The 72,089-nt window shown below is 44.8% G+C and overlaps 3 protein-coding genes and 1 pseudogene across 3 annotated transcripts; all 4 read left to right on the forward strand.

The window, feature by feature from the left end:
- The first annotated feature begins 10,141 nt into the window (after positions 1-10,141).
- On the forward strand, positions 10,142-12,332 carry LOC136522209 (protein POLAR-like 1). Its single transcript, XM_066516003.1, has 3 exons — positions 10,142-10,582; positions 10,910-11,412; positions 11,500-12,332. The coding sequence occupies exons 1-3, from the start codon at positions 10,267-10,269 to the stop codon at positions 11,785-11,787; spliced, it is 1,107 nt and encodes a 368-aa protein (XP_066372100.1). The 5' UTR covers positions 10,142-10,266; the 3' UTR covers positions 11,788-12,332.
- An 11,073-nt stretch (positions 12,333-23,405) lies between these two features.
- LOC136523006 (S-locus-specific glycoprotein S13-like) lies at positions 23,406-25,360 on the forward strand. The gene is made up of 2 exons (XM_066516791.1): positions 23,406-24,792; positions 24,864-25,360. The coding sequence occupies exons 1-2, from the start codon at positions 23,472-23,474 to the stop codon at positions 24,989-24,991; spliced, it is 1,449 nt and encodes a 482-aa protein (XP_066372888.1). The 5' UTR covers positions 23,406-23,471; the 3' UTR covers positions 24,992-25,360.
- Positions 25,361-31,217: 5,857 nt separating this feature from the next.
- Positions 31,218-57,858, forward strand: LOC136520943 (uncharacterized; annotated as a pseudogene).
- LOC136524147 (uncharacterized) lies at positions 43,601-57,915 on the forward strand. Its single transcript, XM_066517608.1, has 10 exons — positions 43,601-44,059; positions 44,637-44,808; positions 52,626-52,759; positions 55,612-55,724; positions 56,637-56,760; positions 56,895-57,056; positions 57,150-57,302; positions 57,419-57,498; positions 57,641-57,733; positions 57,765-57,915. The coding sequence occupies exons 1-10, from the start codon at positions 43,601-43,603 to the stop codon at positions 57,913-57,915; spliced, it is 1,641 nt and encodes a 546-aa protein (XP_066373705.1).
- Positions 57,916-72,089: the final 14,174 nt, after the last annotated feature.

The raw sequence follows: 72,089 nt of genomic DNA on the forward strand, positions 1-72,089 counted from the left end.
GGCACGGCAGGACCTGGACGTAGACAGAAGCCGACCAGCCTCAATTCCAATTGAACGGGAGTTGCTGTCGGTGCTGTAAACAACTACAAGTGCTGCCGCAACGTATTGAAACGAATATGAAGCAAATAAATGGAGTCCGTGCGCACGTTGACAAGTTGTCACATAACATTTTCATTGGTTCGACATAAGTTCGACATAACCAACTAAGTCTGTAAGTTTCGGACGACAATATTCGTTCGACATAACCAACTAAGTCCTAAGAGTGTAAGGATCCCTCGGACGCCTTTGTCTCTTCGGATTTGTAGGCAACACATTAGTAGTGTAGCCAACGTCGGTGTGGTCACGTTACCGGTGCGTACGGCTCGTACCCTATAAGTATATGATATGCACGATTACTTATAATCTTTATGATCGTTAGTTCATGGAGCCTACATATTTAAAGAAACTACATTTGTTAGTACCTGTGAGGCTCCTTAGGTACCAAGCGGAGCACCACCTAGCTGACACATGCCGATCTCGTCCTGCTGCCAAGGGTCCCGCTGGTGGTGTTGTATGCGGAAGCCCGGGGGTCATCGTCGTCATCGTTTGCAGGGTCCTTCCTAGTGCTATAATGTGGTGGTGTACGCACAACAGAAGCGGCACCTGTCACCGGCTGAGAAGAGCTGGCTGGTGTCCTCAAAGAGCCAGAAGACGTGTCACCCGACCGCGCCAGGTAATCGGGTTTCACCCAAGGAGTGTCCATGCAGCTCAACTTCTGAGCTAGCTTCCTGTAGCTCCGCTTCACCTTCTGCATGAATAGACATTAAAGTTAGTGTATTTCCCAAACGCATATGCACCAAAGAAATATTTTTGGAACGGACAAGTTTATGTTTACTTCCACAAAAGCCTCGATAACGCCTGACCCCTGCCCTCTAGACTCGTGAAGCCGAAACGCTGCTTCGTTGGATAGCCTTGACAATTATGTCGCCTAGGTATAGAAATACGGTTGGACAGTTTTAGTACACATACTTAATACCAAATGGATAATAAATTATACCATTTGAGTATCTTACTATGTATCTTTGAAGCGGGGCTCTATGAAGTTGTGTGTCATCCTTAGTGGCAACGTCGTACACATCTTCCTCATCATCCTCGTCAATCGTCTCCTCAGTGTACGGGGCTTGATATGTGTTCTCGTAGACCTGTGAAGCCACCGCAGGTACTCGTTAAAGGTGTGCTGGTCGTATGGGTGACCCGCATCGACTGGCTGTCGGTCCCTGCTCTTCCATAACTAGATGTACGCGTTGTGTGTCACGTGCCAATCCTTGGTCTTGTACCTCTTCCTACGGTCACACCTGCAACAAACGATTGTTAGTTGTACCATCACACCTTTAAATTATAGCTTTGTTATTAATCGATAACGCACCCGTGCAATTCTTGGTTGGTGGAGTAAAGCGGTGGTGGGTAGCCTGTCATTCCTCCAAACTGCCTACAAACCCTGATGGGCAAGTGAATCTCGACCACGTAGAAGAAAAATAAGAGAGACGTTGCAGCGATACTCGTTTGACTCCTCCCTAGTGACAGGACTCAGATAGTCCTAGAGCTCTGGAGCATCCCAAGGACACCAATGCACCTGAACATTTCGTAATTGGGTTAGGTTGTGATATAGTGTACATCGAACAAGACATATGTAGGATAATAAAGAGAGCGTAACCTGGTGTTGTGTCAGAACGTCGAGACAGTCCGTGTAGTTCCTGTACTTATGCCTCGCATTCCCTCTAACTAACTCTGCTTGCGTCCATATATACAAAGCTATAGGGGGTGTATCCTGTCCGTTCCAATGCTGCATTGAACACGATAATGAATTAGTCATTAATAATTTCATCATATGTAACTGCCTCAAAGAATATAGTGAACTAAAGTAATTACAGAGAAACCAGTAACAAGGGGCCTCCCAACGGGCCATCGTCCCCAACACCAAACCTAGAGTAGGTAGGGGCAACCTCCAAGGTTCGCATACCCTAAGGTGCGACGACAGACAACGCATAGCTGTCGATACGTCCATACCAGGACTGCGCTGCCCTAGCTGTACGCCGCTATGTTATCTCACGGCTAACGTAGTATGTCAAGAAAGATCCAGCTGATGGTATTGCCAGAGGCGTCTGGGAATAGAAAAGCACCAATGAAGTGTCAGAGCCACACTCTAGCGAACCTATCGATCTAAGTCACATCAGCCTATGGGTCTAAGTAATCAAATCACTCTATGATCCACGACGACGAAACACCAGAACTTTCCCTGAAATTCACCAAGAAAATGAGACCCGATGGCTGCAGAAAAGCAATGCAAATATTAAATAGGCTTGAATTGCTCACTTATTTTTCTTAGAAACCTCGTCGTCCGGTAAAAGAAAGCTAGTGAACTGAGCCACCAGCTCCCTCCAGTGATCGTTGTCAACTATATCTGTCACTGAAAGTCCCCCCAACCGAAGGCCAAAGATAGCCTTCATGTCCTGCATGGTCAAGGTCATCTTGCCGCAAGGTACGTGGAACGTGTGGGTCTCAGGCCTCCACCTGTTATAAGAATAGAACGACTGTTAGTTACCTCAAATTTGTTATAAGAATGTTTACGTAAAATGAAGGCACTCGTATCTATCTACAGCTACAGTAAGTAGTGCTGGGTCAAGGGGCGGAAGACCGTAGTTGACAACACGGACAAGCCTGAGGAAGCCGACACGCCGTATGTATAGCGCGCAACGCTCGTCCCACCGGTGCGTCTTACTGATCTTAAGGTTGGGGATTGGTACCAGATTTGGGTAATTTGCATTCCTAGGGTTCGGATTTGGGCAAAAACTGGGGTTTAGTGTTGAAGTTGATTCGACTCCCCTCCTTCTCGGTGCTTAAGCGAAGCCCTATATTCTGATTTGGCTTAAAGAACTTCGAATCAGACAAATCCGAGGCTATTTAGATCTTAACCAAACACTAATTAGGTCTTAGGGTTCAAGAATTAGGCTAAGCGACTTCTCGGATACCAATTGTTAGAACTTATACTTAGATAAGATCTTAATTAACCTAATTACAGGAACGCCTAAACTAAAATTAGCACTTAATTAGGACTTTAATCAATCTTACTGTCGGCATGCGTCGTCGTCGTCGTGGCGGGCTGCCGTGGCGCGCCGACGTTCGTGGCGAGAGTGGCGCTGTAAGGAAAATGGACCCTAGGCCCATTTACTTTGGATTTTGGTATTTGATGACCAACACAACCAAATTGGACTAATGAATTTGCAAAGTGTTTGTTTTGAAGTCCAACAGGGTGCAAGACATGACTTGGACGAAGGCAACGTGATGATCCGATGATCAACACCTTCAGAAAGACCTTAGGAGCACAAGAAAAGACCCAAGATATCAAGCAAAGTCTAAGCATGAAGATAGGAACCAAGCTGTACGCAAGATCGTAAAGAAACGAACTCGCAGAAGCGACCGGACGCTGGACCGAACGCTGGAAGTGCGACCAGACGCTGGACCGGTGGCTCCGTAGACAGGCGACCGGACGTGAGGACCGGACGCTGGCGGCAATCGATCAGACGTAGAAATGCAGCGTCCGATCGAGTACAGAGAGGTTCCAGGCGCGTGAAACTGCAACTAGACGCGTCCGGTGGTAGGCGACCGGATGCTGGCAGCGTCCGATCGGTAGTTCGCGGCTGCAACGGTCGGGACGACCCGACACGTCTGGTCAGGATGATTCAGCGTTCGGTCAGTAGCAGATTCGCGGGAATTCAACCCCAACGGCTACCTTCTCAGTGGGGCTTATAAATACAACCCCCAACCGACCATTTGAGTAGTGTGGAGCTGAGGAAACATACCAAGGGTGTTGATACACCATTTTAGTGATCTCCACATGCATAGTGCTTAGTGTTTTATTAGGTGATTAGCATAAGTGCTTTGCGAAGTGCTTAGGTTGATTAGACCACCGCTCATGCGCTTGCTCTAGGTGTTTGCCTAGTGTTTAGTGAGGTTTGCATACCTCTTGCCACCCCATGCTTGTGAGCACAAGTGTTGTACATCGGAGGGGCTTAAAGTCTTGCGAGATCACACCAACCGCATTTGTGGTGTGGCCGCCACCGTGTACCGGAGGAAACAAGGCCCACGGCGTTTCGGCCGAAAGCTTGATAGTGAAGACGGCGGGGAGCATCCGGGAGAGGCTTGCCGGAAGGCACGTCGGAGACCCACTTACGCGTGGGGAAGGCCCGAGGCTATCCACAGAGTTACTCGACCGGGAGCTTGGCCCTTGCGAGGGATTCCTTACGAGGGGCTCCAACGAGGACTAGGGGGAAGCTTGTGCGCTTCTCGATACTTCGGTAAAAATACCGGAGTCGTCGACGGGAGTTTGCATATCTCTACCTTGCTCTTTAAGCTTCCGCATTTACATTGATCTTTTTATTATCATTTGCGGTAGAGATTGCAACATACTAGCAAAACTGCAGTTGCACATCTAGATAGATTATCTTTTGCATAGGTTTTGTTAGAGATAGAAAAAGAGGCCATAGTTTGGAATTAGAATTTTAAGTTGCCTAATTCACCCCCCCCCCCTCTTAAGCGTCACGGTCCGTTCAATTGGTATCAGAGCCATGTTGGCTCATTTTTGGACCTTTGGCTTAACCGCCGTTGAGCCAACGCTTTTATAGAGTGGTTGTGATAGATATCGCTAGGCCTTCATAATTTGATGGCACTAACTTCCCATACTATAAAGCTAGAATGGCTTGCCACTTTGAGGCAGTTGATTTGGGTGTATGGAGAGTCACTCGTGACGGGATGAAATCCATCAAGAATCCCGAAAAACCCACAAAGAGTGACAAAAAAGAAATACATTTTAATGCTAGAGCTAAGAATTGCTTGTTTGAATCTTTTAGCATGGATGTGTTTAACCAAGTGTTCACCTTAAATACGGCATATGAAATTTGGTTAAAACTCTAAGAGCTCCATGACGGCACAAGTAATGTCTATGAGCAAAAACATTGTCTAGCTAAGCAAAATTATGATTCCTTTGCTATGAATGATGATGAGCTTGTTCATGATATGTATTCTCGATTGAATCTAATTATCAATGAGCTCCATTCAATAGGATTATTAAAGCTAGATGATGCGGACATCATGAGGAAGATCATCTCTGTTCTACCACAAAAGAAATATGCAAGCATCATCACCATACTTCACAACATGGAGAACTTGAGCACCATGACCCCGGGCATTGTCATTGGCAAGCTAGTGGCATTTGAAATGTCACGCAAGATGGGTCAAGAAGAAGCATCTTCATCAAGCAAAGGCAAAGCTCTCGCTTGTAGCGAGAAGAAAAAGGTGAAGGGCAAGAAAGCTGAGTCAAGCTCAAGCTCAAGCTCCTCAAGTGAAGAAGAAGAATATGAGGATGATGATGATGAACAAGAATCAAGTGATGATGATCAATCTTTCTCCTCCACCTCCGACCTTGATGAAGAATTGATCAAACTTATCAAAAAGGTGGAGAAGATGATCGTAAGGCTCAATGTCAAGGGTGTGCCCATCCAAATTCAAGACCTCATTTTCACTAATCAAAGAAACGAGCAAAGAAAGAGGGGATGCTATAGATGCGGTGAGTTGGGGCACTTTGTAAAAGTTTGTCCAAACAAGCCCACACCCAAGACAAAGAAGAAGGCGTGCAAAAACAAAGCCCTCACAATAATAAGGTCATGGGATAATTCTTCAAGTGAAGAAGAAAACCATCACAAGAGGCGAGGTCACAAGCACTCATCATCAAGCTCTTCTCATGTGTGCCTTATGGCACGAGGTAACAAAAGCTCATCCTCTAGTGAGAGTGATAGTGATGATGATTTGCCTTCTTATAATACAATTGTGCAACGAAATCTTAAATATGCTAAAGTTTACACTAGTCAACAAAAGAAGCTCAAAAACTTAAAAAAAGAGCTAGGTAGTTCACAAGAAGCATACAAGAATTTGCTTGAACAATATGAAAACTTTGCAAATCTCAATGTTGAACTATCTACTAAAATTAAGCAACTTGAGGCTAGTGCAACAACAAGTGCATGCACAATTAATGATAAGCAACTTGAAACGAAAAATGAAACATTAAAAGAAAAGTTAGCTAGCTCACAAAATGATTATCAAAGTTTGCTTGCTAAAATGGAAATCATGTGCAAACATTGTGATGAGCTAACAAATAAAGTTGCTAATCTTGAGGCCGTCAAAAATACCCCCACCAAGGCATCTAAAAGAAATGACATAATTAAAAAGGATGCATCTATCTCTTGTAATAATTTATGTTTAGACTCACCTTTGTGCAATCAAGCTTATGTTGAGAAAGTGATTGTAGATACATGCACACAAGAGGTTGCAAAAGAGAATGAGCAACTCAAGCAAGAAGTAGCTCGCCTCACCAAGGACTTCCTCAAGTGAAAGGCAAGGCGAAGCAAACCCAACTTCATCAAGATAACACCATCAAGGGAGTAAAGAAGCTTGATGAAGGACAAACCATGGTTTGCTACGTGTGCCACAAAGAAGGCCACAAGTCCTATGAGTGCAAGGTGAAGAATGGAGGAGGAGCAAAGAAGAAGGAGAAAAAGCAAACAAGCAAGCTCTCCAACACCTACACCAACAAGGTGAACAAGAAGGCCTCCATACCTTATCTCTTGAAGAAGAAGAAAAATGACAAGGTGGTGGCCATCAAGATGAACAAGCAAGCAAACAATGGGGTCAAACGCTTTTGGGTGCCAAAGGAAATCATTTCCAACATGAAGAGCACCAAGAAGGTTTGGATCCTAAAAGGGAAGTGAGAAGTCCGTTGGACGACAGGAATTTGGAGACTTGGCAAAGTATGTGTGCATTTCATGGGGTGCATCATGATGGACAAAATCATTGCTAAGTAGGTTAGTGAATACAATGGACCCAAATTCCCCTTCCCATGTTAGGTAACTAGATGTCATTACTTTCAATTAGCATTTATTTCAATTGGTATTGTCTTTCAATTGGTATACTCTTAAAGGATCTAGTTATCTTTTATGCCTAATGTTTGCATTTACATGCTTAAATATTTTGTCATGCATTCAATAGGTATATCATATGGTAGGCTGGCTCGGTTTCATTATCAACCCTTGGAGCAAACCTACATGGTTTAAAATTGTTTAGGAGCACGGCACATAGCTTGTTTTACAATTAATTATCTAACATGTGCCAAAGTCTAAATTGTAGATAATCTCTCCCAAATATCATCTTTCAAGTGGTATTTTGATACTTAAATCCATGTGCACAAATTTAGGGGGAGCTTAATATACAACTTGGATGCTTTGAGACTAACACTTTTTCAAATGGTATTGATTTTCAAACCTATGTGTAGTTGTCTCATTGTAAGGAAATTGGAGTCCCCGGAGTTAAGCATCATTCTTTAATTAGCATCATCATGTTGTTTTCATATTCATATTTATATGCTTTCTCCATGCATTATATAGATTAAACTCTCTTGTGCAATAAATTGTTATTTATGCATATGCTTTGCTTTCTACCATATGTATGCATACATTTAGGGGAAGCTTAGTCTATATAATGTGAGTTAAATTTTATGATCCATTTCATTCTATACACAAAGGATCACGAAATTTGACCCTCCCTTATGCTACTAATGTCTTCCTTTTCAGTGTTTGATGCCAAAGGGGGAGAATTTGAAGGACCAAAGGCAATCATCAAGTTAATGTCTACAAGTGGTAATGGTCCAAGAAAGGGAGGAAAATGGATTATAGATTAGACTAAGTAATGGTAAAATTTGTAGGAATCCATAATGACACACAGAGACTTTTGTAAGGGCAAGACGGTCTTCGTTTGGTATCTAAATAGGATTTTCTAGCATCATATAACCTTGCCCTTTGCATTGCATCCTAGCAAGTAGGGAGTTTTTAAATTTCAAAATCTCTATCATTTGCTTGCTTTGGTCGTGTTGTCATCAATCACCAAAAAGGGGGAGATTGTAAGGAAAATGGACCCTAGGCCCATTTACTTTGAATTTTGGTATTTGATGGCCAACACAACCAAATTGGACTAATGAATTTGCAAAGTGTTTGTTTTGAAGTCCAACAGGGTGCAAGACATGACTTGGACGAAGGTGACGTGATGATCTGATGATCAACACCTTAAGAAAGACCTTAGGAGCACAAGAAAAGACCCAAGATATCAAGCAAAGTCCAAGCATGAAGATAGGAACCAAGCCGTACGCAAGATCGCGAAGAAACGAGCTCGCAGAAGCGACCGGACGCTGGACCGGACACTGGAAGCGCGACTGGTGGCTCGGCAGACAGGCGACCGGACGCGAGGACTGGACGCTGGCGGCAACCGACCGGACGCAGAAACGCAGCGTCCGATCGAGTACAGAGAGGTTCCAGGCGCGCGAAACTACAACCGGACGCGTCCGGTGGCAGGCGACCGGACGCTGGCAGCGTCCGATCGGTAGTTCACGGCTGCAATGGTCGGGACGACCGGACGCGTCCGGTCAGGACGATTCAGCGTCCGGTCAGTAGCAGATTCGCGGGAATTCGACCCCAACGGCTACCTTCTCAGTGGAGCTTATAAATACAACCCCCAACCGGCCATTTGGGTAGTGTGGAGTTGAGGAAACATACCAAGGGTGTTGATACACCATTTTAGTGATCTCCACATGCATAGTGCTTAGTGTTTTATTAGGTGATTAGCATAAGTGCTTTGCGAAAGTGCTTAGGTTGATTAGACCACCGCTCATGTGCTTGCTCTAGGTGTTTGCCTAGTGTTTAGTGAGGTTTGCATACCTCTTGCCACCCCGTGCTTGCGAGCATAAGTGTTGTACATCGGAGGGGCTTGAAGTCTTACGAGATCACACCAACCGCGTTTGTGGTGTGGCCACCACCGTGTACCGGAGGGAACAAGGCCCGTGGCGTTTCGGCCGGAAGCTTGATAGTGAAGACGGCGGGAAGCATCCGGGAGAGGCTTGCCGGAAGGCACGTCGGAGACCCACTTGCGCGTGGGGAAGGCCTGAGGCTATCCACGGAGTTACCCGACCGGGAGCTTGGCCCTTGCGAGGGGCTCCAACGAGAACTAGGGAGAAGCTTGTGCGCTTCTCGATACCTCGGTAAAAATACCGGAGTCGTCGACGGGAGTTTGCATATCTCTACCTTGCTCTTTAAGCTTCCGCATTTACATTGATCTTTTTATTATCATTTGCGGTAGAGATTGCAACATACTAGCAAAACCGCAGTTGCACATCTAGATAGATTATCTTTTGCATAGGTTTTGTTAGAGATAGAAAAAGAGGCCATAGTTTGGAATTAGAATTTTAAGTTGCCTAATTCACCCCCCCTCTTAAGCGTCACGGTCCGTTCAGGCGCGCCGGGTGGCGCGCGGCGGGCGGCAGGCGTGCGGGCGGCGTGCGGCGCGACGGCGGGCGCAGCGGCGGGCAGGCAGACAGAGGGAGGGTGGCAGCTCACGGGCGATATTTACCTGGGGCTGCCGCGCCGTGGGCCGTGGTGTGGCACCCCGGTCGTCGCCACGTTATCCCCCTCGCTGCGCCACCATACGTGGCGCGACACTGGCGTTTCGCAGCGCCATGAAAATGGACGCGGACAAAAGTGTTAGTTTTGAAAAAAAATAAAACAGTGTTAGATTTAAAATTAGTTTAAAAAAATATTAAAAATAAAAAATCCCCCAGCGCCATGCCATGCAAGGCTGCACCATGCCATGCTGGTCCGGAAAGCAACGTGGCGAGCCTCGAGAGAGAGGCTACTGTATATTTCTGCGAGCTCTGTACTGCTCCTGTAGCTGTAGCCTGGATAGGCTTCAACGAACAGGAACAGGGATGGGACAAAAAGAATCGCAAAAAAATAAAGATGGAACAAAAAGAAGCGAAGTATAAACGAACCTCCCGGGGACGTCACGTTGGCACGCCGCCATATAAAATTCGTGCATCCCTTCAAATAAAATTGCAACACCTCACCTGACCTGCAAATCATTGCAGTGTTCGGCTGGCATTTTTTGGCTGGCAATCATGCCCCCTCAGAGAAGCAGGATCAGCGAGGGTCGCTGTCTGGCAGGGCCCGCGGGCCGATCGATGCCCCCACGACCATTCCCCTCGATCGCCGCCTCCACCCGCTCCAATTTGAAAAACCGCTCTCCTCGCCTTTCCTCCCTCCCGGAGAACCGAACCTCTCTGGTCTCTCTGCCTCTGCTCTGGCCTTTGGGGTCTCGCGCTCGCGACTCCTCGGGCGGCGCGCCTCGCCACTCGCCATGGCCTCCTCTTCTTCCTCTTCCGAGGTGAGGGCCGCGAGCAGGAGGATCGTCGATTACCTCAACGACGGCGAGGAGCTCGGGGCCGAGAGGGCGGCGGTGGAGACGCCGCCGTGCTCCCCTGCGGCGGCGACTGCGACTGCGGTTGCGGTTGCGGTGGGAGAACCCGCGAGGTCGTTGGCGCTGCCCAGGTTCAGGTGGCCGCGGCTAGTCAGGCGCAGGCTCCGGAGGAAGGGAGGCGGCGACAAGGGGAAGGAGGAGATCGTGGTGGATAAGGGCGACGACCTCCCCGTGGCGCCGGCCGTGTCGACCTCAGGTGCGTGTTGCGTGACCTCAGGGTGTCAGAAGGTGCGATTGTTTAGCGAAATCTTAGTTAGACGTTGGGCTGCAAATAGAACCGAGCCTGTTGTTTGTTTGAGCTTTGAAGAGCACGCGATGCTTTGGCAAGGATTCTGCTGTAAAATCCACAAACAAACAAGTGTGTGTCTTGTCAGAATTTAGCAGAGAGTGCCCCCTTCCACCGAGAGATCAGCAGATTTTCTTGTTCTGCTCTGCATGTACTTGGCTTTTATTCTATAGTCGAGATGAACATGAGCGTAATCAACCAAGCCTCTGTCTGGCCTCTGCTCTGTACTACTTCCAGGATGCGAATCATCAGCGGGGAGCGACAAGAGGCATTCCGACCTCGGCGTCGGGCTAAGCCTGGTGTTCCTCCTGGCGAAGACATCCGACGAGTTCAACAAGATGGTCAAGGTGCGCGCGGAGATGGAGGCGCTCCTGAAAGAGATAAGAGACGAGGTTCGGATCCAGAGCGGCAGCGGCGGCACCGGCACCGACGGCCACGACGACGCGCCGAAAGACCGCAACCGCGAGTCCACCACGTCGAGCTGCGTCACTACCGACGGCAACGAGGTCCAGAGCGCGAGCGCGAGCGCTCGCATGGAGTACCAGGCCGCCTCGTCTGGCGTGGAGCTCGCGGGCTACGAGAAGTCGTTGTCGTCCGGGGATGGTGCAGGTTGCTGTGCGAGGATGGACGTGCTTGAAGAGGAGTTCCACGCCGAGATGGAGCTGCTTCAGGTTAACTACGGCTCAGAGACACCGTCATTTCTGCCTGACCCTGAAGAAGAAGAGGAACACTATTCCGAGGTACCATGGTCCTCTGATCTTGCATTCATTCCGACTTGACTGAAAATGCGAAATGTCCCTGATTTGGGCCAACATTTGGCATTTCAGCCGTACGACGAGATGGCCGACTACCGGAATGGAATTGATGACGATTCAGGGGCAGTTGTTGAGGAGGACGAAGACGACGATAATGATCATGATGATAACGCTGAGTACAACGGAGTTTCTGCCGTACAGCTGGAGAGAAGGCTCCACGAGCTTCTCCATGAAAGAAACCGGGACCGGATTGAGGAGCTGGATGCCGCGCTGCGGCGTGCGGAGCACAAGCTCGTTGAGAAGGAAATGGAGGTGTCCTTGTGGAAGGACACGGCTAACAGCCTGTTCGTTTGGTCGTAAACGATCGTGGATTATTTACTGCTAGCTGATTTGATGTGAGAAAAAAATACTATTTCAACTTATAATCTACGATCCTATACGATCGTATAAGCCCAGCGGGACAGGAGACAGGACAAGGAGTTGCAGTGAACATCAAAGTTCTCCCGCTCTCTTTCAGTCGTACAACTCTTGCGCACGATTCGTCAGCTGTACTGTACATGGTCACAGCCGAAGGAGAATTTTGGGCAAACAAGGTTTGCCATGGCGAACTGCAGAATGGATCTCTGTGGAAGATATAGTGAACCTGTTCATACCAAAGTTTAGTGCTAGCATAGTAGGAGACTTTTCCCTGTGTGCCCTTATAAAAGATCGTAATTCCCTGTGTGCCCCTGAAAAAATTCAGCGGTCTTCAGCGCCACTACTTCAACTTTTTCGTGTCATCCATGCCACTTCCGTCAGTTTGGGCTCTAACGCCGTTAAACTGCAGGTGTGAAAAGACGAAAATGCCCTTAAGTTCAAATATGTTATTAATTTTTTTTGAGCATCTTAACGACTTCAAATGAAAAAACTCAAAACTAGAAAGTTGTAGATCTCGTCGAGATCTATAATTTTCATATAATTTTTTTTTTCATTTAATTTCGCAAAAAAAATATGATTTGATATGATTAATATATCTTAGAAAAATTATATTATTTTTTTGCGAAATTAAATGAAAAAAAAATTATATGAAAATTATAGATCTCGACAAGATCTACAACTTTCTAGTTTTGAGTTTTTTCATTTGAAGTCGTTAAGATGCTCAAAAAAATTAATAACATATTTGAACTTAAGGGCATTTTCGTCTTTTCACACCTGCAGTTTAACGGCGTTAGAGCCCAAACTGACGGAAGTGGCATGGATAACACGAAAAAGTTGAAGTAGTGGCGCTGAAGACCGCTGAATTTTTTCAGAGGCACACAGGGAATTACGATCTTTTATAAGGGCACACAGGGAATGTTTTGGGTTCCAGTAAAATCAGTACTAGAATACTGTATAAGTTAGCCTCACTGGTGTACGGATCCATATGAGGAGGTCCTGGTCGTTCTTTTTATAATCCGTCTTTTTCAGTTTGTTTTTTTAGTCAGAACAATGTTTTTCTCTCATAATAAATCAGCCGGAACAGTATTTTGGCTTATTTTTTCAGCGAAGCGAATAGGGCCTTACTGCATGTTTCTGCATGCGCATGACACTTCGCTGAAAAGCCAGGCTAATAAGTTCAAGCGAACAGAAGTCTGACTTCTCATTTGTGTGTTTTAAAAATTGTGCACAAATGTAAACACATCTAGCCTAATAACCCACTGAATAGGCATGATTTAACACTGTAACTATGGCATTTATTATACCTAAATAGGCAAGATTTAACTGCATCAATGTGATTCAGGCTCCTGATTAAGGGGGGACATGCTCCCTTTTCTACCCTACTGAAATTGTCTGAAAGAATCAATTCCTTACATTTGTGAAGCCAGATTTTCAAATTTTGGCTGTGCTTATTACAACCTGTATTTTTTTTAGTTCAACATTACATATTTTGTCCTTGAGGTTATGCCATATATTAGAATGTATCCTAGAAAAAAAATATAAAAAGTACTTTTAATACTATATACCTACACATATTTCTTTTATGTTTCCAAAACTCACAACAAGTTGACTAAATAAAGTTAGTAAATTAACGCCGAGCTGGAACGGCAACGTAGCCTGGCTCCTGAATCATCCAACAAAGGCGTCATCGTTGTCATTAGCCCCACCATTGTCCACTGCTAGTTCCATGGCTGAATAAACTGCTTCGACCAGGTATAGCCTATGCGCGATCAAAAAAAAGGTATAGCCTACTATGCGCACATTATTGATGAACTGATACAACATTAATTTGGCTAGAAGTGTACAAGGATTTTTTTTAGAGTTGAAGGGCAAAAACGCCCCGGCCTTTCAACATTAACAAAAGACCAAAGTTCACAGCGCAGTTAGCTCAAAGAGCTTTTCAAACTCCAACCGGCAGACGGTGAACACTCACCCCGCCATTACCAGACAAACAACCAAAAAAGTCAGAGTACAAAGCAAACTCCAGAAGCAGGCACTTAGACCAACACTAAAGAACTACACCCTATTACATCTCTGAAAGATTTCAGCTCCTTCATCAGGTAAGACTCGGCAGTACCAGCATCCTTGAACACTTCCTAGGTAACTGATCACCTTCAGCATCGGCCACCGATGTCATGCTTCTGAAGAACTTGGCATTGCGTTTCTGGTGAAATCGGGAAGCCAGTAAATCATCTTTGCTGTAGTCTTCAAATCCTCCAGGAAACCATCCAGCCGCTTCTTTTTGTTCACCGGGCACAGAACTATCCAGTTCTGTAGCAGCCCCAAGATCTTGTAGAACAATACCTCCATACTTTTCCACCCAGTCCTCTGAAAACAAAGCTCATTCCTGAGTTTCTAAATCGACCACAACACAGCATAAGTTATCATGTTAATAACACTATATTTTTTTTCACTCAACCACAACTGCCCTACACTAACTATGTCTCCACCTACTTGTATTCCTAACAACTCAGCGACAACTGACCAGCATCTCCTAGCAACCACACAACCAAAAAATAAATGCTGGCAGCTTTCATTCTCCACATAGAAAAGACAAGAAGCATCATCTACTTTTCTACGTTTGGCTAAATTATCCCTAGTTAAAGTTCTGTTATTAATCAACAGCCATAAAAACATATGGACTCTAGGAGGAACTTTAATTCCCCAAACAGCCGAAACATGCACTTGCTTAATCCCTCTAAAATTAATAACTTTGTACAGCGATTGAGAAGAGTAAGATCCTTTAGAAGAAAACTTTCAGATCATCTCATCTTCCTCCTCTGAAAGATTAACTGTTGAAACTAGTTCAACTACTTCTAACCATAACTGATAAAGATCATCACTTATAGTTCTCCTAAAGGTACATTTCAAATGAAAACCATCCCACAATTCTGCAACAGTCTTCCCATGTTCATTGATGATCCGGTAAAGAGGCCAAAACTGTATGGCCAGACTAGACGAACCTAACCAAGTATCTTCCCAAAACCTAAACTTCCTCCCATTCCCAACTTTCCACAGAAACCCCATCTTAGCAGCCTGCGCTGCCCACATAAAACCCTTAAAAAAACTAGAAGCAAAAGAAGATCTAGTGAGCAGAACATGAGGATTCAAAGTATCATACTTGAAGTCTATTAACTCTTTTCAGAGTTTATCTCTATCTACATTATATCTCTTAAGCCACGAAGCCAAAAGACATAGATTTAGATCTCTCAGATTAGGGATCCCAAGACCTCCAAAATCTTTATGCATAGAAACTAACTCCCAGTTGGCTAAATGATATCTATGGTTATTCTCACAATCATCCCAAAGAAAATTAGCCATATGGGTATTTAACATTTTAATGGCCCATTTAGGGATCTTGATAAAAGACAGAAGATAAACAGGTATACTAGAAAGATAGGATTTGATTAAAACTACCCTAGCAGCCAGGGACATCAGCTTTCCTCTCCATCCTGCAATTTTATTCATCATTTTATCCACTAAAGGTTGTATGTCATCTCTAGTAAGAACATCAAAATGTAGCGGAATACCTAAGTACTTAAAAGGGAAATTACCAATAGGGCACGAGAGAATATGGGCTAAACTATGTACTTCATGATCTCCTAAGTTGATTGGAATCATTTCACTTTTGTTAAAGTTAATTCTCATACCCGAAATTTGTTCATACCACATAAGAATACATTTAAGATTTTCTAACACTGCCTCCTCAGCTTTGGAAAATAAAATAGTGTCATCTGCATACTGCAGAGCCACAATCCCCCCTTGCCTAAAACACTCTAGGAGCCCTGTCACAATCCCTGTATGAACTGCTTTTTTCAACATTCTAGACAGACCATCTCCCACCAAGTTGAAAAGGAACGGGGACAACGGATCTCCCTGTCTTAGGCCCTTGCCAGGCTTGAAATAGGAACTTTCCTCCCCATTAACCATAATACCCAAAGATCCTCCCACCACAACTTGTCTAATCCAGTTTATCCAAACTGGATCGAAACCTCTGGCTTCTAACATATCAAAGAGAAAACTCCAAGATACTCTATCATAAGCTTTTTCATAATCCAGCTTAAGAATAACCCCAGGTTCACCACTTTGATGCACACTATGAACCAACTCATGAGCCACTACTACACTTTCTAAAATAAATCTTCCTTTTATAAAAGCTGATTGAGTTGGAGCCACTATCCTTTGAACCACAGAGCTCAACCTAAGAGTTAACAACTTAGAAAAAATTTTGAAGCTGCAATTTAACAAACTGATAGGTCTGAATTGCTTCATATTTGTTGCCTCCCCTACTTTTGGAATTAGAGAAACCAAGGCAAAATTAAGTCTCTTAAGTTCTAAATCCCCCCTATGAAAAGCATCAAAAATATGCATCACATCATATTTAATGAGATTCCAAAACTTTTGGTAAAAGAGAAAAGATAAACCATCCGGCCCAGGAGCACCTTCTGCATAACAGCTAAAAATGGCGTTTTTGATCTCTAACTTAGAAAAAGGTGCTATGAGTAACTCATTTTCATTCCTCGAGACCTTATCCTCCTCTTCCCAAAATTTTTGTCCCAGCTTAAAGCCAGGCTCTGAGTCCTTAGCAAACAAACCTTTGTAAAAATCTACTGCCACTCTCATCATCCCTTCCTGATCATAAACCAAACCGGTAGGGCTTTCAAGGCATTCTATTTTCTTTTTTCTACTCCGTTGGTTAGCAACCGCCTGAAAATAAGCCGTATTCTTATCACCCTCAAGAATGTTTCTATCCCTAGAACGTTGTCTAACTCTAATCTCTTCTAAAGACCAAATTTTTTCTAACTTATCTTCGATGTGCGCTAACTCTTGTCTCTCAACACTAGATAACTCCCTGATTTCAGCTAGACTTTCTAGTCTAGTGAACTCTTTAGACAAAGCCACTTTATCTCTATTCTGGACAGCTACCTCATTTGCTGCCCACCCCCTAATCATCCTTCTTAAGGTCCTCACTCTAAATTGCCATCTGTCCGTACAGTTAGACAGGGTGTAAGGGGTTCCCCAAGCTTTCTCCACTATACTATAAAAGGACTCCTTTTCCAGCCACCATTTCTCAAAACGAAACCTCTTTTTGCCAAAGCAACTATTCATCCCAGAATCTAAAACTAGAGGGTTATGATCACTTGGAAACCTATCTAGAGCTTTGACACTGGACAAAGGAAAAGCAGCATCCCACAAACCAGAGACAAAGATCCTATCAATCTTAGCTAAAATAGGGTGCTCTTGATTATTTGTCCAGGTAAAAAAATTATTACTAGGATTTAACTCAATCAAAGCCCACTTGTTAACCTAGCTGTTAAACTCATCAACCCACCTATGACTATACACCCCATTACTTTTATCAGAGGCAAACCTAACAAGGTTAAAGTCACCCCAATCAAAACTAGGCCATCCCAAGCGCCCATCATAGATTCTAACTCTTCTAAGAACTCATGCTTAAGATCATCATAAGCTGGACCATAAACCACAATAAGTTTCCAAACAAAACCATTAGCTTTGTTAGTAAGCATTACACTAACCGAAAACTTTAAAACATCCCCAACTACCATGTTAAAGATATCCATGTTGGCCCCAACCAGGATTCCTCCTGCTGAGCCTTTAGCTTCTAAATGATGCCAAGCAAAAGGAACATTACTAGACAAGGCCTTCAGAAAACCTACTGACAGAGAACTTTTTTTGGTCTCCATAATACCTACAAAACTAGCATGAGAATCCTTGATTCTACTAACCAGGGCAGGAACCCTTCCAAGCTTACCCAAACCTCTAATATTCCAAAGCAAACCTATCATTTATATCTTTTCTTGTTCTTCCTTCTAGGCCCTACTTTGGACCAACCTAATTCCTGGTCCTCCTTAGACAGATCAGGATTTCCATCCTGATCACTTTTCTCAGTTGTGTTAAAATCACCATCCAAGTTGTTGCTATTAACCTGAGAACCTAAACTAGATGTAGCTACTTTACTAGAACAACTAGCATGACTACCCTTAGAAAACATATCACCCATTCTATCCAAATCTAATTGTACCATCTTGTCTAAAACAGGATGTCCATCCTCAATATCTATACCAATATCCTTGGCCACAGAAAGCAACAAGTTTTTAGAAACAGGATGAGGTTTAGGAGGTTTTTTGCTTATACCTACATTGTCTTCGAGATACCATTTCCTCTTAAATTCCTGGGCACATTCCATGACCTTCTTGCCATCATCAACCCTTCTGCTACTCCTCCTTAAAGGCATCACAGGCCCCCACTTTTGATTCTGGTTAAACAGCTTTGCTTTGTCCCTGTTAGCATCAGCTAGAACCCTTTCAGCCACTTCATCACTGGGTTGTGTCCACACCAAATCTTCCTCACTATCATTGTTTTTTCCCTCCATCTGAGATTTTTCAACCATGAAAACTTGCTTATCCTGCTGAACCAACTCAGAGCTATTGTTATCTATGTTTTTGTCTAGCAAACTTGTGTTCTTTGCTTGTAGATCATATATCCACTCATCTGGTAATTGGATTCTCTCATTATCATCATGAAGCACCAAGGAACTTTCATCTTCTATAACTTCATCATCACCATCCTCTACTTCTAATTCCATGGCTCCCAGCAGATTTGCACAATCAAATGCTAAGGCATCCTTCTCAGTTGTGACACTGTCATCTTCAAACAGCAGAGCTCTCTTGGCAGATTTGCTACTCGCAGCAGAGCCACCACCTCCCTGTGGTTTATCTGATGGTTCAGATATCTCCCTCTCCCATGGTTCATGCTCCTTATCCTTCTTTGGGTTATCATCATTCCCTTTTGCAAAGTCCTTAGGATCATTATCATCCAACAAATCATCCTCCTCTAACTCCTCTACATCTCCAGAATCACCATTAGTTGAATTATCAACTTGGACATATCCCTCAGGATAGAAGGAGATTTTGTACACCCCAGCCTTGAACACATACAGTCTTCCTCTAGGGATTCTTGTAGGATCTTTACAAAGGATTTTGACTCTAATCAGACTAAAGAAACTATCAAACACTGAATGCCAGTCCAACTCTATCATCAGACCCAGACTTGAAGCAACCTCCCTCACTGTGTTCCAATCAACCCACTTGGGAGGGATTCCCTTGATCTGAACCCATACCTCAACCAACTTCCCAACTGGTTCCACATCTCCATTCCACACACTTAGCGAAGCAACAACTTTGGGCCTATTTAGCTGAAATAGAGAGGCCTTTCCAATCACAACATTATCAACCTTCCTACTAGGAGGAAACCTAACAATATAGCTTGTATCATCAGTCTTCTTCAGCTGCCAATTCTAGTCCTTATCAAACAACTCTCTCAGATTTTGTAAAATCCCTGCCTCATCATTTCCCCTTCCACAATACTGAGCACCCCAAAGTTATCCATACCATTCCAGTGACTAAACCTATTGTCCCTAGCTCCCACATCAATATGATAAAAACCTAGACCTACACAAGCACTTCCATAATACTGAGCAGCCATTGGTGGTTTGAGCCATTCAGGACACTACTCCACAACATGATCTGTAAGCCGACAGTTGAAATAGACCTTGGGTCGATTACAGCTAGAGCTCAGATGCCCCATCTCTCCATAGTTAAAGCAAACAACATATAGATTCCTATTCAGAGTAGCTTCTGATTTCTTAGGCACACCCTCAGTCTGAATGTTACCCTCAACCCTCGAAGCTCCATCCCTATGCTGTTCCCTCACCCTCATATCTAGATACTAATCTTGCCCACCATACTGCCTAGACGGTTGTTGCGCCCTTCCCCTCCCTCTACCAAGGTTGCCGCCTCCTCTAGGTCAGGTAGCATCAAATGAACGACTGAAACCTTGTTGAGGAGGGGGATGAGGATGAAACGGACCTTGATTTGGGAAGAAGCCGAAGGGAGGTGGCCGCGTAGGGTGACCATAGAAGGGCGGAGGTGGCTGCTGCTGGAACCAACTTCCTCCACCCTAGTCCCCCCACTTCTCCTCCAGACTACAGGGTCTAGGGCCCCGTCCCTTTCCTCTACCGCCATGGAACCCTTGATGATCTTGACGAAGCTCAGCCTCTTCCCTTTCCCCCAGATGTCTTCTGCAAAGCTCAACTTGGCCGGAGACTGATCCCACTTGTCACCTTCGCCAATCGGAAAGCAATCTGTGGGCTCGAAGGATTTGGAGTGCCACAAATCCTGGCGAATCCACACCAGGTCCTTATCTCTCTCCTCTCGAAACCTAACCCTGGGGTTGGAGTTGGGGACGAACCACAGCTAACCCCCGAAATCCTGGATCTCATCTCCCTCAAAAGGGTCCCTAGGTTTCGGTTTGGATGGCAACGACGCCCGAAACCGCGACCACCATTGATGTGGACCCGCTACCTGCTCTCCCCTCACTACGCCACGTCTCCTCCTACCAGAAGAGAGCCTGTCAACCGGGCCAGGGACGCCCCGCTCGACACGCTTGACTCGAGGAGGAGTCCCGCGCTCCCTGATTAGAGAGTCAGGCAGCCTCACCGCCGGCGTTGAGAGGCTGCCGCCGCCCCGCTCTAAATATGAATATGAAAGCGAAGTGTAGCTTAGTTATTATTTAGATAAAGATATGCCATCTTTCATAAGTGTGTGTGCGTGCAAGCGTTTTCATTTTGAAGAATACATATGAATTTAAATAAAGTTAATAAAATCGTGAGTTTTAATTGGGCCCAGTGTAGGGGCTCTAGTAAGCTCGTTACTTTGGGCCGAGATAAGGTCCACAGGCCGACAGGTGATCTGTGCCGTGCTGGACCACATTGTGGAGAAGCCCTTAGTTTAAGGTGATCAGAACGTTAATTTTTTTTACGAGAATTGGTAGAATCACTGCCAAACAGATTAGTTGAGAAATGTTTCACTCGAGAGTCATTAGAAATATTTCAAATTTTTATGCCTAGCAAGGAGAAAGAATGTTAGTTGGTTTTGCATCTTTTAAAGAACGAATCTAGCACCAAACTCTCTTGGCCTCAGGTAGCCACGTGGCCTCTTTTCTGGGGCGTTGGATTTTGATTAAGCCGTTCAAAACTAGACGTAGCTTCCAGCGTTTCTAGATCCGTCTCTAGCGCTATATCTTGCGACCGCAGCATGCTAGGTCTCGCGAGTCATGACCACTGCCTCGGTCAGCCCGTTACCGCCTCCCTGCCTCTTAGAGGCAGTAGTAGATTGTTGCTGCTTCAGCCACTACCGCTTAGCAACTCCAGCAGAGCCTCTACTCATGCCCCTATCCTATTTTTGAGGGGCGAGACAAGAAAAACTCACTTCAGTAGGGTCCCTCCTCTAGCCCTCAAAACTAGGAGGTCCTTAGATCTCACCCCAAGACCCTAAATCTGAGGGCTGTGGAGGGAGCTCCTGCTCGATGGCTTCTACAGTTGGCTCGCACGTCACTCCACATCCACTCCTCCGTGCGGCCTCTGCTACCCGCTGTGGCCACCTCCTCTCCTCACCACTCCTCTGGTGCCGTTCCTCACTCCCACGGAGAAGTCGTAGCCGCCTCATTGATCCTCTCTCCCAAGGAGAAGAAGACGCGAACGGCCGTCGGAGGAGCCGTTCCTCCCTCCCATCGAGAAGAAGACGCGAACAGTCGCCTCGTCGCTTCTCTCTTCCTCGTCGATCCTCCCTCCCATTGAGAAGAAGCCACGGGCGGCCGCTAGAGGAGCCTTGCGCGATCTCCGCGTGTGCGAGCATAGCTTAGATCCGGATCCTATCGCAACGTCTAGCCTCCTAGCTCCTTCTGTGCCCCGGCGAGGTCGCTCCGCCGGCCACGGCGCCCCGACGAGGTTGCTCTGTCGGGCAACAACTCCCGGCGGTCCCCCTGCAGAACCCCGTCGAGGTCGCGACCAGCGGTCCCCTGCTCCTCCCCTCCCTTGCATGAGATAGCTTAGATAGGAAGAGCAATGAGAATGACTTGTGGGTCCTAGTGGTTAGTGACTAAGAAAAGGATTTGAGGGCTGTTTTAAGGGCTATTGTTGAAGGTGAGGTAAAAAATCAGATCCTTAAAAATGAGATAAAGCTCTCAAATCAAAAGTAGGGACTCTAATTTGAGGGCTAGTGCTGGAGTTGCTCTAAGGCTGGATGCGTGGATCCCACATTCCCACCCCGTGACAATTCCTACCAGAATATCTACAAGATACTCGGTGCACGCCTGCTCTCTCTCCGTTCATGCTCCTCAAGCTGGGCTCAACTGCATATGCGCCTGACGGAAGAGCGGATGGAACGCAGTCAAGAAAAATGAACAGCGGTTCCTAAAAAAAAAGAAAAGAAAAATAGAACACTTGTGCATAAAAGAAATTTTCTAAAATCATAGAAAATAATGGTACATCTTAAAATTCGAAAACTTTGTTATGTATCTTTGCTATGTGCCGCTATCCAATCCAAAATTATACAAACCAACGATATAGTATCTGTGTTTAATTAATTCGTATAAAACAAATTATAGAAAAAAACATCTCAGTTTGAGGAAAAGCTATGTAATATGCTTGTTCTCTTGATTCAAGAAATCCTACGTAATCTTTAAGTTGGTAGCTCTCATTGGTTCAAGTCATGTAGAAGCAAATGTTTCAGTGGTGGTTGTGCACTATATTAAGTTAAATTTTCACTTACTCCCTTTAGCTACATACCTACTAGATGAGCACTTGTCAATGTAAATATCTGGAAGTTGATTTATTTTGGACACGGGGAGTATTATAAAATGCTTATATAATCAGATGTTCACTACATACCAAATTCTCAAGACTTCAAATAATTAACAATCAAGCTACAATACGCATAATTTACGTATCCAATTACAACTTGAAGACCAACAATGGTTACTCAGAGATGGTGCGCGGCAATGCCCCACCCAAGATTTCTAGTAATTCTGATTCTTGCCCCGTTCTGTATTAGCAACCATAGTTTTTTTAGTTAGTTTTTGAAAGTAAAATAAGTTAAAATAGGTAGTATTTAAGTTAGTTGTTCTTCGCCCACAAAGAGTTCTGTTTTTTTTAAAATATTTTTATTTATATAATTTTTTAATATTATTTGAATCAAATTTAGTCTACTAGCCAAACATTTTCGTGAAGTGATTTTGATTCATTATCAGAAATGTTTCTTGTGAGAATCTGGATCTAAAGTGTTTCTACGATAATCTAAATCCCTACCAAACACATGCTGATCATATATTTAAATAAAAATGACTAATGCCTTTCCACAGAGGGAACATTAACTGGTGTCTTGCTATCGTCGTGCAAATCAGATACAAACTAACCCATATATATGTGGACCACATTTAAATAAAACAAAATAAAATGACTAATGCCTTTCCACAGAGGGAACATTAACTAGTGTCCTGCTGCCTCAAAGGTGACATGTAGGCACTGATACGTCGTTCTGATGATGTAGACGTACAATAATTCGACCCAGTTCAGACGGCAGAGGATGATGATGAACGGCTGATCAGCTCTCAGTCTATATTACTGTTACTATGCTCTTCACCCTTGACAAGATCTTCTTCCTTGTGTTCGTTTGTTTCTGTCATCCCAAAAGAATATTAGAGCATAAGTACATCGATCGCAAAAGAATATGGCATCCCAACATGCTGTATTGATCATCTTCCTGTTCTTCTTAGTTTGTTCCTGCCAATCCCTCGATGATCGCCTAACCTCACTAAGACCACTCTACCCCGCCGACAAGCTCATCTCCGACGACGGTGGCATGTTTGCCCTTGGCTTTTTCAACCTCACCACCAACTCAACCCCAAGCCTGTACCTCGGCATATGGTACAACAACATCCCCGAGCGCACCTACGTTTGGGTCGCCAACGGCGACAGCCCAATTACCACGCCTTCAGCAAAGCTAGCTCTCACTAACACTTCCGACCTGGTGCTGTGCGACTCCGAAGGCCGCATAGTCTGGGCGACAGACAACAATGTCTCCGGCAGCAGCACCGGAGGTTCCGGAGTGCTCCGGAGCACGGGGAGCTTCGAGCTCGAGCTGCAGCTGCCCAATGGCACAGGCGTAGTAGTATGGAAGAGCCTCGATCACCCCACGGACACCATCCTCCCGACCTTCAGGCTGTGGACCAACTACAAGGCTCACACCGCCATGCGCGTCGTCGCCTGGAAGGGGCCTCGGGACCCTTCCGCCGGCGACTTCTCCCTCAGCGGCGACCCTACCAGCTGGGGCCTCCAGATCATCATCTGGCGGGGTACAAGCCGCACGTGGCGCAGCGGCGTGTGGAACGGCGCGGGGGCCTCCGCCATCACCAGGTTCATATACTCCCAGATCGTCGACGACGGGGAGGTGATCTACGCGGCGTACAACGCCGCCGGCGGACCGACGACGCACTGGAAGCTGGACTACACGGGGAATGTGAGGCTCCGCGTCTGGAACGTCGAGTCGTCGTCGTGGACCGTCCTTTTCGAGGGCCCCGGCAATGGCGGCTGCCTCCACTACGGCGCGTGCGGGCCGTTCGGCTACTGCGACGCCACGGGGCGCGAGGGCGGCGTGCAGGAGTGCAAGTGCCTCGACGGGTTCGAGCCGGAAGACGGCTTCTTCCGTGACTTCTCCAGAGGATGCCGGAGGAAGCAAGCGCTGGCGTGCGGCGGTGCTGGCGCCGGTGCCGGCGCTGGGAGGAGCCATTATTTCCTGACCTTGCCGGGGATGAAGGTGCCTGACAAGTTCCTGTATGTCAGGAACAGAAGCTTTGAAGAGTGTGCTACAGAGTGCGACCGCAACTGCTCGTGCACCGCGTACGCTTATGCCAACTTGAGCACCATCGTCACCATGAGTGCTAGCAGTGACATGTCAAGGTGCTTGCTTTGGATGGGGGAGCTTCTCGACACCGGAAAGGACGGCGATTTAGGTGAAAACTTGTACCTTCGGCTCGCCGCCGGCTCTCCCGGTAAGTGCCTTCAAATTACACACAACACCCAACTTCACCTTCACATGATGTATTGATGTGTTATTCTAAAGGAAACAACAAGAAGAAGATCGGCATGGCTATGGAGATTGTGCTCCTAACGACGGCATGTCTGCTGATGCTCACATGTATATGTCTTGCCACTATATGCAAATCAAGAGGTACACTAAGAGACAAATAAATACCTACCTGTAGTGTTAGATAATCAACTGCTTCCTTGTGTGAACACACAGCAAGGAAGGTGATGTTGAAAGGACTCTCTGCTGTAGTACTGTAACCGCTGTAGAGGCAGGCGTCGAACGGCTCACCTGCCGTACTGTAGCCACATGCATGGACAAGCGCAGAAGTCAGTCCTGCTGTGTTATCTAATCACTGTTGTAGCAGGACAGTTGTACTAGCACTAGATGGATAGAGTTATATATATAGTTTGCTCCTGCAACTCAACAAAAGAAGTTCAGATTTGCCATCTCCTATACAGGGCTCCGGCCAACGCTGATGTCTCTGCCGTGTGTGTATGCTCTGTTCTCCCTCTTCTTCAACCTCTAGCCATAGTGTGTGTGGACGGACAACGCTTGTCCATGGTCGGCTTAGCTAGTGAGTGCTCGGCAACACTAGCGGGTGCTCGGCAAGACACGACCGAAGGTCGTTGTTCGCACGGTACAGGAGGTCAGCGGCACCAGTTGGCCGACGCTGACTCGCACCAACTATGGAGAGTGGTCGGTGACCATGAAGGTCAAGCTCAGAGCCCGATTGCTCTGAAATACTATTGATAAGGGCACCGACAATAGGAAGATGACATATCAGCATTGGAGGCTATCCTCGCTGCTGTACTAGCGGAGTACAGGGAGCCGTTGCGGGCGAAGAGCTCTGCTAAGGAGGCGTGGTAGGCTATTGCGACGATGCGCGTCGGTTCCGACCGTGCAAAGAAGGCGACGACCCAGCTTCTGAAGCAGGAGTGCGCCAACCTCAAGTTCAAGGATGGTGAAACGGTGGAGGACTTCTCCCTCCGCCTGCAGACGCTCATTAGCAAGCTGAATAGCCACAGTGTCACCATCGACAAAGAGGAGGCGGTCTCCAAGTACCTCCACTCCGTGCCGGCAAAGTACATCCAGATCGCTCTCTCTATAGAGATGATGTTGGACTTGTCCACCCTCACCATTAAGGATGTGACAGGCTGTCTGCGGACGGTGGACGAGCGCCTGGAGCAGGCGACAGCAATGAAGGACAGTGGCAAACTGTTGCTGACAGAAGAGGAGTGGGCTGCTCAGAGGAACTCCGAGAAGGCAGCCTCCTCCAACCGTGGTGGCGATAGCAAGCGCCGCGGTAAGACTTCTTCGGAGAAGAAGAAGCTGGTCAACCCCAATGCCTATCGGCGCTGTGGGAAGACGGACCATTGGGCGCGGGAGTGCCCAAATCGCAAGCAGAAGAAGAAGGCTGAGGCTCATTTGGCGCAAGCTGATAATGATGATGAGGCCACTATCCTGATGACGACGTTCTGTGCATTGCACGGCGTCGAGGTCAAGGAGAAGGAAGAGGTGATGACGGTGGAAGGACCTAGGAAGGCCCTGAAGGCTGTCAACCTCGACGAACCACGCGTCCAAGTCCACCTCGGACGTGTGGACGCCGACTAGGAGCAGCGGTGGTATCTGGACTCTAATGCCAGTAACCACATGACGAGTTCCAAGGCATCTTTCTCCGAGCTCGATGACGATGTTACCGGTACGGTGAAGTTTGGTGACGGTTCAAGGGTAGCTATCCAAGGGCGTGGCACCATCATCTTCAGGTGCCAGAACGGGGAGCACCACGCGCTAACGGATGTATATTACATCCCGCAGCTGCGTTCCAGCATCATCAGCATTGGTCAGCTAGATGAGTGCGGTAGCAAGGTACTGATCAAGGACGGAGTCCTTAGGATCAGGGATCGGGAGCAGCGACTTCTCGCTAAGGTGAAGAGGTCCCTAAACCGGTTGTACCTGCTCGACCTGAAGGTAGAGCAGCCGATGTGTCTGGCGGCAAGGCACACCGAGGAACCATGGATGTGGCATGCCTGGTTCGGATATCTCAGCTTCAACGCGCTTAGTCGACTGGAGAAGATGGTCCAAGGCCTACCCCACATCAAGCACGGAGGCGAGCTGTGTATCACGCGAAGGACGCTCTTGAGCTCGTCCACGGCGACCTCTGCAAGCCGATCACGGCAGCTACAAATGGTGGTCGGCGGTACTTTCTCCTGCTCATGGATGATTGCAGTCGCTACATGTGGCTGCAACTTCTGACGAGCAAGGACGAAGCGGCGGCGACGATCAAGAAGATCAAGATGCGCGCGGAGGCCAAGAGCGGAAAGAAGCTCCGCGTGCTGAGGACTAATCGCGGCGGTGAATTCACTTCGGTAGAGTTCACTGCGTACTACGCGGATCAGGGTATGGTGCGACACCACACCATGCCGTACTCACCACAACAGAATGGCGTGGTGGAGATGTGGAACCAAACGGTGGTCGGCATGGCTCGATCCATGATGAAGGCCAAAGACATACTGGCAAGGTTCTGGGGTGAGGCGGTGAACACGGCGGTGTTCATCCTCAACCGCGCTTCGACCAAGGTCCTGACAGGCAAGACGCCGTTCGAAGCTTGGTATGGGCGCAAGCCAAGCATGTCCTTCCTCCGGACATTCGGCTACATCGGCCACATTAGGAAGACAAAGCCGATCCTTACCAAGCTGGAGGATAGGAGCACACCGATGGTGTTCCTAGGCTACGCGGAGGGTACCAAGGCATACCAGCTCTATGACCCACGCGGAAACAAGGTACTTGTCTCGCACGACGTCGCATTCGATGAGAAGGTGGCTTGGGACTGGAACAGTCCGAGCACGGGGGAATTTGGCGGCTTCACCAGCACCTTTGTCGTCGAACACTTGGTCATCCACGGTGGTGGAGACGCTGGGGAAGAGGTGCTGAACACTCTAGAAGGAGTGCTGAGCACTCCAGTAACAGAGCCAAGCACTCCTAGGGTAGTACTAAGCACTTCGGGAGGGATGCCGAGCACTCCGGGAGGAGTGCTGAGTAATCCTAGAGGGATGCTGAGCACGCTAGGAGTGGTGCTGGAAGGTTCTACAGTGGTGGCGACCGCTCTAAGACGGGTGCCGAGCACTCTCGTAGCGGAGCCAAGAGGTCTTGCAGTGGTGTCGACCACTCTAAGACTGAGGCTGAGTACTCCTATAGTTGTGCCGAGCACTGTAGGAGTAGTGACGAGCTATCCAGAAGTAGTGCCGAGAACTCCGGTGGAATAGGGAACTCCATCAACACTGATCAAGTTCGCTCACCTTCAAGTGACATCACTGAGTTCGTGGATGCCTTCCATGAAGGTGGGGAGGTGCGGTTCCGTAGGCTAGATGACATCGTCGTCGGCATAGGGCCCTTAGGCCTGGCTAGTCGGCTGCTCAATGACTCCGAGCTATTGCTCGTCAGTGCAGAGGAACCACCCACGTTTGCGCTGGCCGAGCGGGATGAAAACTGGCAACGGGCGATGCTGGAGGAGATGAAGGTGATCGAGGAAAACGAGACATGATAGCTCATCGATCCATCTCCAGGATGTCATCCAATCAGCCTGAAGTGGGTGTACAAGGTCAAACGAGACGAGCTCGGCGCCATTGTCAAGCACAAGGCGCGCCTCGTCGCTCGAGGCATTGTTTAACGTGAGGGCATAGACTTCGAGGAGTTCTGTGCGCCAGTAGCGTGCATGGAGTCTGTCCGTTTGCTACTAGCCTTGGCAGCAGCAAAGGACTGGCGCATCCATCATTTGGACGTTAAATCGGCCTTCCTCAATGGTGAGTTGGTGGAGACGGTCTTTGTTAGACAACCTCCAGGTTTCGCCGTCAAGGGAGAGGAGCATAGGGTGCTCCGACTGCGCAAGGCGCTCTACGGACTGTGGTAGGCCCCACGGGCATAGAACGCCAAGCTTGACACCACGCTAGGCGACCTTGGGTTCCAGCGCTGCACAACCAAGCACGCGCTCTACATGCGGCAACGAGGGAAGGAGGAGCTCTCATCGGCGTGTATGTGGACGACTTGATCATCACCAGCGCGCGCACGAAGGATATCAATAGCTTCAAGCGCAAGATGGCGGCTTATTTTTGAATGAGAGATCTCGGTGCACTCTCATACTACCTTGGCATCGAGGTGAGACAGGGGAATGAGGAACTCATGCTCGGTCAGAGCGCGTATGCCTCAAAGCTGTTGGAGCGGAGCGGCATGGCTGAGTGCAAGCCATACGTGACTCCGATGGAGGAGTGGCTGAAGCTGACAAAGGCCAGCACCGCGGCGAAGGTGGATGCAACAATCTATCAAAGCATCGTCGGCGGTCTACGCTACCTAGTCCACACGAGGCTGAACATTGCGTTCGCCATGGGCTACGTCAATCGCTTCATAGAGGATCCTCGAGAGGATCACTGGGTTGCAGTGAAGCGGCTACTACTCTACATCAACGGGATGGTAGATCAGGGCATCATCTTTCCCAAGATAGGCGGGAGTAGGCTGCAGCTCACTGTGTTCAGCGATGCAGACATGGCGGGGGACATCGACAGATGGTGGAGCACCTCTGGAGTGCTCGTCTTCCTCGGGTCGGCTCCAATTTCATGGCTATCGCTGAAACAGAAGGTGGTGGCGTTGTCTACGTGCGAGGCAGAGTACGTAGCGGCGGCCACAGCGGCGTGCCAAGTTGTGTGGCTACGCGGGCTGCTGGGCGAGCTGACAAAGTTGAAATCTCCATCTTGTTGATGGTCGTCCTCAACAGCAAAAACTGCAATAGGGTGGGACATACAACTTTAAGTAATACAGAAAGTTATTTTTACACAGTACACTTTGTTTTAGTAAAGAAAGTAAGAGAAACATTACCTTCATGAGATTCTTCTTGTTGCCCCTCACAAACAGGAATATTGAGGTCTATAGCATGCACACCATCATGTTGTTCTTTCAGGAGATAGTGGGACTGACCTTTGAGTGGATGCACTTGTGCTTCTTTGATGGGATGAAATTGATCTCCTTCATCATCAGCAGGCTGTTGATTTAGGTCTGGTAAGGGCTCTTCACTTCCTTCCTATGGTACTTTGTTTAGATCTATGGCCATGGTTGAAGATGAAAGTGTCCTGCAGGCTATGGAGGGCTCTTCACTTTCTTCACCTGGTACTGTATTTAGATCAATGGCCATGGTTGAAGATGGACCTCTCCTGCATGCTATAGAGATTGGCACATTTGGGTTCTGGATGGCTTGTGTTGGGTTCATCAGGAGCATGTGAGCATGTGAAGCCATTTTATAGTGGGGCAGTGGCGCCAAGTTTGCTGATTCAAATTTTGGATGTGCAGGCGCAATGGCGCAAGTGCTAGAAGTTTCTGTAATAGCATCTGAGTGCTTATTCGTGGACACGTGTTGTGTTATTGTAGCTATTCCTTCTCTCTGTGAAATTCTTTGCCACGTTTGTTTTGTGTCAGATTTTGTACTGCAAGTGTACGGAGTAATCATGTTCTGGCTATTCAGTGATTCACAGCTCATCTTTATAGGGGCAGTATGATAATTTCACAGCCGTACTAAGTTTACCACTTCAATCCTAGACATCCAATTAATCTGGGAGGGAGGGAGTGGATTTTTTTTATTTATGATGCGTCTCATAAGGATAAACTTAGGGACTCGTTAGGGGCCTTCAGTTAGTAATGGTATAAGATATCATCTATGCCACCACTTCATCTGTACTTTTCATATATACTATATGGCTTCTGTTAGACTGTCTCCCATAAGGAGATCCAAACCAAAAATGGGTAGTAAGAGATTTAATATTAGTCTCCAACAGAGTATCTATACGGGAGATCTATTTTAGGTTGCCTGAGAGGCACAACCCAAATATGAGTATCCTCTCTCCTGAAAACCCATTTACAGAAAAGATTCTCTTGTCTTGTTGTTGAAGAAGATGCCGAATAGGTATTGAACCTTTTGTCTGTAGCGTTACCCAAAGGACAAATGAGTCTTGTATTATAGGTGTTGTCGTTGGAGATAGCCTTAATGACACATAAGAACAGATCCCACGTGTCATTGAGTTTTTAATTTATCGTATATAGATTATAAAAACCTCCACAAATGATGCTACGGTGAAAATGCCTCTGCGCTATTATACGTATACGTTTACTGAAGCAGGGCTTAGATGATATCCATATGGACGAACCCGCTTCAAGCTATGCGTCGCAATCAAGAACTTGGCTCTGTCCAAACCGGCAGCTAACAAACATTCTGTGCCAATTCGGGCAAGACCATGGGCAAAGACGCTGGCCAATGCAATTTCAGAACTTTGCTCGTGTCACCAGGCCAAAGCCAGACACACAACCCCAACAAGGCGAATCGGCAGAAGTTACCAAAGCGCACGGCAGCCTCGTCGCAGCCTCCTTATTCTTCGTGCGCCTTCTTGTTATTATTACATCACAAGAAGAGTGGTGCTAAAGAGAGCGAGGGTGAAGGAGCCAGCAGGCAAGAAGCCAACAATGGCGGCAGCTGCTGTGCTCGCCTTCTTGCCGCTTCTGCTCCTCGCAGCCTTCTCACCAGCATCAACCTCAGCGCACCACAACCGCAATCCCAGTCCTTTCCCGCCAATTGTTCCCCTGCATCTGCAGGCTCTTCGGCAGCAGCAGCGGCGAGCGAGCAGCTTGGACGCCAAGCTCGTCACCGCGGCCGCCGCCGATGGCACCAACAGCACGGCGCAGCCGTTCACGACACCTTCTGGCGGAGGCCCAGCGGCGGCAACGGCGGCGCCGGGCCGCTGTTCGTGTACACCGGCAACGAGGGCGACATCGAGTGGTTCGCCACCAACACCGGCTTCATGTTCGACATCGCGCCCAAGTTCGGCGCCCTCCTCGTCTTCATCGAGGTACCGTACCAGCTTGTTGTAACCATGGTTGCTTACTTAGCAACGACTACTAGTGTCGTAATCTTAGATGAATTAGCTAGCATGAACATTTTTTCTTCAAGCCTTTTGAATTGCCGGTCCAGTGTTTGAATGCTGATAACAAGATACTAACACAGTAAAAAATCTTCGGCTTCACATCTACCCAAGACAAATCTTTCGCTGTCGGTAACACTGACCTGCAATATTCTTTTACTGACATTAACATTGCTTTGTCATATACAAGGAGCTGGAAGAAGGGGGGAAAAAAGCCACAGAAAAACCACACTAATCCAGCACCACTCAAGCACTAGTTTCTCAGCTCGTCTGAACCGTGCGCTAGCTTGCTTTTCGAGTGATGGAGAAATTTCTAAAGGTGGGCCGAATGCCAACCGCTCTAGAAATGCTCTCTATTTTTTAAAGGCGGCGACTTTCGAGTCGTCCCTAGAAATGGAGGAATTTCTATATGCGGTTGAGAATTTTTGGCGTCTCTAGAAAGGGATTTTTAGAGACAGTTGGTAATTTGGTCTGCCTATAAAAATAGGTGTATCATAGTAAAATAGATATTTTTTCTGAATCAAATCGAATAAAGTCAAATTTTATATAAAAGTTCTAGTACTTGATCTACAAATTAGCAGCTAACGACTTTTTTTTCATTTGAGATCATTTAAGGCTAAATCTTAAAAATTTTCAAATAGCTTCGGATAGAGAAACTACCTAAACTAAAGTTGTAGTAAACGAAGGGATTAGCAACTTTGTAGTTGACCACATTTTCATTTAACATCGCTAGTGTTAGAAAATTCTCTTTTAATTTTTAGATTTTGAAAATTATTTTTTAAAAGTTTTAAAGTACCTCGGATGGAGAAATAACCTAAACTAAAGTTGTAGTACTCAAAGATATGGAACTTTGTAGTTGATGACTTTCATTTGAAATCATTTAATACCCAAAAATTCTATTTTATATTAATGATTGTGTTAGTCATTTTTTTTTGAATTTTTCAAATGACTACAGATGAAGAAACGACATAAATTAAAGTTGTAGTACTCAAAGACATCTTCATTTTTTCACTTTAAAGTTTTTTTTAATTTGATTTCATCTATGGTCTCAAATATGCATTATAATATTTACTTAAGTGAATAATGTATTAGTTAGTTGGTCAAAAAAAAAAAACTTTGAGGCAAAGTGTTAAGAGGAACGTGCGAGGTCTAAGATCATGAGTTCGATTTTCCGCGGCCACACACATAATTATTTTGCGTGAAAAAACAGGGTCTCTAGAAATCGCTGATATAAAGAGACGTATCATTATAAACCATGTACAACCTCTAGAAAAGCTATCTGTAGTAGTGAAAGGTACAATATAATACTACTTCACTTGGTAATGAAAAACACATGGTCTAGGACAAGATTTGGTTAAATCTTAAATTATGAACACCAACTTTTAATTATGGAATTAGGAAACATACAAGTAATATGTGTATATTTGTCGGAGACCAATATTAGGGTACCCAAAGAGGAGGAGCTAACAACTGTCGAACGCTGACTCATCCGCACAATCAAGAGCACGACTACGCCGCTTACCGGGTCACCCCTTGTCCGTCCACCGGGACCATGGGCCCCGCCCCAAGCTGACTCCGCCTCGCCCGACGTCCGGGGGCTGGCTCCGCCTCATCCGACGTCTGAGGGCAGACTCCGTCTCGCCCGCCGTCCGGGGGTTGGCTCCACCTCGCCCGACATCCGGGGGCAGGCTCTGCTTCGCCCGATGTCTGAGGGCAGACTCCGCCGCGCCCGACGTTTGGGGGTTGGCTCTGCCTCACCCGACGTCCGGGGGCTGGCTCCGCCTCGCTCGACCCTCGGGGACTGGCTCCGCCTCGTCCGACATCCGGGGGTAGACTCTGCCTCGCCTGACGTCCGGGGCTGGCTCCACCTCGCCCGATGTCCGAGGACAGACTCCGCCTCGCCCGACGTCCGGGGGCTGGCTCCACCTGGCCCGACGTCTGAGGGCAGACTCCGCCTTGCCCGACCCTCGAGGGTTGGCTCCGCCTCGTCCGACGTCTGAGGGCAGACTCCGCCTCGTCCGACGTCTGAGGGCAGACTCCGCCTCGCCCGACGTCCGGGGGCTAGCTCTGCCTTGTTCGACGTCTGAGGGCAGGCTCCATCTCGCCCGACCCACGGGGTCGCCCGACGTCCGGGGGCTGGCTCCGCCTCGTCCGATGTCCGGGGGCAGACTCTGCCTCGCCCGACGTCCGGGGATTGGCTCCGCCTCGCCCGACGTTTGAGGGCAGGCTCCGGCTCGCCCGACGTTTGCGCGTAGCTCCTTCATAACTACGCGTGCAGATAAGACAGGACACTTGAGTCAACCGCAATACCGAGGACCCTACCCTGCACCATACCCTGTATGCATGCAGGAAAGTACCGATAGGATATGATAAGACAGACGCTTTAAGGCCCTTTCTGGAATGTTAGAGCTCGAACAGTGTTGTGGGCGCCGTCATTAGCCCTTGGGCGCAGATCCTGACGGAACCATACGACAACCACTATGGTCCAAGAGGAGACTCGCGTCCTCTATAGTGAAGGATGTGCAGTCACTGCGCCGTTCGCTCCTCGTGGGGTTGCGGATCGACACCCTGGTCCGTCGCGCCGTCCACCGAGGTGGGATGGGGCGTGACCACTTGTTGATCAAGCCAGAGCGCGGCATCATCGATGGACAGACGCTCAGCATGGAGCTATCTCTGGCACCGTATGCTATGTCAGCAGGGCTAGCTCAGAGGAAAAGGAAGACCCGGCACCATCGAAGGACTTTCTTGGCCTATGTTTTTTTCTCCTTTCTCCCATCTGTAATCCCTGCTTCCCCTTAGTCTATAAAAGGGAAGGCAGGGCACTCTACTAAAGGGACCGATCGATTCAACACTCCACGCATCACATCACACGCAGCCGAGCAACAACCTAGCTCTCAGCGCCCACTCAACCTCTCAATCGGAGACTTGGGACCTATCTCTCTCACCCGTTTGTAACCCCTACCACAAACCTTTCAGTGCTAATAACACGAGCAGCAGCCGCAAACTGGACATAGGGACATTCTGCCCGAACCAGTATAAACCTTGTGTCTTTTAGTACACCATGCGGGTCCAACGCGCAATAATACAAATTTATTCGTTGGTGTTTACTCGAAACACCGACAATATTTGTATGTGAAAATACTTGTAAAATCTCATAAACATGAAGGATTTATAAGGAATAAAGGAACCAAATGATAAAGACATACATTGAAGATTGCACAAGTATTTTTAACCCAAGAAAATAATCAAGCTTGATAAACATTTCTCCATGATCAGCATCGGTTCTACGGGGAGTCATTGCCGTTTGGGAACGACTCCTACAACTCAGCGGAGACACTGGGTTACTTGACGTCAACGCAGGCGCTCGCCGACTTTGCCATCCTCATCACCAGTCTTAAGCGAAACCTCTCAGCAGAGACCGCCCCTGTAGTCGTCTTCGGTGGCTCCTATGGCGGCAGTAAGTCATTCCTAAACATCTACGCCTCTTATAAGCACCAGGCATGCACATGATGAATGAGCCTACCAACTTATTCTGAAAAGATCAATGATCCTAGTTTAGTTATATGTGGATGGCCGTGCAGTGAACTAAGTATGTCCATATTGTGAGCTAATTAAACTCACCCTTTTTTTTGTGTTGCGCCTGATCGGCTGATCCAATGCTTGTTTGCAGTGCTGGCTTCCTGGTTCAGGCTCAAGTACCCCCATGTCGCCATTGGGGCCCTGGCATCCACTGCACCAATCCTTCAGTTCGACTACATAACACCATGGAGCAGCTTCAGTGATGCCATCTCACAAGACTACAAGGTACTGTTTTTGTTTCAAAATGTATGTCTTCATCGTGCATTAATTTGGTACCGTTGATATTCATATATTTATATGATCAAAGTTAGATAAGTTTGACTTAGGATAAAACCAAAGCAACTTTCGTTTTAGAATGGAGTACTAATGATTGATAAATGATAACATCATTACTATACTCTAGACAAATGTATTGTGGTGTCATATCTGGCATTCCATTCGTGAATAATGTAGAAATGCAAACCAAATGGCTCATCTTTGTTTGATGGATAATGGTAAGGTTAGTCTTTGCCTCAAGCTAAATAATGCCATCTTCTTTAGATATCAACTGATTTTGACCTCAGAATTAATTTCGCAGTCTGAGAGCATGAACTGACAACTGATTGTGATTTCCAATTAATTTTGCAGTCTGAAAGCATGAACTGACAACTGATTGTGATTTCCAATTAATTTTACAGTCTTTGAGCTTGAACTGTTTCAGTGTGATCAAGGCAACCTGGGATGTGCTCGATGAGAGGGGATCCAATGGCAGAGGGCTCTTGGAGCTCAGTAACTGTTCAGAGCCTGCAAGTAAGTTCATCTGAACCTCAAAATAGTCATGAACAATCTAGAGAAGGGGGGGGGGGGGGGGGGGGGGGGGGGGGGGGGGGGGGGGGGGGGGGGGGGGGGGGGGGAATATATTCTTGAAGTTTCGAATCACATTACACTGAAAGAAAAAAGGAATTAGTACCAATCAAATGATATAATTAGCAGCAAATAACCTAAACACATTAAATTCAGATTGAAACCTTAGTGCTAAATTGGGATAAATGAAAACCAACTTTATATTTAATCCTACATCCAATTCCTGCCCTGTTGACAGTGTAGTTACTAGCCCGTATGGAACCACGGGTTGATGGGCCCGTGTATCTTTCAGTCTGCCATACATAACATTGTTTTTCCACTCAATTTCAGGACCGTGAAGTACGCTGATTCAATTGCAGGCTGGCTACAGACAGCATTCGTCTACACTGCCATGGTGGACTATCCAACACCGGCCAATTTCCTGAAGAATTTGCCTGCCTACCCCGTCAAGGAGGTTCTCCATTTTACCCATACTCTGCCAACACTTCTCTCATTTCAACAAATTTTCCAAACCGAACCCTCCATCTGCATGAACAAAATTGTACTTCTGTTCTACCTACTGAACATGTTATTTCTTACGAAAACCTATCCAGATGTGCAAGATCATCGACGGGTTCCCCGCAAATGCGGACATCCTGGAAAAGGTGTTCGCAGCGGCGAGCTTGTATTATAACTTCACAGGAGACCAGACTTGCAACCAGATAGAGTATGACGACGACAGCTCCAGTTCTCTTGGCCTCAGTGGATGGGGGTGGCAGGTATATGCAATATATAAAACTGAAAGATAACAGGTACTGTAGAATGTTAGTGACAACACTGAGAACCAGAGATTGTGACATACTCCTGTGTATGTGTATGTAGGCTTGCACAGAGATGATCATGCCGATGTCGGACTCAAACGAGAGCATGTTCCCACCATCCACCTTCAGTTACGAGGAAAGGTCCAATACCTGTTTCCAGTTCTCCGGGGTTCGGCCCAGGCCGCATTGGATCACCACTGAATATGGTGGATATGTAAGCGTCGTTTTCAGAGTTTCAGTGTACATATATATAAGCCCTCAGTGGAAGCTATTGCTGGTATATATATTTAAATTGTTCATCTGGTGCTGCGTTGCACAACTTCGTTCTTGCAGAAAATCGATAAGGTGCTGAAGAGGTTTGGGAGCAACATCATCTTCTCCAACGGAATGCGAGACCCATGGAGTCGAGGCGGGTAGGTCCATCTGTCCGTCTCATTATCTGATTATTCATCAGCATGGTTTCAGTCTGTCAGATAACATATGTGCTGGTGTACACCGCAATGGTTCACTATTCTATTGCAATCAGGGTGCTCAAGAACATCTCATCCAGCATCGTCGCGCTTGTCACAGAGAAAGGTGAGCAAGAAAACTTCAGGAAGAAAATGTAAAGATCTTAGTGGCATATTTCGCTGTTCACTTATGTACAGTTACTTGTCATCACGGTGGTCAGGTGCTCACCATTTGGACCTTAGATCTGCAACCAAAGATGATCCAGACTGGGTTAAAGAACAAAGGAGACAAGAAGTTGAGATCATACAGGGATGGATAGATCAGTATCATCAAGACATGGCGCAAGTATCCTGAAGGTGGTATTGCTGTTACGGTCAAGTAAAGTTAACATCTGGTCTGTGAAAAGAATAGAAAGGAAAATTTCCTTATAACGCACAGGACGATCACAGGGACAGTGGCAAAGTAAGATGACAAAAGGTGAAAAGTCAATTCAGTTATTTCACTTATCAACAGAAATTGTAAAACTTAAACACTCTTGGACGAATCATGAATGAAAGGTTGCTTAATGCTTAATTTCTGTTTCTAAAACTGAACAAGCTAAGGGCCTGTTTGAATTTCTTCATCTAAACTTTAGAGCTAAACTCCAAATAGGTGGTCTAAAGTTGCTCTAAACTTTAGACCACCTCACCTTAGAGCTTTAGAGTTCAAGAGTGAGTTAAAGTGCTCTAAAGCTTTTTAGAGCTCTAAAGTTTAGAGGAGAATGTCCAAACAGACCCTAAGTATTTATTCTGATTGCAATACTGAAAAATAACATAATTGCTATACGATGCTTGGTATTTTTTTTTTTGCTTCCTTGGCCTCAATTTATTTTTTGCTTTTCTTTCTTCTTCCTGAGTATATATGTAGCATATATGAAAAAGGGGAAACAAAAGTCAGGTGTTTCTAAACCTTGAACACCCAAATTCATTTCACAAATTCGTTATAGTTAATTCATATTGTTTACAGTTAAGTTATGTACACTAGAGTTGTATTGATTCTTTTAGAGTAATTCCTAAGTTTATGTGTTGACTCCACTAAAATACCCTAATTTTTTTGCAACACTTCAATTTGGGTGTTAAACATATTAAAAAAACTGATTCTTTATTTCACGCATGCTCACAAATTCGGTTGCTGGATAGACTAGGAGACATTGGATATGGATCCTTCAGGGGTTCAAAATTCGGTTGTGAAGACGGGAAAGCTGAAGCCAAAAGTGAAACTGTTATGTGGCTGCTATGATTGAGAGGAGAGATGTGAGGGGAGCGACGGCGGCGGGCGCGCTACAGTACCCGCGCGCTACAGTACCGCGGGTACTGTTCATGTGGTGGTGATGGCGGCTAGGGCTAAGGGCGCAAGGGAGGCCGGCCGCGGGGCTTCGCCCACGGCCGGCAAGAGAGAAGGGATTTCCTTCTAATCTCTTGCTTGATTCTAGATTGATACATCTCCTCTCATTATATAGAGAGGTCTGACTTGACCCCTAAGCAAGCGACTAATTAACCCTAATGGGCTAAGGCCCAATAGGCCCTTGACTCCTCTAACACTACACTCCACCTGGACATGCAGCTCGTCCTCGAGCTGCAATCTAACGATGACACTAACGATGCCTCCACTAGACACAAACCTAACACCTAAAAATAAGCCTTTTACATCTCGGCTTATTTTATTGACCTGAAGAAGACTACGACTCTTTATTTTTGACTCCTGAAGATACGGCGGGCACCCTCCGCTTGCTGGACCAGCACGTGTGTAGCCACCTGGATCCCATGGAGACCATCGGAATGAGAAGGGTGCACGGGTATGGCCACCTAGAATTGGTGGCAACAGCAACCAGCGGAGACGTGCTCGTGGCGGACGGTGGCGAAATGCGATGGCGCTAGGCAGTGCGTCCCCGCCGGTGACAAGGAGGGAAGCTGCTCCCATATCGCCGGTGCCGCAGAGTTGGAGTTCGCCGCCCGGAAAAAACACCATGCTTGCGCCTGAAGACAACAGTAGGTTGGCGCGGTTGCTGGTGGCCGTCCGACCAGGCGAGGTCGACCGACCATGCTAGGTCGCGCTCCCCTATGCTAAGGTCGACCGCCGCCAAGGTCGCCTCGTGCATAGGTGAGCGCATCTTCTGCAACCGCCGGCGCGCTAGGAGGCCACATGCCGCAGCCTGCAGCCGCACCGCCGCAAACACCTTGCAGGCACTTGCCCGCGCAATCGCCTTCCTCTTCGTGAGCTGCAAGGCTGCTGCTGTAGGTACGACTGGACGCCGCCGCTTGAAGATGGGGTGTTGTCGTCCCTGTCGGCGCGCTAGGAGCAATGCGCCACCGCCTGCAGCTGCGCCGCCGATGCCTGGATGCCATCCACGCCCCTGTAGAAGACGCCATCGCTGTCCTACTGTGGCGGCACGGGGCTGGGGGTGGTGAACGACGGGATCAGTGAAGGAGAGGTGGACAGCAGCGCGGGACTGCTGCTCTCCGCGCCCGTGCTGTCCAGCGAGGGCGACGCGGCGGAGAGCGTCGGCATCAGGCTGCCACCGTGGAACAAGGGGCCGTCCACCCCGCCGTCGAGGACGCCCGGAGCCAGGGCGCCGCCAGGCGCCATGACAACCCCGCTGGTCTAAGGCATGGCATAGGGGAAGATCGCCTGCGGCTGCCACGGCTGTGGAGGTGGTGGTGGGGGCGGCGGAAGGAGGCCCGCCACAGATTGCTGCAGGGTGGAGACGTTGAGGCTGAGGGCATCCACCGTACGGCCGATCCGATCCATGTTGCGGGCAAATTGTTCCATCACACCGGCTAAACCCTCGAGGGTGAGAGCGGTGCCAGAGGTCTCCGAGAGTTCGGAGGACGCGGACGGCAGCGGAACAGACGACACCGGCGTCGGCAGGACGCCGGAGGATTGCGGAGCTGTGGACATCGTCCTGGAAATCTCTGATACCAGATGTTATGTGGCTGCTAGGATTGAGAGGAGCGACGGTGGCTGGCGCGCTACAGTACCCGCGCGCTACAGTACCCCCGTGGGTACTGTTCATGTGATGGTGGCGGCGGCTAGGGCTAAGGGCGCAGGGGGAGGCTGGCCGCAGGGCTTCGCCCACGGCCGGCAAGAGAGAAGGGATTTTCTTCTAATCTCTTGCTTGATTCTAGATTGATACATCTCCTCTCATTATATAGAGATGTCTGACTTGGCCCCTAAGCAAGCGACTAATTAACCCTAATGGGCTAAGGCCCGATAGGCCCTTAACTCCTCTAACAGAAACAGATTGAGAAGAACATTTCAAATAGTTATATATCATACCACTATCCCTCACATACACAAAAACTGCTTTTGCCTGACATAACTTTGTTTGTTGGGATCCCAACTATTTAAAAGGGACCCATAAGAGGGCTATGTGATTTTCCGCTATTGTAATTGTTTTTGAATGAACGTATACGAAATAAATCTTGGTCAGATGAATGATTAGAGGCTATGGATGCGTAAAACTCATCAAATGCATTCCATTTAAGTACCCATACTCACCATTTGGAATTTTGATCGCAGAGATATGTTAGTCACTAGTTTGAACAGGGAAAAAAAGAAAGGACGCTAAGGCGTGTTTGGTTTAATACCTGGCAGGCAAGTCAGCCGCCAAACAACAATCCTAGCCACCAGGCAAATCCAATGCCCTGGGAAAGCTGCCTAGCAGGCACCTCTGCTTGGCTTTTGAAACAAATACACCCTAAGTAAGTACGTCAGTCCATGGGTAAGTACGTCAGTCCATGGGTGACTCCTTGTCGAGTATTCGTTTTCTATTTTTTCTCTTTTTCGTGTCCCTCCGTCCCATGATCTAGTTGCACCCCCTCAACCGCAACCTCTATGTTCCACGCAAAGAAGAAGCACAAAGGGAGAAGAAGAAAGAGGAATTAGGACATGCTATTTTGCTTGCCGTGCTCGTTACTCTTCAAAAACTGGTCAAGCATCATCTAACCATGCCACGCTTAGTGTTAATTGAAATGGCGATAGGTTTGTAGTAGCTAAGATTGCCATGAGTTGGAGAAGAGAATAAGAGAAAGGAAGAAAGAAGAGAATTGCTAGGGGTTTGTTCTATTTTTGTGGTTGCCCTAGATGAGATGCCAAATCTTAATCTACCTTTTTGATCAGTTTTTTTTATTGAACTATTTGATTAGAAGGGATTTAGTAATTACAAAATTAATCTCATCCATTTTCTAAAATTTATCAGATTATACAGTCTCCAGTCATCTTAATGCCTGTAATAAATTATGTTCTTGTGGACAAAGTTGTAGACGACTTCAATACCTTCCATTTGATACCAAGATCACCATTACAACTGCTGCAATTTAAGAGATACAATCATCACAAGATGATTTTTTTCTGGGACAAGAATCTAGATAGTTTCAAATCAAATATGTTTTTGGCAATCTTCATGGAATAGTTTCAGCTTTCTAACTTAACTGAAGTTGTATTATTTTTCATAACTTTCCATATTGAATCAGTATGTCTCCAGCTATAGATTGGATGAGTGGTTGGAAGTCTAAAAAAGAGGAGAGACAATGTTGACGTTATGAACGGTAGTGCATTGGTAATGGCTTACTTGTCGAGTTTGGGTGTTTTAGTGTGTTACTTGTATGATGGTGTTCATACTAAAGTGTGCTTGTAATCAGGTGGTTTGTCTTTAGAGCATGCCTAACTCTCTATATATAGCTTGATCATCGATCAAGGCAAGTGCACGTGGCACTATGGCCCACATGTTTTAACTTTGTTGTTTGAATTGTCTTCACTAAGCCTCATTTCCTCACACTAGCTAGATGTTTTGAAATATTTGAAGTTATTTCTTTATTTTGAAGTATACTATTTTATACTTGTGGTATTGCTCTTTAATTATGAATTTTATGGTGTATGAAGTGCATGTATTGCATTTGCACTCTTCCCGTTGATATGTATTTGAAAAAAACATAGTCTGATTGGTGTGGTAAGTACTAGTACAACAACACACGTCAAAATGAGCAATGTGGTTGTAGCCCTCAACCATTTTGCTAGTAAAAAAAAGTCATACATTACATTATACCATTTGCATTCACACTATTATGAAGTAATTGATATTTTTATTACCTTGGTATTTAAACTTGTTGCTTAATCAAACTGTGATTTAAAATAGCTTTGCTAAATCAATTTGTTTGATGGGGTTTTTCATAAACCTCATATGCTTGTTCCCCTCTCATGTGCATGAGCTTTGAGGGTGCATCTTTGGGATGGGAGTAGCAGCACGTGTAAACATCTCGTTGAGATATATACATATGTTTGCGACACATGTTTCGTACCAATAAATGATGGTCTTTTTTGGAGCTTTTCTTTCGGCCCTTATATCATAATATCTTATTGTTATTGTTTGAGCTTTATTATCATTTTGCAATAAGTAAATACTCTTTCTCTATCGTTTAACCTATATGATTGTTGATTCTTCTGTGTTTATTGTTGTTATATATTCTTGTTGAAGTGTAGTGTGAAAAAATTATTTCTATAGGAGTGGATATCTAAAGTACATTTTCAACCTTAAGTTGCGTATCGGCCTAATTTTTAATCCTAAACTACAAAACCGGATGGATACCCATCAACTATTGAAACCAAACAAATTTAGTCATTTGGCTTGTTTCATAAATGGTTTTATATTTTCTATCTAAACTAATAAAAAATTGTTTTGATTCCAAAATTTTCATATTTTATCTTGAATTAGAAAAATATGAAACTAGCTAGTTACAGTTCATGAACCGGCTTCAAGCTATGCGGGGCAATAAAGTACCCCCGGCATTTGAGAGGAAAAGGAGGGGATATGTGGGGAGGAAGAAGAAATGAACCCTCTACGAGGCAGCTCTACGCTGTGTGCCACTAGGCAGGATCATGGGCAAAGCCGTCGACAAATTTCAAAACTTTGCTTGTGTGACCAGGTCATCGGACCAGACGCCCAGTCATCATACGACATCAACAAGGCTAATCGGCAGAAATTAACAACGCGCCGGCAGCCTCGTCGTGACTCGTGACCTCCTTGTTCGTGCACCTTGTTATTAGTACTATATATCACACCAAGAGTGATGATAAAGAGAACGCCGCAGTGAAGGAGAGAGTGACAACAATGGCGGCACCTCCTATGCTCACGTTCTTGTTGCTTCTGCTCGTTGCAGCCTTCTCACATGCACCAACCGCAGCGGCACTGCCGGCACACTCCAACCCCAATCCATTCCCGCCAATCACTCCATTGCACCTGCAAGCAGCAAGCAGCCCGGACGCTACTAAGCTCGTCACCGCGGCCGGGGATGGCAACGACACCATGGCGGAGGCGCCGTTCACGGAGCACTACTTCCTGCAGGAGCTGGACCACTTCACCTTCACGCCCAACGCGTCGACGGTATTCTATCAGAAGTACCTCGTCAACCACACTTTCTGGCGGACGCCGAGAGGCGGCAAAGGCGGCAGCACCGGGCCGCTGTTCGTGTACACCGGCGGCGAGATTGGCATTGAGCGGATCGCCATCAATGCAGGCTTCATGTTCGATATCGCGCCCAAGTTCGGCGCCCTCCTGGTCTTCATCGAGGTACAAATACTTGTGCACGCTGTCGAAGACAATCATCTTAAAACAGATCATACATATTTGCTATTTGGCATAATAACGAAATAAAAAAAATGACGAGTTTCACGACGAGACAACAAGACACCATATTACTGTACTTGCTAGGTGAGACAGTGCCCAACTCACCTGACAAGACACCTGCCGGATTGCTCATTGTTGTTGTCTTCCTCGTCTCCATGCATGGGCCAAGATATGAGAAATCGATTGGCCAGGCTGCCAGTCCTGCTGCTTCCCGCAATTAAAACAAAGTTTAAATCTCCGGTTATAACTGCCGATTATAGTCCGCTAATAGGTATTTGAGATAGGTCAACCAACTTGTATCTATGTACAATGCATTTAGCTCTGCTATTAGTTGTTTGAGAGGCTCGGATAAATGTTTTCGTTAGAGATTTAAAACGTTGAATTAAACGAGATGGAATTGGTTTTATCTAATACGGATACATTTTGAAGACACAGAAGCTATCATTTATCCCAATTCTGTTACGACTGTGATTTGTTTGTGTTTGCATATTTATGTTACCGTTTCTGCTACCATGACCAGCATCGGTTCTACGGGGAGTCGTTGCCGTTTGGGAACAACTCAGCAGAGGCACTGGGCTACTTGACGTCAACGCAGGCGCTCGCCGACTTCGCCATTCTCATCACTAGTCTTAAGCAGAACCTCTCAGCCGAGACTGCACCTGTAGTCGTCTTCGGTGGCTCCTATGGTGGTAGTAAGTCATTTCTAAACCATGCAAATGGTTAATGTGTTTATCATCTTATTCTCAAAAGATCATTGATCCACACTAAGCTATGTCCTTAGTTACAACACACTACCATGCAGTCCTTAGAAATTTCTCCAAGAATGAAACCTATAGCTACTAAATCACACTAAGACAAATCAAGTATATCAAAAGATTCACACAATATGTATCAAGCACACCTAGAAGCAATGAATGTAATGCTTATGAATGAAAGAGGTGGACAAGAAAGAACCATATTGTTCATGTGGTATTGAGTAGTTGCCAGTACCCCCTAATCCATGTTATTGGAGCCTACACTAAGGGTTGAGCTCCCTTGAGTTGAGGATCCACTATAAGTATACATTCTCCACTCTAGAACCAAGCACAAAGTAAGGAGTCTTCGAACAATCAACTCCATATACACAATCACCTACTCCATCTGGCTATCTAAGAGATGGAAAACTCCAAAAGTAACAAGTTTTGATCTTCACTTGATAAGCCTCCAAGTGAAGAGCATAAAGATGCACACCAAGATCACTCCTAAGCACTCTCCTTAACTAGAAGTGCCCTAACCTCATCACATTGCCTCTCTATATGAGTAAACCCTCCTAGATGTTGGAAAAGATTACAAAGAAAGTTATCACTGGACAATCCATCGTGCCTCACTTATTCTTCCTGCTTTTCCAATAGATACTGACCTACTATTGAAAATTCTTCACCAAACGATATGTTGTTGCCACTAAGGTACCTATGATGTAGACAAGGCCCGATCTTCCGATAAGGTACGATAGCGTCGATTGGTGGAGACTCGACGTTCACGATCTAGGCTTCGAACCAAGACTGATTCGTACCCCCGCAACCGTTACACCACTGCTCCGTTGGTTATCAATCACACGAACGCGATTGACCTCACCGAGAAGGCTTTCCTGCAAGCGAATCGAGAACACAAGCAAGAACAGGATGAACGCAATTTGAAATTACAAATAAATATGAGGCTTATGATAACGAGAATGAGTTCAAGTCTTTATTCGAAAGGACTAATCGCCACAGACGAACAAGATCAAGAACTAGGGCCCTGGTTCACAACAAGCGGCCTTGGCGGCACAGTTGCAGCAAAACAATGTCTGTTTCATGAGGAAATCAAGAACTAAACAAAACCCAAACCCTAAGGAGAGCGATGGCTGCTAATTATAGAGCCTCGTACATCACCCCCCTGGACGCGCCCCCTAATGGGCTCTAAGACGATACATGGCCCAACGGACCAAAAGACGGTATCGCAGCACCCTGGCAGATTCTGGACGCTGACTTGTTTTGACGATTCCTATTGATTTCGAAGGGCTTTTGACGTCAGACCACTTGAATTGGCTTCCTTATCTAATTAGCTTTCCGTCCATATGTGGATCGTCGAAAACGGAGCCTGAACGCGTCCGTGTGACCATTTTTATGACAGACTAATTCTAGAACCCGAGATGGGCTCAAACTTTATTTGGGCCTCCACCTTGGTGACTCGAACCGGATGAGCTTTGGGCCTCCTTCTCAGTTAGGACACCCTTGCTGATCTCCTCCTCCTCTATCTCCAAGCATGGTTGTATACATAGAGCTCATGTCCTTATCATCCTCCCTTTCTTGATAAAAAGCCATCCTCGGCGTCGATTTTTGCTTGAAGTCGATCCTACACAACATGAGGACAAACGAGGTTTCCAAAATAATAGGAATGGACAATGTTGTGAGAATGAATATGACCACATGTTCAGGTTTGTAGCATGTCTTGTCCTACAGACATGTAGTCTGCTCGATTAAAATACATACGATCTTTGGCAATACTATCCTGCAAAAGATTAGTACTAACAAGAAACATATGCTCCCTTTCTTTGGATTCCACTTGTGTTCGAAAAGCAAAACTAGAGAAATATGGCATAACAACAGTGTTGATTTTACTGTCCTCTAGTTGATCATTACTTTGCACAACAAAAGAAGAATTCGGATTTGTACAAATATAAACTCGTTGTATCAAATATTGTCCTTGGTTATTATATTTTCCAAAAATATGATATGTATGTCTAGAGAACCATGACAAATCAACATATGCATAAAGTTTCTCCTCTAAAGAGCTAAGATTACACGGAACATCAAATTCAATGTAACCCAAAGTATTTAAAGAAGACAACAATTTCAGCTCATCAACTTCACTAGCATTATGAATAACAAGTCTATTTTCAGCACAAGTGTTCGATTTCAGCACACATATAGCATAATCATTCTTCAATGATTGCATGGGTATAACATAAATATCATCATGCAAGTCATCTTCGTCACAAGGAGCATCAAGCAAATCATCTTGTGACAAAGGTAAATCAAGCGAAGGCTCCACTAAAATTTGCTCTATCATAGCATGATTGGTGAAAAAATTTAGCACATCAAGAGAACTCTCACCTTCCATGAGTTTAGCATCATGGGCATTACCTTTGCTCTCATGTTCAGTAGGAGTAATAGTTAATGGTTCTGAATTTTCACATGAGGCTGTGAGCATCTCATTTTCTATCACGTCATCCTCGCTCTTTTGTACATTGTCCTACAAAAGGTTAGGAATAATAGGAGGAATAACAAGAGATTGATCTAGTTGATGCACCTCATCATTTGAATTAATTACAAGAGATGGATTACCAAAATTTTCTCTCATAAGATATTTCATATCATTCCATGTGTGAGGTTTATCTAAAAAACTTAAAGACTCCCACCAAGTTGATGCAGATTGTCTCAAAACACTAGTTGCATTTTTAATTTTTCTCCATTCACACATATAACTTTGTGCAAAAATATTATCTATTTTAGTTTCCCACTCAATGTACTCATCAACACCAATACCATCATAAGTAGGCGGGGAAGAAAGAATAGATTGACCTGCAGGGGGAAGTGTAGCAGCAATAGTGCGTGGCTCATGCATCATTGATGTCTCATATCGGTACATGTTGTAACCTATCATTGTTAGCATCAAACAAGAAAACACACAAGTATGCATTTTCCTATCAACTACTATAGGATGTGGTCAAGGAGTAAAGTCACCAACTCTCAAGCGTTTTACCACGGTCTTACAAGCGTTCTTACCAAAGCAATAGGCGGTGCAATCGGTCGGTGACTGTGATACCATTGTAGCTTGAGTGTAACAGTTGCAAGACGAACCTGTACTTGGTTAGAAGAAAGTGGAGCTTAGACAAACACAATATAGTAGCAATGAATAGCAATATTCACAACTGAATAGCAAAGTTAAATAAGTATCCCGAGTACTTGTCTTAGTTGCTAGCCAATTAACGTTCCAAGTACCAGATGTAGCAAGTGATGTGAACAGTAGGAATATGACTAGGAACAAGGCAGAAATCAGGACATGCAAACACAACTCAAATGGCGCTCTTTATGTGCTCCTCTAGATATTGTTTCACTTTTGCCCCTCTCTTTTTTCTCTATTTTTGGGATGTCGTTGTTTTTTGGGATTCTTTGACTTTTTCTTTTTATTTTTTTTTATATTTTTTCTTCACTTAGGAGCACAAAAGAAGTAACCATAGAAAATATGAGCTTAAACAAGTAAAAGGCACGGCCTGTGGAAAATTCAGAAGACATGCTCAAAATTGACAAAAAGCTTGTGACCACGAAAAGAGAATCTTATGACCAGTTTTTGGCCAAAATAAAAAATTTCAAACTCAGCAAGGCCGAGGATGAACGAATTCAAATTTTTTCCTGATTGATTTTGATATATGAAACGTCGAAATCCGAGTTCGTATGCGAAAACTAGACCAGTTTTGAGAACTGACTCTGAATTAGAGGACAAAACGAGAACAATGCGCGCAAAAGTGGTTACGGCGGCTATGGATAGATGCAAACAGTGAAGACAAGTGTAACAAATTAGATGGAGTAGACTAGGGTTTGATGGATACAAAGGAAACATAACAAGACTTGAAGGTGTTTACGGATTATGATAAAAAACAAAAGGAAAGATACAAACTGGACTAAAAAAACAATCTAAAACCAACAAGCGGAACTTGCCCTGGGACACAAACTCAACAACACGAAACAGAGACGAAATTGTACGGCACAACGAGGCTATAGGACAGGGAATATGAGGCGGTGTATATTTTTTTTGGCTTTTTATGGACTATAGGTAAAACAAAAACAATAACAATTTAAAAGGGAAAATAAAAGTATACCTAACGGGTAACAAGGTCTCTGATACCACTTGATGTAGATAAGGTCCGATCTTCCGATAGGTACGATAGCGTCGATTGGTGGACACTCGACGTTCATGATCTAGCCTTCGAACCAAGACTGATTCGGACCCTCGCAACCATTACACCACTGCTCCATTGGTTATCAACCATGTGAACGCGATTGACCTCGTCGAGAAGGCTTTCCTACAAGTGAATCGAGAACACAAGCAAGAATGAGATGAACGCAATCTAAAATTGCAAATAAATATGAGGCTTATGATAACAATAAGGACTTCAAGTCTTTATTCGAAAGGACTAATCACTACAGGTAAACAAGATCAAGAACTGGGGCCCTGGTTTACAACAAGCGGCTTTGGCGGCACAATTACAGCAAAACGGTGTCTGTTTGATAAGGAAATCAAGAACTAAACAAAACCCAACCCTAAGGAGAGCGACGGCTACTAACTATAGAGCCCCGGACATCACCCCCTGGACGCGCCCCCTAATGGGCTCTAAGACGATAAACGGCCCAACGAACCAAAAGACGGTGTCACAGCACCCTGATAGATTATGGATGCTGACTTGTTTCAATGATTTCCGTTGATTCCAAAGGGATTTTGATGTGAGACCACTTGCATTGGCTTCCTTATCTAATTAGCTTTCCATTGCACAACAATATAATGTCGGATAATCTGTTGACCGCACTAAGATGTCACTAAGTCATAATGTGCACTCCAACAAGCATGTCCACATTGAAATAATAATTGCAACTAGATCATCCACTGGTCCACACATGACCCTTCACTATATCATTCGGTAAGTAACACATCCTAACACTTAGTATGGCACAATGTCACCTGCTTTGGTGCACTTTAAAATTCAATTCTTGATATTTTAAAGTCCAATTTCATACAATTCAACTTCTTTGAGATGTTTGACTTACAATCTATATGTTCCAGACATTCTTGATCAACTTTGCTCGAAGTACCTCCCATGTGTGCTTCAAAATGCTCTTAACTCCAACTTCGATCAAGCTACTAATCTTGACCCCATTAGCAGTTTGGCCAAAGATAAACAAAAAATCTAACAGTATATCTATGTGCTCCTAACACCAAGTCAACACTTAGACACTACCTTGTTCTTAGCCTTCACAAATATTCTTGCGCCATACACTGAGTCCATCACCAAGGGCCAAGAAAACCAAACTTCCAATACCTTGTTCTTAGCCTTCACGAATATTCTTGTGCCATACACTTAATCCATCACCGAGGGCCAAGAAAACCAAAGTTCCATTGTGATTAACTCTTTGTCATTAACTCTACAAACATACTTAACCACATAAACTTGTGTTCATTAATCACCATAACCCAAACTAGGGGCCTTAATGTGTTTATACAGTCAATCTTGACCAAGCAACTAGGATGAATGTGAAATTATCATAGCTCATGGGCTATGGGCCGAGGATAAGGGGTGTGTGTGTATTCTAGTGGACCAAGTGCATGGTGGCTCGATAGGGTGGTGATGGATAATAGGCAATGGCATGAGCGGTGGGGCCTATGTGTCATGTTGATGCAGAGAGAGATCAGGGCAACATGATGAGAGGCGATGGCTTCAAAAGGCATTCCAACGGGTGGCATAGATGTAGTCACGTAGAGACATTTTTGATGCCCCTACCCCACCACATCCTCACTAGAATGCTTGTCACAGGCATCGTCTGTACTCGACTATGGCCAACCCCTCACCATCTAGTCTAGCTCGATGAGGCAAATCTAGTGATGGGGCCCTTGATGATAGTCAATGTAACACCCTGCATCCAAAATCAGCTTTATGACCTAGCTCCTCATGCAGAACAGGCCCACATATGCTTAGCACCTCCTTATACTTTCGTCCTTGCTTCGTGTAAAAGGGTTAACCTGGAGATTCTATGTTTGGAGCGACAAGGATTATAAGTTGACCCTCATTCTCTTAAACTTCCAAGGTGGTACTAAGCCCCACCTCATTAGTAGACTATAATAGCTGGCCCATGTGTTGTTGTAGTTGGCGGGTTTATTACCACCTTGGAAGTTTAGGAGGGTGATGGTCATCTTATAGTCCTTATCGCTCCAAATGTAGCACCTCCAGATCGATTAACCCTTTTACACGAAGTGAAGACAAAAGTGTAAGAGATGCTACACATATGCAAGGCCATTCTGCATGAGGAGCTAGGTCGTAAGTAGATTTTGGACGCATGGTGTTACAAATTAATGACTAGAGTGATTACGTGCTCAACTAAGCTAGGAAGGGTGGTGGCACCACATATGAGGTTGTGGGAGAAGAGGGTTTTGGCCTATGTTAAGGGGCTTGGGGTTGTCTGCAAGCTGTAGTGAATGATACTGAAGAGGGAAGGGGTTCTGTAGTGTGTTGGTTCTACGCTGGTAGTTATTAGTGGCGTTAGAGTCCAATGGGAGATGGAAAGTGGGATTGGGCCAAAGTAGAGGTGAATAAGGAGGATAAAGGGTCAAGGAGATTGGCCTAGAGCTATCTAGGCTAAAGTGTGGAGTAGAGAAGGATATCCATAGTAAGTGATGGCGTTTAGTTCCATTGGAGGGGGTTGAGGAGAGCAGAGGAGATGGTTACTACTCATGCTTTGTGCAAAGAGAGGGATGCATGCATCTAGGGCCCCTATTTATAGCTGGCAATGGTCGAGCTCATTGAGTGGAGATATTTTCTCCCAGGACCAACATTTTATTGCATGGTGGCATGGGTGGTGGCAAGCCTTAGCCAGAACCAACATTTTATTGCATGGTGGTATGGGTGGTGGCAAGCCTTAGCCAAAGTGTGGAGCCATTGGGAAGGCTCAGTGAAGACCTAAGCTTACATGGAGCTCTTGTCACAATAGATGGGACAAGGTGAGTAGGAGACTTAACATCTGTGTGGTCAGTGCTATTGTGCAGAGGTAAAAAAATCATGATGGGGAATATAAAGTTGATTGCTAGGTCCATGCATTAGTAGCTATACCAAACATGGATGCCATGCGACAGCTATATATGCAGACAGGGGCAATGAAGGGATAATAGGGTGGTCTAAAGAGTGGGCATGGTTGTGATGTAGTTTAGGCCAGCATGGGTTGTGGGCCGTAATAAGGGTGGAAAGTGGTGGGTGATGCATATGGATCGGACCGAGAAGAGGAGACAGCCAATGGGGAGGATGAAGACATGAAGTAGAAGGAGAGATGATGGTTTTATGCTAGACCAGAAAGAATGGGAGGGGTGGGTTTTTGAGCCCATAATGGCTTATGAATAAAGGGCAAGTCTGTACTTTTGGATTTGGAATTTACTGTAGGGATTCATACCACCAATGGTTCACTCAAACAATCAAGGCACTCAAGCATGCACACCATTTTGCGTCAATGCTTTTTTAAATATTTTCAAAATTCAAATTTATTCCTACTGGAAGAGTTGAGCCTTATTTGCATCAAATTAAATTGGTTTGTTGTAAATTCAAAATTTTCCAATTTCGATGATTTTCAGAACATGTAAAAGGATAGAGTGATATAGACAAGATGTGAGCTAATTAAACTCATCCATTTTAAATTGACATCGTGCTTGATGGAATGTTTGTTGTTTGTAGTGCTAGCTTCTTGGTTTAGGCTCAAGTACCCCCATGTCACCATTGGGGCCCTGGCATCCTCCGCACCAATCCTACAGTTTGACTACATAACACCTTGGAGTAGCTTCGATGATGTTGTCTCGCAAGACTATAAGGTACTCTCTTGGTTCCAAAATTTGTCTTAATCGTATAAAATTTACTATTGCATAAACAATTTTAGGAGATAGCAAATTTATTTATAGAGGCGATCATATTAATCAATCTACCGCCTGTAGAAATCATCTAGTGGCCAAAAGTGAAAACACAACTCTATAAATCTATTTTCAAAGGAGACACTCTTAAGTGGCCCAGCTCTAATAAATACACCCACGACCCATTTGTTTCGAGTGGCCCAAGGAAAACTCTAAATAACACCCTCTCCATCCAACTCCAGTCAGATCCCCTTCTCTCCTCTCTCTCTCTCTCTCTACCCACCACCCCTATACCAATCCTCCACCATATCTCGATAGCCACTGCCCCAAACTATACCCACCACCCACCCCGTCGCCTTCCGGATCTAACCCTCCAAATCGACCACTTTGGTCCTCATATGCGGGTTCAGTCCCCACTTGGATCAGCGACAATGGTGGCATAGCCATTTATTAGATCTAGTTGGGGCTGGAGTTGACCTAGCACTCAAGGATGGTGAATGGTGTCATGGCTTCTGGATGGTGGCACTCGTGTTCATGATTCTGTTGCGCTAATGTGGAGGGGGGCAGTAGGTCAGGAAGAAGGACCTAGCGCTCGGCTTCAAGTTCAACCCCTTCTAGTCAGATATCAAGCAGTGGCATCCACAACAAGCTCACCGCTCTTCTTTGATGCCTACAACTTTCCTTCCCCTGGATTCAGCAAGCTAGCATCAAATGAAAAATGTTTCAACTATAAAGTTTTAGATCTAGTCGAGCACTACAATTTTGTGACATTATTTGAAAATCTTATATCAAAATCTGATAATTTAAAAATGAATATTTTTAGGACTAAAAGATTTTAAATAAAAAAACTTGTCAACTATATAGCTGTGGATCGCGTTGAGCACTATAACTTTAGTATACACCGTGTCAAAATCTGAGATTGTTTGGGAACTCTAAATTCATAATTTCAAAATCTAAGAAATAAAAATGAACATCTAGGACTCTAAACAACTTCAAATGAAAAACAATTCCACTATAAAATTTTAGATCATGATAACTACAATTTTGATATATACCATGTAAACATTTGAGGTTGTTTGAAAATTTTAATTTTAAATTTCAAAAGCTAAGAACTTAAAATGGATTAAGCTTCAAGTTGAAAACTTATCAACTGCGAAATTGCATGTCGCATCAAGGTATATAGTTTCGGTATGAAGTTCGTCTCCAACCAACTTCATACGAAAAAATTATGAATTCCTTTTAACAAATATTTATAGAGGCATCTTAAGAGTGCTATTATTGATAATTGATTTCTAAAGGCCAGGAAATCCATCTATGAGAATAGTCATTTACAGGGACAGTCCGTCTCTATAAATGATTAACATAGGTTGGTGTTTGCCTGGGCCCACCTGGCCATTTATAGAACACCTAAAATGTTCACCTCTTTCAATCATGGCTCTGTTTTCTGAAACCTTTTTTTATAGTACAACATTTCTGTCAGTGTTTTGTAAAGCGACTAGTGAATTTATACGTGTGTCGCGCTGCTCTAGGAAGATGACGGTAGCACTCAAAGACACAAGAAATCATATTGGTTCAGGCCGGAGCACTACGTTTAGTCTCAGAGATGGTTCGAGTTCATGTTCCTCGGTTCAAGTGTTCTGAAGTCTTACAATGGGGATGTGTAGGCTAAGCGAATGAGGTTGGAGGAGTGAGGTGAACGAATGCCTGAATGAAGTCTCGAGAGTTCGTCCCCCCAGAAGGGAGGCCTGGCCGCCCTTATATAGAGTTCGAGGGCCAGGTTACATATAGAGAGAGGGGTTCTCCAGACCGAGTGGTCGTGAGCCCAAGGGAGGGAGAAAATAAACTTGGCCTACAAGCAAGCTTGTCTTATCCTGGCGTCATCACACTTTCAAGTATGGTCATCGTCATGGTCACCGTGGTTTTGCTCCCACGTCGCGGCGTGGCGTGACATGACTGATGCTACAATGCCGGTCGTGACGGCACTGTTGGCACGGTGGTGGTTCACCAACTGTCCTGTGCGACGTGGTCTTGGCGTGGCCTTCGTCATCGTCTCCTGTTCTCCTGGTGGTGTCATGGCGACAGTGCAGGAGCAGGTAGCCACTTCAGGGTCGTTGGCCGCCTTTGCTAGTCGTGATGCCGGGGGCCTCGACCCTGGATTGCGAGGTCGAGGTCCTCGGTGGCCGGGCCGGTCTTGAAAGTCAAGGCCGGGTCGTGCGCCCCATCCTGTAGCGGGTGGGGCCATACGCCCGTCTTGTCGGGCTAGATTTGGACGGTGGGATGCCGTACCGGTTGTTACCATCTATTGGTGTTGTCTTGTCTGCGTAGAGGCGCGTAGGGATGGCGTTTGCCCCCGAGATGGCTGTCCTTTCATTCCTGGTAGAGTGAGTGGAGCGTGCCTGTCCCTGTCAGGGTAGGCGTACTTGACCGCGTCCGATCTCTCCTTGTCCCTCCCCGGGGGCCGAGACGAAGGAGAGGTCGAGCGCGGCTGTGTAGCCTGCGGTGGAAGGAGATGGAGAGGTCGTGGTGGACCGCTTGTCTTGGTATATGGCCCGTCCCATGTAGCTTAAATGGGCCACAGTTGTTGGGCTCCTGCTGGCTTGAACCATCCGAGCGGCTAATTAATCGGTGCCCTGAGACACCCGGGGTATCTTGACCCCGACACATTCAATCCGTGAATAACGCACAAAAACATACCACATGCCCTGATATTTGTCTGAGTAATAATGCTAGGTTAGTCTTTATCTCAGGCTAAATAATGCCATCTTCTCTAGTTCTCTTAGATATCAACTGATTGTGATTTTCAATTAATTTTACAGTCTGAGAGCTTGAACTGCTTCAGTGTGATCAAGGCAACATGGGTTGTGCTGCATCAGAGGGGCTCCAATGACAAAGGGCTCCTTGAGCTCAGTAAACTGTTCAGAGCCTGCAAGTAAGTTCATTTGAAACTCAAAATAGTCTTGACTATTGTGAGAGCTCAGTAAACTGTTCAGAGCCTGCAAGTAAGTTCATTTGAAACTCAAAATAGTCTTGACTATTGTGAGGGGTTGAGAGCTCTATTGCTAGTCTTAGTCTTGTCTGCAAGTAAAACTTGAGTATTGGATTCCATTGTCAGGTAAAAATATATGAGATGACTTGCAAGCATTTGTGTCTTTTGTACTCTTGTCATTTGTAAACAACTATAAGATTTCTAGCGGCCACCCAATTGGGTAAATAATACAAGCACAAACTAGCGCTAAATCCTAGCTGGTTGGTCGATAACTAACCACTACCCAATATACTATATCTCAGGGAGATTATCCAAATGGTGGTGAGCAGTTTTAATATGTGACTACTAATTAGACTCATTTTGTATACTCTATATTAATCGTCACAAAATGCGCTAGCAATCTTAAACACAATACATAAGCATATGACCGTTAATTTGGCAACATTGATAGTAATAGCAACTGGACCTATTGTATTTTCTAGAATAACACACATCTTGACTTAATATAAAAAAACTAGTAGAGCAACTCGTGCTCCTTCACGAGCCAGTAATTTTGAGAGACACAAGTATTTGAAATTTGTGAATAAATTTGAGAGCTATAACTAATCAAAATTACATATTTTCCTCTCTTTTGTTTGTATTGTAACACAATACTTGTATAGATACTATGTAATCTCTTTCTGGTTGTGATAGATGTTAATTGTCAATTACTCTACATATATGTTTTTAAATCCACATTCATAACCTGCGAAAATTGATATGTCCATCACTTCCTGCATATATGGGATGATAGACCCGTATATAAGTCTGCTACAACTTGACTTTGTTGCATTGTTTTTTTTACTCAATTTTCAGGACTGTGAAGTACGCTGGTTCAATTCAAGCGTGGCTTCAGAGAGCATTCATCCAAACTGCCATGCTGGACTATCCAACACCGGCCAATTTCCTGGAGAATTTGCCTGCCTACCCCGTCAAGGAGGTTCTCCATTTTAAGCACATTCTGCAACCACCCATTTCAACAAAATTGCCAAACTGAACCCTCCATCTGCATGAACAAAAGCTGTACTTCTGTTGTACTGAACATGTTATTATTTCTTACAAAAACCTATCCAGATGTGCAAGATCATTGACGGGTTCCCCGCGAATGCGGACATCCTAGAAAAGGTGTTCGCAGCGGCAAGCTTGTACTATAACTACACAGGAGACCAGACTTGCAACCATATAGAGGACGAAGATAGCCCCCGTTCTCTTGACCTCAGTTACTGGCTGTGGCAGGTATATAAACAATAAACTGAAACACAAGCTAAGTACTAGTAAAATGTTAGTGACAACACTGAGAACCAGAGATTGTGACATACTCCTGTGTAGGCTTGCACAGAGATGATCATGCCGATGTCATCCTCAAACGAGAGCATGTTCCCACCATCCACCTTCAGTTACGAGGACAGGTCCAATACCTGTTTCCAGTTTTTTGGGGTTCGTCCCAGGCCGCATTGGATCACCACTGAATATGGTGGATATGTAAGTGTTGTTTCTAGAATTTCAGTGCGTGTACATATAATCCCTCAGTGGACACAATTGCTGCTGGTATATATGTAAATTGCTCATCTGATGCTGCGTTGCTTAACACCCTGCAGAAAATTGATAAGGTGCTCAAGAGGTTTGGCAGCAACATCATCTTCTCTAACGGAATGCGAGACCCATGGAGTCGAGGCGGGTAGGTCTATCTGGACCGTTTCATCATTGTCTGATCATTCGTCAATGAAGCTTCATTCTGTCCTCGTCAATGAAGCTTCATTCTGTCAGATAACAACTGGCTGGGGTACACCCGTAATGGTTTACTATTCTGTTGCAATCAGGGTGCTCAAAAACATCTCGTCCAGCATCGTTGCCCTTGTCACGGAGAAAGGTGAGCAAGAAAATTTCTGGAAGAAAAATGTCGTAAGATCACAGTGGCATTTTTCAAAGTTCACTTATGTGTAGTTACTTGTCCCTGTGGTCAGGTGCTCACCATTTGGACCTTAGATCTGCAACCAAAGATGATCCAGACTGGGTTATAGAACAAAGGAGACAAGAAGTTGAGATCATACAGGGATGGATAGACCAGTATCATCAAGACATGGCGCAATTATAGTAATGGTGCTATTTCTGTGTTACAGTCAAGACAAGTTAACATCTGTTCTATGAAAAAAATAAAAAAGAAAATTTCCTTATAACTCACAGGACGATCACAGGGACAATGGCAAGTAGATGACAAAAGGTGAAAAGCCAATTCAGTTATTCACTTCTCATCAGAATGGACGAATCATGAATGAAAGGTTGTGAGAGTAATAATAAGGCCTCTTTTGGTATAGCAGTTTTCTTTCTTTGCTTCAACTCCACTGGTGGAGCTGGAGCTTTTTTGAAAAAAAAAAAAAAACACTTGATAAAACAACTTTTCATAGTAGATCTTGGATAGAGAGCTGAGAGAAGCAGATATTTTTAGTTACATCTGACGTCCACCCTTGTGAGATTGGATCTCAAGGAGCTCCACTTGAGGAGCTATTCCATTTTCACCAATTTGGTAAAAACAACTCTGGAACTGTTGGAAAAGTTGTACCAAATATAGGAGCTAAGAAAAACCGAATGACATAGAGGTCAATGAAAAACTAAAATAGTGGTGTTAAGGAAATGCCAATTTTTATTGGCATATAGGGATTGCTATTGTTTTAATGGCATATAAGAATTCTCTCTTTATTCTCTTGCAACGTTTGAGAAACAGAGAGAGAAAGAAGAGAGAGAGAGAGAGAGGAAGGCTTCGTATGCCACCCTTTCCCCTTCCACATGAGACGAAACGACGTGTTACATTATCGCTAGTTGATCTAAACACCTCAAGAGGCTAATCTTTAGCCCATCATTTTAGGGGCTAATCTTTAGCCCTTGGACTAAAGTTTAGCCCAAGAAATCTAAACAGGCCCATAGTCTCTCACACTATCGCTGCAGAGTAGGGACGGTCATAGTATGACTGTTGGGTACCAAGTCATTTTCACAAGAATGCCTCTTGTGAGCTGCGTGTGTAGTGTGTTTTGTTCACATGAATCTGACAAAAATGTCTTATGATTCGATAATGATCCAACACGGGTGTCCGCCCGTTACTCCTGTCCATACACAGCTCCACTAGAGTGGGCCCTATCTCTCTCAGAAAAAATAAATCCCCACTCCCTCGTATGCTTATCCGCTCGGCCTCGAAGTAGTGTGGGTGCTCATTCGTCCGCCCCTTCCCCCACAGCGCACTAGCAGGGCTGCCGCGCCGTGCCCTTCCCCCCATCGCCGGCCACGCCTCACCTACGCCGCTCACCTGCGTCCAAGTCACCTGCGCCGCTCTCTCTCGCCGTTTGTCTGTTGCCCATCGCCATCGGGCGCGCTGTTGACCCCGCCATGGCCGCTGGGGCGCAGTGCTGTGGCGTCTTAGGTCTTCCCCGGTCGAGCCAAGGGCACCATGAGCGTGGCCGGTGCTGGTGGTGCTCGCGCGCCGTCGGTCGCCGCTGGATCTCACCACGACGACCAGAATCGACCGGCCCTGGCCTTCCCCTCCCCTATGATGCAAATGTATGTTTCAAGTGTTTCAGATGTATGTTGCAATACATATCCATGTTGTAAAAGTAGATCGGGATGTTGCATATGTTTGCAAGTGTTTTCAGTGGTACGTTGCCAGTGCCGGTCCTAAGATTTTGAGGGCCATCTGGCGAACTCGTCGCGACGACCCCTATAGACTATATATAAATCTTATAATATATATAAGTGCTATTTTTTTGCAAAGCGAAAATAAATCCAATGATATATTTTTAATTTAACATGTTTGATAATTATCGAGGAACAATGTAGACTCAAACTAATATTATTACCTTAAGGAAGAATAGAACTCTATAATATTCATTGCTTCTCGTAAAAAGATGGTTCTTCAGACGTTTCTTGATGCAAAATCATCAAGGAAGGTATTGAGATCAATAGTGTCCAAGATGTCCCTCTCGATGGTGCAGATAGCCAATCCATTTAACCTTTCTTGTAACATAGTTGATCTCAAATAGTTTTTCAACAACTTCAATTTTGAGAAACTTCTTTCAGCTGAAGCTACAGTCACAGGTACAGTTAAGAGGATTCGATGGGCAACTAAAACATTTGGATAGCAATCTGCAACTATAACAAACTTCAGAATCTCAAGCGCTGACGTCAAAGAATCTGGCAAAGTCACTTGTAGCACCTTTAATTTTGAAAAAAAGATCATTGATCTCAACATCGGATGAGTTATCCTGAGAAAATATTTCCACAAAATTCTTGCAGCGCAGTCAAAGATCAGCTTCATCCAAAGATTTTAATTTTTTTGAGTTGAACAAGAACCCAAAAACGTTATCAAATTTTTTCATCTGCTCAAATCTACTAGTCAATGAAGCAATTGCAGCATCAATCATAACATTGAAGTACTCTACTCTAAATGAGTCTACAGCAGAGCGTTGTATTTTCTCATCTTGTTTATCAAAATGTTTCTTTCTCTTTCCTTGACGTTTTGCAAGAAATTTTGGCTCTATATCCATTTCAGATGCAATGTTTTTTACTGTATCCATACTAGAAGTGAAACCTTCATCTCTATACTTCTTAAACTATGATATGACACCTTCAATATGTTTGAGAGTATCATCTATACTTACAATTTTAGATTACAACTTCTTGCTCACCTTATTTATAGAGAATAAAATATCGTGCCAAATAACCAAACCAACTAAAAATTCAAAATTCTCTAGTGCACTCACCAAAGATTGACATTCACTAACTGCCATTGGGTCATTAGTTGAAGCTTTCTCTAGCGCTAATAAAGCTGATCTTATTTGAGGAGCTTGGAATCTGATAGCTTGAACACTTTTTTCCGCTTTCCCAACGTGTTAGACCATCACTTAACTGTCAATCCTGGGACATTATCCACCAAAATCTTCCACCTTTTGGTAGATTTTGCAAACAATGTGTATATACGTTGGATGAGACCAAAAAAAGAAATAGCTTGCCTGCAAGATTTAACAAACAGTAAGTTTCAAACTTTTCTCAAATCATGGCAAATTATATGAAAACAATGTATAATAGAAATAATAGTTTACCTGCAAGATTTTCCCATATCACAAAGAGTAAGATTCAGGCTATGACATGCACACGGCATGTATAGTGCTCTTCGATTAATTTCAAGCAAGCGCTTCTGAACACCTTGGTGAGGACCCTTCATATTTGAACCATTATCATAGTCTTGTCCTCTCACATCATCAATATTCAAATCAAGAGAGGCTAATACATTCTTTAATTCATTAAAAAGACCCAATCCTGATGTGTCATCTACCTTCAAGAACTCTAGGAAGAACTCCTCTACCCTTGGAACATTCCTCGACATATTGACACATCGAATAATTAGAGTCATTTGTTCTTCATGGCTCATATCTGGAGTACAATCTAAAATCATAGAAAAATACTTGGCATCCTTGATGATCTTTGGTATAGTTTGTTTCACACAATCTGCAAGAAGAGAAATCATCTTAATCTGAAATTTATGCCCAAGATAATGATGATGAATCTCACTATTTTGAATCCGCCTAATATGGTCTTGCATCACGGGATCAAATTCACCCATTATTTCAACTGTGCCTAGAAAGTTACCATTGCTATCCCGATATAGTTTCTCATTTTTCCCTCGAAAAGCCAAATTAGGTTTAGCAAGAAACTTGACAGCAGAAACAATTCTTACTAAAACTTGTCTCCTACGCTCTCTCCTTTGCAATTTCCCATTGCAAATCATCATCAAATGTTTTATTTTTGATCAACCTTTGCCTAAGTTCACTCCAAGTATTCATGTTTGTTATATGCTCAACACTATTCTCATGTTGCTTGAGTCTAAGACTAAGATGTTTTCAGTCCCTCAATCCATCATGTGCTAGGAAACTTTTGCTCTGACTTGATTTGAACAATTTGCAGCAAAAACAAAAAACTTTGTCCACATATACCATTTTCTGTCAACCACCTCACCATTGCTTAACTTTCTGGAGTAGTAAACATATGAAAAACGTCTATTAAGTGTATTTGCAGGGAACTTAAGATTCAATTCTCTCACCGGCCCCTTTTCAATCAATATATCTCTACCCTTATTATCAAGATTTTTCTAAGTTCTAGGATCAAAGACATCATGAATAGAAGCTTCTTGCACATCATCAATTGAATTTTCAGGCTTAGAGGAAGTCTGTAAATTTTCATTCTCTGTAGCATCATCAATGTCATCAACTTGTTCACTTAAATTATCATTAACTTGTTGTTGCTCTTGTTCTTCAATATCAAGTGCATCTACAGCATCAGGCACACACTGCTTGAAGCTGAAAAAACTTATGTATAGCACCTTTTTGAGATTCAATAAATTGATCTTCTACTCTTTTCCATTTTCATTTCTGAGCCCTCGATAAATGTTTCTTAGGTAACATTCTAAGATTCTAACACCTAAATTAGAAGAAAAACACGACTATATGAGTACCGAGTACTAGAAGTCCGAAGTAATTAATTTAGATTAAAATACGATCAAGGAAAAAATACCTAGTGTCTGATCGCTGCCTTGCCGTGCGCGGTGTCGTGAGTTCGAGACGACGAGTCGATGAGACGAGATGGTGACGAGCCCGGGAGCCGCAGTGCCGCACACGCACGGTGACGCAAACTCTCCAGTCGGGAGCCGCACTGCATCGGGCGATTCGTAATTTCGCCTTCGGCCGGCGGCGCAGTGGGCGCACGCATGACTGTCCCATCGTCCCGACTCCTGAGTGGCCGAGACACCGAGTGGCCCGAGTCCCTACGTCCCGTAGGCGGTAGGTTTCGCAAAGGCTAAAGCCTAAATGCCTAAAGGGCCTCTGACTCTGACCCTCTGTTCTCTCTGTCCGTCTGTCGCACAGTGCAAAGGCCTAAAGGGCCTAATGGTACGGCCGGGGTCTATACACACTCTCTCTCAGTCTGTAGTGCACAGTATCGCACAGTCTAAAGGCCCGGCGGTGCTGTATACTACCTCGGGTCCTGGGCCTGGCCCCTCCCTCCCGTGGGCCCTAGGCCGTCGCACCCAGTGCACCCTTGCAGGGTCGGCACTGTGTGTTGCAAGCGTTTAAAAAAATATTTCATCTGTTTCAGACATATGTTGCAGCAATTGTTTTATCCGCATGTTGCATATGTGTCACACACGTGTTGCAAGTGTTTTATCTGGATGTTACATATGTTTCACACACATGTTGCAAGTGTTTAATCTAGATGTTGCATATGTTTCACACACATGTTATAGTAGTATGTTTCAAATATTTCATCTACGTCCGACGTATGTTGCATCAAGTGTTTCATGGGAGCACCGTGAGTGATGGCGCATGGCCTGGGCGCCGGGGGATGGGGCGTGGTAGAGTTAGGGACCTATGGACCAGGGCACAACGAGCTGGGGGCCGGCTCCTGGGTCCCACCCACGTGGATAGAGAGGAGGAGGTCAAGGGCAAGGAGGGGGGGGGGGGGGGGCGCGGGGGGGGGGGGGGTTGCGCTTGCGAGGCGGGGGCAGGCTACGCGGCCATCCATCCCGACGCAAGAAGCGGCCGGTGCAGCGTCGAGGGCAGAGTGCATGTATGAGTAAGTGAGGCGGATGGAGACAGGTTGTGCGGACGTCCGGACGCGCGCATCCGTCTGGATGTCCAGACGTTAGCCATTCCGCTTGTGATTTCTCGAGTGTCCGGTACTCCGGTACCTGGAGCCTCGAGTATTTCGGACGGTGGATGCAACTGCTGGTGCATCAACTGTCAATGGCCAGAACTGTGCAGCAACGCCGTCCTGTTCACTTTGCTGAAAAGCCAGACTAAAAAATACTGTTCGCTGATTTGGTGTGAGAGAAAAACACTATTTCTTTACTGAAGAAGTATAGCTGATAAGCTAAGCCAACCAGGCCCGCTGACTGGCAGGTGGCAGGCAGCACTGACTGGCCGGTTGCGGCTCAGCCGCAGCGCCGGCGCATCTCCTGTCTGGTGTCTGCAAACACAAATCCGCGACACGGGGAGTCGGGGACGGAGCTGCTGTGACTAGCGTATGCGTATCCGACGACAGCTACAGTGTACAACCTTTTCCTTTTCTACCGAGTGCTCGGCCTGTCGCCTGTCGGAGTGTCTATGTCTTCACATGAAACGGGATTGATTTAATGGTTTTAATCTTGTTTATTTCTCGCAAGAATGTACGGCGGATCCTGTCAGAAATATATTTGCGGATTTGGATTTTGGAGTATCTCTGAGCTGAGCAGTTCATGACTTCATGCGTTGTTGTTCTAAACTTTGTCCCTTTTTGCTGTTCTAGGTCAAAGGATGGGATCATTATTGACACCAGTGGTGGGCCAATCCTGCCCATGGCTCCACGGATCCCATGCTGGACTTAATAAATAAATAAATAAAATAGCTTCAGTTAGCATATATTGTGTGAATAGCTCTAAGGTCATGTTTAGATTCTAAAAATTTTTAATCTAAAGTGTCACATCGAATCTTGAGGCACATGCATTGAGTACTAAATGTGGACGAAAAACAAAACTAATTGCACAGTTAGGTGAGAAATCACGAGATAAAACTTTCGAACCTAATTAGTCCATAATTAGATACTAATTACCAAATACAAACGAAAGTGCTACAGTAGCCAAACAATAGCCAAACCTAAAAAATTTTGGAAACTAAACGCGCTTTAAACTAGCATTAGGACACCTCCAATAACCAGTTATATGTCACGTGGAGAAGGATGAGGTAGAAATCCTTTCAACTAACAGGAATAGAAGAGCTAAGCTCTTCGTGCGTCCCAAATGTATGGATACATATCTCACTTACGATCCAAACATACTCTAAACTTGTAAACTCGACATACTCACCCCTGCGCATACACACTGCAAAATATTCATATTTAAAATGATCCTCATACTGCAAGGACATGGTTTTGTCAGACACACACATATTAATGCGAAGCTTGCAAATATAGGCCCGGTTCGCATGGCTCTATTTCACTAGTGAAGAGCCATTTTTTTTTGTTTAGCAAATAACTTTATCGATAGAGCTGGAGTTGTTTTGATAAATTGTTTAGCAAAATAACTACACATGTAGAGCTTCTTAAAACTGATAGAAACTGTAGGATCAACTAGGCATAGATATAGCAGGTACAACCTCTTCTACTTGTGATAAAAGATGTAGTTCATCATAATACATGAAGAAATAGAGTAACAGAGAGGAGAGGGTGAGAGGTGAGACATCACCGACCGTCGGAGGGCTTGGCGGAGGAGCTGGAGCCATCCATGGCGATGTCGGTGTTGCTATGGAGTCCGGTGATGCGGTCCAGTAGTGGCGCGGTCTCCCGGCGGAGAAGACGGTGATGACTTCCCGTCACTGGTTGTGCACCCTCTCTAGATCGAATTAGGGATTTCGGTGAGGAACTGTAGCTCGGTCAACCTCATGAAGAGAGCCGCCGGCCCCCACCTCTCTTTATAGCGTAGTGTGACGGAGCCCACCAACCATGTAGGGTTGGACACCCCCAATCAGGGCGCGAGGTCAAGGCCCAACTCGACCGTTGGGCCGAGCTGGTGAGATCACCACTAACAATCTCCCCATTGATCTTATCTTATTACTTAAACTCAACTTACTTTATCTTTTCCTATTCCATCACAAATCAGTGCATAGAGTGTACCTCATCGTCACGGTCAGTTACTATTAGATTAAACAGCTACAATGCACCTCTCTGTTTTGAAATAGATTCTCAACTAGACCCTTATTGTCCAAGAATCATAGGCTTTCCCTTAAACCCATGCCGGCTAAGTGTTCTCTGAGCATGCTGGGTGGTAAGCCTTTTGTAAGCGGATCCACGAGCATCTTTTCTGTTCTTATATGCTCAAGACTAATTATATGATCCCAAACTTTATCTTTCACAACATAATACTTTATGTCAATGTGTTTGGTAGCACAACTTAACTTATTGTTGTGAGCATAACATATTGCTGGATTATTATCGCAGCATAACTTGAGTGGTTTATGTATGTCGTCTACCACTTTCAATCCGGGCATGAATTTCTTCAGCTAATTCACCTGCCCTATGGCCTCATAACATGCTACAAACTCGGCATACATTGTGGACGATATAGTGATGGTTTGCTTTGAGCTTTTCCACGATATAGCTCCTCCTGCGAGAGTGAATATGTATCTTGACGTGGATTTTTCTGTCATCTCCCGTATAATCAGAATCTATATACCCCTCTATGTGTAGGGAATTAGATCTTCTGTACGTTAGCATGAGACCCTTCGTACCTTGCAGGTAACGCAAAACTTTCTTTATTAATTTGCAGTGTTCTATTCCTAGATTACTCTGATATCTACCAAGTAACCCAGTAACAAATGCTAAGTCAGGGCGAGTACACACTTGAGCATACTGTAAACTTCCGACAGCTGAACTATATGGAACCGCTTTCATTTTATCGATCTCATATTGGTTCTTGGGACATTAAAATTCTCCATATCTGTCGTCCTTGACTATGGGAGCATGTGAAGACTTACAATTTTGCATATTGTATTTCTTTAGAACTTTTTCTAAGTATGCCTTTTGTGATAATCCTAAAACCCTCTTTTCTCTATCTCGGTGAATCTCTATTGCTAGGACGAACGAAGCTTCACCTAGATCCTTCACATCAAACTTCGAGGACAAGAACTTCTTTGTTTCTAGTAGTAGATTAACATCACTGCTAGCGAGCAAGATGTCATCCACATACAAGACTAGGAAAATGTATTTCCCATTCTTGAACTTTGCATAAACGCAATTATCCTCTATATTTTCTTGAAACCCAAACTTTCTTATTGTACTATCAAACTTTAAATGCCACTGTCTTGAAGCTTGTTTTAATCCGTAAATGGATTTCTTCAGGCGGCATCCCATGCGTTCTTTTCATTCCACATCAAAACCTTTCGGTTGTGCCATGTAAACATTTTCCTCCAAATCCCCGTCGAGAAATGTCGTCTTTACATCCATCTGATATAATTCTAAATCGTAATGTGCTATAAGCGCCATTATGATTCTAAAAGAATCCTTATATGAGACTGGAGAAAATATCTCATTATAATCTATACCTTCTCTTTGCGTGAAGCCTTTCGCCACAAGTCGTGCTTTAAATCTTTCTATATTCTCTTTAGAGTCATGTTTAGTTTTGTAGACCTATTTACAGCCTACTATCTTGGCTTCTTTAGGAATTGTTTCTAAGTCCCAAACACCGTTGGTTTTCATTGATTTTATTTCATCTTCCGTGGCTTCAAGCCACTTTGATGAGTGAGCGCTTCTTATGGCTTCTTCAAATGAGGTGGGATCACCCTCTATTTGAAATTCCTTACATTCATAAACTTCATAATCTTCAGGAATGGCTGATCTTCTGACTCTTTGAGAACTTTTGGGGGCCTCGTTAGATGACGCTTGTTCTATATGAGGCTGTTGTTGATCTTCCTCATGTGTGACAACAGGTTCTTGGGGATCCTAAAGGACAGGTTCCTCATGTTCATTCATTGATGCCACAGGAGAACTAACAACAAGTGCTGTTACTACAGTGTCTTGCACTATTGGTACAACAATAATAGGTAGCGTGAAGAATGGCTCCTGAACCATAGGAGTGGGACCGTATACCCGCTTCTCTTCAAAACTAATTTCTCGTGCTACCATGCTCCCCTAATAATATCTTCCTCTAAGAAGACAGCATGTCTTGTTTCTGCAAACTTTGTTTGTCTGTTAGGATAATAGAAGCAATAACCTTTTGATTTTTCTAGATAGCCAATGAAATGGCAACTGACTATCTTAGAGTCTAGCTTCTCTATGTTTGGGTTAAATACTTTTGCCTCAGCTGGACAACCCCAGACACATAAATAGTTTAGTGAGGGTTCCTTTCCTGTCCACAACTCATACGGTGTTTTGGGCACCGACTTACTTGGCACTCGATTAAGAATATGAATAACGGTTTTCAACGCCTCCATCCATAAACTTATCGGTAAAGTAGAGTAACTTACCATGCTTCTCACCATATCCATTAAGGCACAATTGCGTCTTTTAGCTACTCCATTCTGCTGAGGCTCGCCCGGTGTAGAATACTGGGCAACTATGCCATTTTCCTGTAAGAACCTTGCAAAAGGTCCAGGAACTTGGCCATATGGGATGTGTCGGCCGTAGTACTCTCCCCCATGGTCGGATCTTACTACCTTAATCTTTAAGTTGTGCTGCTTTTCTACTTCAGCCTTAAATATCTTAAATTTATCCAATGTTTCTGATCTTTCCTTAATTGGATAAATATAGCTAAAACAAGAATAATCATCTGTGAATGTTATAAATGAATCATAACCATCCACATTTTTCATAGGAAAAGAACCACAGATGTCTGTGTGAAGTATTTCTAAAATTCCTACGCTTCGTTTGGCATCTTTCTTTATTTTCTTAACGTATTTTCCATTTATGCAATCTATGCATTGTTCTAAATCTGAAAATTCTAAAGGTGAAAGAATTGATTTCTTAATCAATCGCTCTATCCTCCCCCTCGAAATATGGCATAAACGACAGTGCCATAATTTTGAAGATACATCATGCACTCTCTTCTGGTTATTTATTGCATTCATAGACGAAGAGGCATTCTCATTCTCAGTACTTACATCATTCACATTCTCAGAAAGTGATAATAAATAAAGCTTGTCTTGTTGGAAGGCAAGACCAACACACTTATTATTAATCATAATCATATATTTGCCATTACCAAAATGACAATCATATCCATCATCATCTAAACATGAAACACTTATTAAGTTTCTTCGCAAAGAGGGTACATAAAGAATGTCTGAAAGTTGCAGTCTAAAACCATCATCTAATTCTAGAGATAGATCTCCTATGGCTTCAACTTCAGTTTCAACTCCATTTGCAACTTTAATTCTTCTTTCTCCTCTTTGTAGGGTCCTCCTCATATGGAATCCCTGTAATGAATTTGCAACATGAACAGTTACACCTGAATCAATCCACCAAGTAGATTTTGCATAACTTAAATACAAGGATTCATCTATGAATGTAATGAAATCCTTACCTCTCTTCAGAAGACTCTTTAGGAAGTCTGGACAGTCCCTCTGGTAGTGTCCATGCTTCTTGCACCATTTACATAGATCCTTCTCAACTTGAGCATTATTGTTCTTCGGATGGTGGTCATTATAAGGGGCTTTCCCTTGAGGTTTGGCATTCTTATTGAAGTTCTTGTTCTTGTTGTCCTTCATAAGGTTAGCAGAGTCACCCTGTAAGGATTTTAGCCTCTCCTCTTCTTGAATACACATTGCGATGAGCTTCTCTATATCCCACTTATCGGGCTGCATGTTGTAATTAACAACAAACATTTCATATTCCTTTGGCAAGGAAGCAAAAACCAAATGAATCAGAAACTCATCTTTGAGCCCCAAATCCATTGGCTTGAGCTTGGATGCCGTGTTGGTCATCTTCAATATGTGTTCTCTTATACCTTTACTAGAGTATTTCTCATTGAATAATTTCTTTATCAAGGTGCTTGCATAAGCCTTTAAAGAGCCAGTAAACTAACTCTCCACTTTCTTAAGATACTCGGTGGTGGTATCACAATCTGGGATTGATCCCCTTATAGCATCTGAGATAGTGGACTTGGCCACCATCAAGCACTTGCGGTTTGAGATGTCCCATTTCTTATGATCAAGATCGTATTTCATTTTAACTTCTGCATGATCTCACTTTCGAGCATTGAAATCAGCATCAGTCTCATTTTCTGCACTCACCGGGTCCTCTGGCTTAGTAGAACACGGAGTTGTAAGTGCTAAGTCATTCTTAGACAGCGCAAGTGCGAGCTCATACTTCTCTCGCCATACTCTATAGTTGTCCCCTTCAAAAGGCGGAATATGCGAGATAAAAGCCATTAGGTTGAGTCCTAAAAAACAGTGTCAGAAAAAGTGAGAAAACATAACAAAATAATTGCATGCCTTAATTTAATGTTGGTCAAAATTAAAACATATAACTTCTTCTACATTAATTCTACATCACCATTGGGCAGAAAATAGAATTAATTCATAAACTCATAAATCAAACATTTATAATATGGCTATCAACAACTTGGTCAGAAAATAGCAAAATCATAAATTTACTAAAAATTATAACTACTCCTCAAAATTAAATCCTCCCATTGGTTCGAATTTAATTAGAAGATCATAAACATAATCATTCGTAGCGAAAATATGAAAAATACTTTATCTACTTTTTAGAAGCATTTTATAGTACTTATATACTCTCTAAAAAATTATTCTTTTGGTTCAAATTTTGATAGAGATTTAGCATCAAAACATAGAGAAACAAATCAAAATGCTTTTGAAAATGAATAATACTAAAAAACATTGAGTACTGTTCCTTTAGCACGGCCCAGCGCGCAATAGCAGTACTAAAAGCATCTAGGCCCCTAGTTGGGTTTCGATGATTAATGACAATATGTAATTACTATGACTAACATGTGTTTTACAGAGACAATTAAGTTAGATCATGGTAATGGAGATTGATTGGGCAATCATCGTTGTCATGCCCCTACGATGAAAATTGTTTTGGTTTTCAAAGGATGGACAACAAGGTTAAGGATAGACTAGTTCTAAGTATCGTTTGGTATTGAGAAGACACTTAGAGTAGTTTAGGATTTTGTTTTTCCTTTGATCGTACTATTAAGGGGGGTATGGATGGGTAGCTTGACCTAAGTGAGTTTAGTGGATTAGGTATGGTGCACACTTGTCAAATCTAGCACTAGGTAGCTCCTAAATAGCCCTTAGATCAATTGGAGCAAACTTCATTCACATATGATTGCGAGATGGAAGTGAATGGAGGGTCAAATACTGACTGGACGCTGGTTCCAGTGTGACCAGACGCTGGCCCAGAGTCTGGTCAGTTCATTTTATCAAGGTGAAATTGTCTGGTGTGATAGGACGCTGAGAGGTGAGTGACTGGACGCTAGGTGCCAATGTCCAGTCGACTCCAGTAAAGTTCTAGAGAGGGAAAATCGTGATCGGACGCATCCGATCAGTGCTGACCAGACGCTGTCCAGTGCCCGGTCACAACATAAACACTGGGTTTCGAGGAGAACTGACCGAAGCATCCGATCAACATGACCGGAGCGTTCGGTCACCCCACAGAGGCACATAACGGTTCGTTTTGAACACGGGTGTATAAATACTTCCTCCATTCGTGTGAGGGGATACTTTTGGTCATTCCAACAACTGAGAAACACCTTTGAGAGTGCCAAGAAGAGCAAGGTCCTAGTGAGGTGATTGAGATTTGAGAATCCAAGAGTGAGACCTCATTAGTGAAAGCAAGAGTAGCAAAGTGTGCATGCACCCTTCTCATTAGGCTTGTCGTGGTCAAGTGAGAGTTCATGCTTGTTACTCTTGGTGATCGTCATCACCTAGACGGCTTGGTGGTGATTGGGAGCTTGGTGATTATCCGGCGGAGCTTGTGGATGACCCAACTCAAGTTGTGAGCGGTTGTGGGTGATACACCACAACGGAGTGTCAAAAAATCAACCCGTAGAGAGCACATGATCCTTACACGGATCAAGGGAGAGCTACACCCTTGTGCGGGTACTCCAACGAGGACTAGTGGGGAGTGGTGACTCTCCGATACCTCGGTAAAACATCGCCACGTTCCTCCTTCTCTCTTTAAATTGAGCATTTACTTTGAGCAATTCAATTCTTGTCTTTACATTCATAGAATTGCCATGCTAGAGTAGGATTGGAACTTAGGTTGTAAGACTTTTTATGGGATAGAACATTAGAAACACTTTCTAGGCACACGGGGTGAAGTTGGGCTAACCGTAGGATTTAATTATTGCAAAGAAATTTAGAATTAGCCCAATTCACCCCCTTCTTGGGCATCTTGATCCTTTCAATTAGTATCGGAGCCTTGTGCTCATGTATTTAGGCTTAACTGCCTAGAGAAAGATGTCTCACGGGGATTGACCTCCTCCTATCTTTGAGGGGGATGATTTTCCTTATTGGAAAATCTATATGGAGGCGTATTTAGAAGCTCTAGATGTTGGAATACTTAGAGCCGCCTCACAAGGATTCCCAAAACCTCGGGATCCCACGCACCTTCAAGACGATGAAGTAAATTACGAAAAATGGAATACAAAGGCTCAAAACACCATCTTTAGAGGCCTTTGCAAAGATGTGTTTAATTAGGTGAGGAACCACAAAGACGCCCATGCACTATGGGTGGACA

Source organism: Miscanthus floridulus, chromosome 18, assembly GCF_019320115.1.
Source record: "Miscanthus floridulus cultivar M001 chromosome 18, ASM1932011v1, whole genome shotgun sequence".
Lineage (NCBI taxonomy): Eukaryota > Viridiplantae > Streptophyta > Magnoliopsida > Poales > Poaceae > Miscanthus > Miscanthus floridulus.

What these genes read in the sequence shown, in the direction of transcription:
- LOC136522209 (XM_066516003.1), top strand. Translation starts at nt 10,267, where the DNA reads ATGGCCTCCTCTTCTTCCTCTTCCGAGGTGAGGGCCGCGAGCAGGAGG. An exon ending in GCCGGCCGTGTCGACCTCAG is followed by an intron (nt 10,583 to 10,909) that starts GTGCGTGTTGCG and finishes TACTACTTCCAG; the next exon opens with GATGCGAATCATCAGCGGGG. An exon ending in AAGAGGAACACTATTCCGAG is followed by an intron (nt 11,413 to 11,499) that starts GTACCATGGTCC and finishes TTGGCATTTCAG; the next exon opens with CCGTACGACGAGATGGCCGA.
- LOC136523006 (XM_066516791.1), top strand. Translation starts at nt 23,472, where the DNA reads ATGGCATCCCAACATGCTGTATTGATCATCTTCCTGTTCTTCTTAGTT. An exon ending in GCTCGCCGCCGGCTCTCCCG is followed by an intron (nt 24,793 to 24,863) that starts GTAAGTGCCTTC and finishes GTTATTCTAAAG; the next exon opens with GAAACAACAAGAAGAAGATC.
- LOC136524147 (XM_066517608.1), top strand. Translation starts at nt 43,601, where the DNA reads ATGGCGGCACCTCCTATGCTCACGTTCTTGTTGCTTCTGCTCGTTGCA. An exon ending in TTGTCTCGCAAGACTATAAG is followed by an intron (nt 52,760 to 55,611) that starts GTACTCTCTTGG and finishes TTAATTTTACAG; the next exon opens with TCTGAGAGCTTGAACTGCTT. An exon ending in CCACTGAATATGGTGGATAT is followed by an intron (nt 57,303 to 57,418) that starts GTAAGTGTTGTT and finishes AACACCCTGCAG; the next exon opens with AAAATTGATAAGGTGCTCAA.